General features: G+C 43.1%; 2 protein-coding genes across 2 annotated transcripts in view; both read left to right on the top strand.

Moving 5' to 3' along the window:
* The window catches only part of LOC123137637 (uncharacterized), a 3,221-nt gene extending 1,109 nt beyond the window's left edge, over positions 1 to 2,112 (top strand). The window contains exons 3-9 of the mRNA XM_044557457.1: positions 15 to 224; positions 308 to 800; positions 885 to 1,078; positions 1,152 to 1,343; positions 1,419 to 1,556; positions 1,649 to 1,761; positions 1,914 to 2,112. Of these exons, the coding sequence (XP_044413392.1) occupies positions 15 to 224; positions 308 to 800; positions 885 to 1,078; positions 1,152 to 1,343; positions 1,419 to 1,556; positions 1,649 to 1,761; positions 1,914 to 2,091 (1,518 nt within the window). The 3' untranslated portion in view covers positions 2,092 to 2,112. The remainder of the gene's footprint in view (positions 1 to 14; positions 225 to 307; positions 801 to 884; positions 1,079 to 1,151; positions 1,344 to 1,418; positions 1,557 to 1,648; positions 1,762 to 1,913) is intronic.
* Positions 2,113 to 43,838: 41,726 nt separating this feature from the next.
* On the top strand, positions 43,839 to 47,537 carry LOC123134287 (putative F-box/FBD/LRR-repeat protein At4g03220). The gene is made up of 2 exons (XM_044553556.1): positions 43,839 to 45,975; positions 46,063 to 47,537. The coding sequence occupies exon 1, from the start codon at positions 43,938 to 43,940 to the stop codon at positions 44,982 to 44,984; it is 1,047 nt and encodes a 348-aa protein (XP_044409491.1). The 5' UTR covers positions 43,839 to 43,937; the 3' UTR covers positions 44,985 to 45,975; positions 46,063 to 47,537.
* The last annotated feature ends 24,552 nt before the right edge of the window (positions 47,538 to 72,089 follow it).

Raw genomic sequence — 72,089 nt, 5'->3', positions numbered from 1 at the left:
TGTTGCACTTGTAGATCGATGACAACATTACAGAGGAGTATAGGTTGAAAAAAATTGCGGAAGAAGAAGCTCAAAAAACCAAGAAAGCTAGTAGCAAAAAATCTAACGTTACTGGAACGAGGAAAGAGGGCAGTACCTCGGAGGCTTCGAGCCAGAAGCCTACTATGGACCGGATTTTGAGTGAGATGAATGAGCTTCGGAAGGAAATGCTTCGTTTGCCAGAGTTATGCGCACAGGTAACACTTGAGCACGTCTCTTTAATGTCCATCACTGAATTGAAGAACTAAGATGAAATGTTTTCTTGCAGAGGATGATTGAGAAACTGAACAAAACCGGCGTCTCCTACAAACCCAGTAACCTGGAAGAGGACGAAGAGAATCTGTACGGAGGCATTAATGAGTCTTCAAACGATGTTGGACGTCCGCAAAAAGAGTTTGTATATCAAAAAGATGATTCAGACCGGTTCCGCACACCTTCCAAAATGAATTTGCAAAAGGATGATAACGGCGTTGATGTAACTTCTCGTGAAAACACACCTTTTTACTGCACACCTGAGTACTGGGATAGTTTCAAGGGTGATATGGATGATCCTGTCCAAGTACCAGAAGTATCAGATGAAAAAGCTGCCACATCTTTAGAGACGGACGAAATCGCATCGCATGCGTCGGTTGGTTCTCAAGGAGTACAAGAGGAAGTGGAGGAGGTTACTGGCAGGCGCAAGCGCAGAGGATCACAACATGTCAAGTCTCCTTATGTGGTCCCTAAACCAAACAAACGTGCAAAACGTTCTGCCAAAGGAAGTAAGTTTTCTGTGTTTCTAATTGTTATTGCGTAACAATTATTTATGTATTTGCGTTTGTAAGTATTTGAGTGGTGCGTTACAGAATTGTTCCAAAATGGTGATGTTAACAAATCTGGTGATGAGTATGATGTGGTGAAAGCGTCCATCAAGTACGTGCGTGCGCATGAGCATTTACAAAAACATGCCAAAACAGAAATTTTCAATGATGGCATGGAAGAAGGTCTCACTGTGAGGAGAGCTTGTCAGATTATTAACCATGAGTGGCTAAGTGGCGACGTAAGTTAATTTCATATATTGTTTTACAATTCATTCGAAAATACCATTGTTAAATCTAACACATTATTTATAGGTAATTGATGCATACTCATCATTTTTGGTCGACAAAGTTAATGATGATCGTTTCATGTTAACAACTTGGAGGATACATTGGTTGCTTCACGTTAGACCCGGAAAGAAGACCGCCGGTAATGATTATGAAGCAGAGTCGCATAGTAATGGACCCGTGAACAGATGTGAGGACGAGTATTTCAAAAAATCAAAGGTAAGTTTGATTGTTAACACGGTACATACATACGATATTATGTGATGATTGTGTTTTATGGTCCTTGTGATGCAGACTTACATTCCTCTAAACAAGCAAAATAATCACTGGATTACTGTCGTCATGCATAGCGGAAAAAGAGAGTTTCAGGTTCTTGACTCGTTGATGACCGGAAAACTTGACACTGTTACTAGAGAACTCGTTGAGGACCTGGTAGGTTTAACTTGCAAATGTGCATTTGGTAACATTCGTTTTCTTTAGTACACTGAATGACATGCTTTCCACCATGTTTATTATATCTTTAGAGAAAACAACTAGCAGAAGATATCCAAGAAGCAAATGCAACCGGAATTGTGAATTATCCGGATGTTTCCAAGTGGCCTATTCAAACGTATGACATGCCAAAACAACATGATGGGTGAGTTTTTACTTCGACAGAATGTTGGTCTTGTATGTACAGTAGATATTTAATCTTCGTAAATTGTATGCACTAGGAATTCGTGTGGACTATTTCTCCTTCGATGCTTTCAAAATTGGGATGGTGACAAATGGACAGGCTTATTTTCACAGGTACGCAAGTCATGTTTGGACTACGATGTACAATGAACGCTGTGCTAACACCATTTTTTTTCAGACCTCAATTGATGATTCGAGAGAGTTAATGATTGCGCAACTTATATTTTCGGAAAGAAACAAGCTTGATGAAGTGAAAAACAAAGTTATTCGGATATCAAAGAAGAAGAAATAGATGCGGCACGGAGGAGTTTTGCATGTGATTGGGTGGTACTGGAGGACTTTATTTTCCAAACGCTTTGCGCACTTGCTTATAAATTTTATGTAATAGACTCTGCTTCTGAATAGTTATATGTAATAGACTCGGCACTTTTCCAAATGTTTTTTTCTGTCCACATGATATTTCGTTTCATAAATATTATATAATGATTTTTTTTGTTTACATGTTTTTTTTGTTGCCGAATAGTTATATGTAATCATGTCGTCGTTAAATTTTTGTGCACTAAACTATGGCAGCACACTGCGTTTTACTTAAAAATTATTTTACATAAAAAAATGCCCGCCCGTCTCCACGGCGTTTCTTAGTAAGCCCGTCGTTATCAAGCCCAACGGGCGACTACAACAGGCGTTTCGGAGCACGCCGTGGAAACCAGGCCCAACAAGGCAGAATCGACGCGGCACATCGACGGGGTAGTAATCAGAGGAGTTCAATGCAACGACGGGAGCTGAGTATATAAGCAGGTCGTCGTCCCCTTCGGCCGGCGAGGTGGGACTAAACTTGCGTCGGCCGCGGGGCGACCTGGACACAGCCAGACGCGACGTGGGCCGGCCCAAAAAGGCACTGGACGGCGCGGTCTTCTCGACTGCTCGACGCGACGTGGGCCGGCCCAAAAAGGCTATTGACGGCGCGGTCTTCTCGACGGCTCGACGCGCCGTGGGCCGGCCCAGTTACCACCGCTGAGACGCCGCGCCAGTGAAACCGACACAAGTTTAGTCCCACCTCGACGGCCGAAGGCGACGCCGACTAGTTTATATACTCAGCTCCCGTCGTTGTATTGAACTCCTCTGATTACTACCCCGTCGATGTGTCGCGTCGATGCTGCCCTGTTGGGCCTGGTTTCCACGGCGTGCTCCGAAACGCTTGTTGTAGGGTCCCGTTGGGCTTGATAACGACGGGCTTACTAAGTCACGCTGTGGAGACGGGCGGGCATTTTTTTTCTTTTTTTTTCAACAACAGTTCACAGAGTGCTTCTTCTATTTTGATATATTTGACAGCCGACGGGACTGTAGTAAATACATGCAGAATTCATAAAATAAACAATGAATAGTGAATATTTATATCAACAACAATGTTGTCTCAACATAACAATTGTCACCACAGTAATTTTACTGTAGTTGACAGAAAATAACAAGTCTGAAATGACAACGGTCCGTACGCAATAATCATGTTTCACACATAAAATACTCAACACGAACATAAATTTTACAAATGTTCTTCATATAAATGGAAGAGGTAAAACACTCGCATCGTCTACACTTGAGTCTTCAAGCCCAGTTGCTGCATACAAAAAATATGAGAATCAATGCACCGTTAATGAAACAACAAAACTGACATAAACAAATAATAGACATACTCTTCATTTTTGCTGCATGTGCTCCTGTTATGACCTGAGCCGCTGCATATGCTACATTTTCGTCCAGATTTCTCGTCAAATGCTTTAGGCCTCTCATTTTTTGTCACATCTGGGCCACCCTTACCGCGACCTCTACTGTTCTGCTTAGGTGCGCCCTTGGTGGAAACCTTTACTGGATCACGAACCAGAATATGATCTCGGTTAGGCTCAAATGGATTACTGTTCACGAAGCTTCGCTGAATATCATCTTCATTTCCCTGAATATCCTTATTCACTATAATATCATCCAGAGCTGCCATCAACTTGTCGAATAAGAAAGGATTACTGCATGCGACATGACAGGCTTCTGAAGATTTGATGGTCAACTCACTATATCTAGCTCTGTCCTCACCACTCGACCAACCCCACGCAAACAAATCGCTGGTGCGCTTCACTGGCAGTCCAGCTCGTGCTTTTTTTGAGAATCTTCGCAGGACACAACACTTGGGTATCACAGGTAAGTTCAGTGCATTCAAAACATGAATAATATGCTTGCAAGGAAGCCCTTTGCGAGTCATACTTCGGCAACTGCACTTTATAGTTTCTGCCGAGTTACCTGGCGTATAGTCCACATTAAATCTGTGATCCCTGTTATTCTTCCACGCAACCACAAATCTCTGACTATCGGTCCCTGTCAGTCTATCAATTACCTCAAGCTCCTGTACCTTCTTCATATCTTGTTGCAACATATAAAAGTTTGCCTGCGTGAATGCTTTCGCAGCATACGACTCAATGGCCTGACACTCAGTCACTGTTACTGGAAGAGTCTGTGAGGCCGTGTAGTCATCATAAGCTTCATTCTCACGGAGGCGAACAATACAATTCTCGTAGTGTACAATCATGTCAACAATCGTCATACCATAGTCAAGATGAAGGTGCAGGCTGGAGTTCAGACTCTCACTCCTCTGATTACTGCGCATACCAAGGAAAAACCCACCAGACAAATATGATGCAGCCCAAAGCGTCCTCTTCCTGTACATCCTATGGAGCCATGTTTTTATTTTCTCCGTCTGCCATTTGCGCACAAACGCGGCCCATCTCTCCTCAAAAACCTTATGTGTAGTGGCATAGTACAATAATGCCCTAAACTCCTTCAATGACTTGTGGTTGAGGTGTTTCTGCATATTCTTTTCAATATGCCATGAACATAGACGATGCCACACGTCAGAAAGCACCTTCCTAATAGCCCTTATCATCGCTGCATCTCCATCTGTAATAACTGATTTGGGCCTCTTCTGACAGTTAGCTTTCAAGAACGTGTTAAGCAACCAGACATATGTAGCCTCAGTCTCGTCTGAAACAATGGCGCAGGCGAATACAGTAGTGCAACGGTGGTTGTTCAGACCCACAAAAGGGATGAACGGCATTCCATACCTGTTCATCTTGTATGTGCTATCGAAGACAACAACATCACCATAGTCTAGATAATCCCGGCGTGACTGCGAATCACACCAGAAGAGGTTTTGGAGCCTGCCTTCAGCGTCAACCGTGTGCTCAAAGAAGAAGTCTGGATCTCTGTCCTTTCTGGTCAACATGATTCCTACGGCAGTATCAGCATCACCTTGTGCAAGCAATTTCATCTTCTCCCTATAGCACATGTTGTACAACTTTGTCCTCTGAAATGGTGACTTTGCATACGACCCATACCTGCTAACGATGTTGTCAAAAATGATATGTTTTCTTATCCCAGCTCCAGACATAGCTAAGATCTCAGCTCTCTCAAATGCTTTCATCTGATTATGAGATCGGAGGAAAGGGACTTCGTCCGGTCGTGCAAGAGTGTGGCTGTGATCATCGGAGAAACTGCTGACATACCAAAGATTGAGCTTTTTATCAAGCTTAACTGTCAAATGGGCTTCGCATAAGAATCGACTCTCCGGTCTAAGCCTGCGGGTCCGGCCTTCCATGGTACAGAACTTGGCCTGTCGTTTTCCTGCGGCGGAACAGAGATACCTCCTCAAGCGCGGAGTCCTTGCGCGATCCTTCGAAAATTTTAGCGAGTCCTTCCTGATACTGAACCCACGTTCTCTCGCGTGCTTGTTGTAGAACGTGTAAACCTCGTCTAATGACCTGAATGTCTTTACCATCACTGCCCAATGCCTATCAAGTGACTCTTGCTGATATTCATCATAGCACATGTCAAGGTCAAACTGATCATCATCGATGTGCTCATCATTCCCGCTAGGACCATCAACACCTCCCTGCAAAATATGACATATAACCTTGCATGTCAATCTCTTCTTATATTCTTACTAACCAAAATTAATGTAAAGAACTTACTTGACTACCGCTCACACTACGAGATGCATGGACCTCGCTCTCGGCATTGTCATCATCTATATTATTACGCTCATTGTCACCATTAGCATTTATCTGTGCACATATAAAGTAACATAAGTGGTCATACAATTTTAATGTCAATCATTTCTCTACAATTTTTTCAACATACCTGGCTCACACTATCTGCATAAAATTGTTCATCTATATCATATTCCTCATCGTCAGCATTGCCATGTACCTGTACAAATTTAAAAGGACATGTTAGTGTCAAATAACTAGTTTTTGTTCAATATGTTTTTGTCAACGTTGAAGGTACTTACATTACCACTGTACGATTCATCCTGACTCATATAGTTGTCTCCGGGAGGTTGGTTCGCATTCAATGACGAGGATCCATTATCGCTACCGGAATCATCACTGGCGTATCCGGTTACTTGCTCCATCTATGCACATACAAATAAGGTGTGAGATCAATGCCAACATTCCACAAAAAATCATCGCGAATACAGTAAATTCGTCAACAGTGACATGACTATGTGGCATGCATACAAATTTGAACATACAAAATCATTATGAGGTCATTAAGAAGTCACTACTCTCCTCTCTTATTTAACTAAGTAGGGAATCATTTTGCATTACAAAAATGCACAAAAATGCAATGGACAAATCAAAATCATCAAAAAAAAGAACAAAAAGAGCCATCCTAACCTACTCTGCGCCGTCGAGGGGTCCTCGCCTGGGGTCGACGCCGATGCGTTGCTGCCACCGACGTTGTGGAGGGCGCGTACCAGGACAGAACGGCGAGCGAGCGCTGGGCGTTTCACCGGCGACACGGCGTGTGGTCACTACGGACGCCGTCGGTGCTCGCGACTAGACGGGCACGTCGGGGTCGACATCGTGACGGCGGTGGACCACGGCGGCGTTGATGCCGCTAGGGTTTCCTAGGCGGGGATGGGGTGTCGGTTTCACGGCGCGTGGGTGACTACGGACGCCGCCCGTCGTCGTGACGGCGGTGGACCACGGCGGCGTTCATGCCGCTAGGGTTTCGTACGTGGAGTTGGGGTCTCGGGGTGGGGCGTACTTTTTTTTTCCTTTCCCGATCGCACTACCGAACCGCACGCGTACGACGCGCGGGAGTACGGGGCGCGACGTACACGGGCGGCCGGCCCTATGACGGACGGCGGGTATAGTGTACGTATAATTTAGTATGGACAATACTACCCCTTATACGTTTATTGGGGGGATCCTCGGTCACACCTCTCCGCTTCGCATCCGCCAAACGTGCCCAATTTTTTTCCACGTGCTACTGTGGCCTAGCAGGGCACGCACGCAAAAAATTATCCCGTTTCGAGTCCGTATGCATTTTCTACCATTTTCCAGGCAGAAAACCCAAAAAATACTGCCCGGACGTGACGCAACGTGCGTTCGTTGTCGGATTTCGTTCATTTTGGCCGTGGGGTGCCCGGGTGGGGCCCCACATGCGCTCCAGAAGTTGGGTGCAATCCGTCAAACCGCTCAGCTACTTGCTGTGGAAGGGGGTGGTTTCGGTATGGCCGGAGGGGACCCTCGGTCACACCTCTCCGCTTCGCATCCGCCAAACATGCCCAATTTTTTTCCACGTGCTACTGTGGCCTAGCAGGGCACGCACGCAAAAAATTATCCCGTTTCGAGTCTGTATGCATTTTCTACCATTTTCCAGGCAGAAAACCCAGAAAATACTGCCCGGACGTGACGCAACGTGCGTTCGTTGTCGGATTTCGTTCATTTTGGCCGTGGGGTGCCAGGGTGGGGCCCCACACGTGCTCCCAGAAGTTGTGTGCAATCCGTCAAACCGCTCAGGTACTTGCTGTGGAAGGGGGTGGTTTCGGTATGGCCGGAGGGGACCCTCGGTCACACCTCTCCGCTTTGCATCCGCCAAACGTGCCCAATTTTTTTCCACGTGGTACTGTGTCCTAGCAGGGCACGCACGCAAAAAATTATCCCGTTTCGATTCCGTATGCATTTTCTATCATTTTCCAGGCAGAAAACCCAGAAAATACTGCCCGGACGTGACGCAACGTGCGTTCGTTGTCGGATTTCGTTCATTTTGGCCGTGGGGTGCCCGGGTGGGGCCCCACACGCGCTCCCAGAAGTTGGGTGCAATCTGTCAAACCGCTCAGGTACTTGCTGTGGAAGGGGGTGGTTTCGGTATGGCCGGAGGGGACCCTCGGTCACACCTCTCCGCTTCGCATCCGCCAAACGTGCCCAATTTTTTTCCACGTGCTACTGTGGCCTAGCAGGGCACGCACGCAAAAATTATCCCGTTTCGAGTCCGTATGCATTTTCTACCATTTTCCAGGCAGAAAACCCAAAAATACTGCCCGGACGTGACGCAACGTGTGTTCGTTGTCGGATTTCGTTCATTTTGGCCGTGGGGTGCCCGGGTGGGGCCCCACACGCGCTCCCAGAAGTTGGGTGCAATCTGTCAAACCGCTCAGGTACTTGCTGTGGAAGGGAGTGGTTTCGGTATGGCCGGAGGGGACCCTCGGTCACACCTCTCCGCTTCGCATCCGCCAAACGTGCCCAATTTTTTTCCACGTGCTACTGTGGCCTAGCAGGGCACGCACGCAAAAAATTATCCCGTTTCGAGTCCGTATGCATTTTCTACCATTTTCCAGGCAGAAAACCCAGAAAATACTGCCCGGACGTGACACAACGTGCGTTCGTTGTCGGATTTCGTTCATTTTGGCCGTGGGGTGCCCGGGTGGGGCCCCACACGCGCTCCCAGAAGTTGGGTGCAATCCGTCAAACCGCTCAGGTACTTGCTGTGGAAGGGGGTGGTTTCGGTATGGCCGGAGGGGACCCTCGGTCACACCTCTCCGCTTCGCATCCGCCAAACGTGCCCAATTAACGCTTGAGAAAATGTTAATGAATTCAAAAATTCTCGGATTCATAAATATTACTGAATTATAAATATTCTCTGGTTCATAAATTTAAATAATTTAAAAACATTTCGGAAAATGTAAATGAATTTAAAAATTCTTGTATTCATTCATATATTTTAATGAATTTAAAACTATTTCAAAAAATGTTAATGAATTCAAAAATTCTCGGATTCATAAATATTAATGAATTATAAATTTTCTCTGGTTCATAAATTTAAATAATTTAAAAATATTTCGGAAAATGTAAATGAATTTAAAAATTCTTGTACTCATTCATATATGTTAATGAATTTAAAAATATTCTCTGATTCATAAATGTTAATGAATTTAATAATATTTCAGAAAATGTTAATGAATTAAAAAATAAAATATCTCAACTTTCACAGAATAATTTTTTTCAGATAATATTTTTTATTTTATGTGTTTCCGATAATTGCATACCTTATTCTGTGCTATGTATATTTGATGCAAATTTTTTAAATATATTACAAACATTTTTATGCATTTTGAGGAAAATTTTCAATTTTTCTCAAAATAAGCGTTCAATATTTAGCTAATTTTTTGAGCAAACTTTGAAGACAAATTTCAAACTAGATTGAACATAAATATATTTTACATAGTCCATTCAACATTACCGAAACCAGACGAGTTTTTTCGAACATAAGCGATACATAGTTCATACTTAGTACATTTAGAAAAAAATAACTACTCCTCGTCGTCGCTACCCAACAGATCGATGAGCTCCCCGACGTCACCGCCGTCACCCCCGCCCTCGTCGTCGTCGTCGCTGTCCTGGGCCAGCCGCTCCCAGTCGATGACGTCGTCGTCCACTCCGGCGGCTCCGCCTCCGCCTGCGGGACCACTGGCGGAATCGCCGCCGCCGCCTGGATCGCTGCCGCCTGCTCGGCGGCCTCCCTTGCAGCCGCCGCCGCCTCTGCAGCCGCCGACGCGCGTAGGGCGACGAGGTAACCCGGCGTATCGTCGGGATCACCGTCCTCCCGAAGAACTAACTGCTCCGGCGGCAGTTCCACCTCCGGCGGGGCGGGGGGATCGGCGGGCGCCGGCGCAGGTGCAGGAGGAGCCCGACGGCCGCGCGCTGCTGGACGGGGGCGCGGGACAAGAAGGCGGCGACGGTCGCCGACGAGGTCAGGCGTGATGCCGGACTCCGCCAGCCGGTACGCGCCGATGACGGCGGCGTAGTCTTTGCCGTCCCAGAACGCGTGACGGCCGGCGATGTTGTTGCGGCCGCCGGTCCGCTTCTCCTCGGCGGTGGCGTCTGGCCCGCGCGTCGGGTAGCCATCCTTGTCGAGCTTCCAGTCGTGCGGAAGACGGCAACCCGGCGGCACGAGGAGCCCGAACCGGTGCAGCTCCTCCGTCTCCGGCGTACTCAGGCTCGACGGCCACGCGCTGGGTCCGTCGTCGCCGCCGGTGCCGGAGCTGTTGCCGCGGTGGAACGACATGTCGCCGGCGGGATTTTGGGAGGTGGAGACGGGAGAGGAGCGGTCTTTGCGTCGTCTGGCGGGGAGCGGTGTTTGCGGCGACGGGCGGACGGGGGGTGAGATTTATAGGCAGACGGCGGGGGCAGCGGGCGGTCGGGTCGTCGGGCTATCAATGCGACGGCAGTCGAGGGCGGCGGCGCGGCAAACTAGGGGACGGGGCGGCGGGGTGGCAGACGAGGCGACGGGACGGGGCGGCGCGCGGTCGGGCCGTCGGGCTATCAATGCGACGGCAGTCGAGGGCGGCGGCGCGGCAGACGAGGGGACGGGGCGGCAGGAGAGGGGACGGACGGGACGGGACGGGGCGGCGGGCCGCAGTTCACGCGCCACGACGCGCTTTCAGCGGGCGACGCGTGGTTTGACCACCGACGCGCTTGACCACCGACGCGGTAAAAAAACGTACGTCGCCACAGTAAAAAGAAAATGCGTAGACGTACGTACGTCGACGGGCCGCGCGGGTACGTCGACGGGCCGCGCGGGTACGTCGCGGGGCCGGGACTGGGGGAGGGGCAGGGGCAAAGACCATCCTACCCTTTTTTAAGTTTTCAGGCGAAGGGGCATAGGACGATCTGGACCGTTGATGTTTTCAGGGGGGTTGTACCGAAGAAGAAGTGTATTACCCAAACATGAGTTTCTGCATGACATCATGATGATGGCGAGTGTCTCTGCTATGCCAGCAGGCCTGTTTATTTAAGCACACTGTCGGGTCACAAATAACATGACTATGGGAACTACCACGCTGTCGTGGACCTTACATGAAAATTGCACCGGTGATTTTATATGAAATTTACTGAAAAAATTATGTGACTCAAACATTGTGACAACGATCCTGTTTTCCAAATGTCACCTAAAGGAATTACTAAACAGCTCTGTGGATTCCGTCAATGGAGCCCAAACATCTACATATTCTTCCCAAATGAACATCAGTGCCCCATAAAAGCTTCAACCTCAGTCTCCTTAAAATTAGCCTGTAGAATTTCGTCAAGTGAGAAGTGACTATCTATTTTGCTTGGCTACTTCTGCTAAATTACAAGAAAATATTGTGAATCATCTCCTGACTGTACAAATGATCAAAAACTATTGACCACGTGTATGAGTATTCTATCTATATCTCAGTAAACTGGGAGTCCCAAAGGCCCCATCTGATTTGTGTAAGAGGAATTGTGGATGCCAACTGTGTAGTCGTGCCTCTATTGCTGTTTGACCTTTTTTAATTCTTTTTTTAGATCTTCCCAAATGCCTAATCGAATGAAACTTTACAACTCCTGCAGTAATGTGTCTTCTTCACTTAAATGCAAACAAGCTGAGATCAATCCTTTTTGGAGTTCACCTCTTAAATTTGGATTACAATGTTGTTAGCTCTGTAGTGTCGGATGTAAACTGCTCCTCGTGTAGATTACACCGCTCGCTGATCTGTCATTTGGCTCACACCGTAGCACATCTGCCCCTTTACTGCCCCTTTTTACTAGTCATAATCTTTTTATGAAGGCACATGTTCCTGGCGATGACTAGACTCGAATGATTCTTGTGACTCCCTTTCCCAAACGATGACCATGCAACTTGCACTCATACTGCCCCCAATTGAAGAGTCAGACCACCGAATATATTGGTTATATACTGCTGAACTTTATCTTTTTTTTTGCTTCTGAATAAACATTAGTGTTCTGGCTTCGTACAGAATCTCAAACACTTTCAGCTGAAGGCTAAAACTCCTCAAAAGTACTTCCAATTGTTCCTAAACCCATGAATTGCAAAGCTGCTCCCGATTCAGGTTAGATTTTTGTGTGTGCCTCCAATGCTAGTAAAAGCGAGCATATTTTCTAGCATGAATAACCTGAAATCACACGCGTGTATGCTCCTTTCAGCTTCTTACATGCCCACAATTGAGGAGACTACTAATTCACTGCAGGGAAGTTAACTTCCATGTGCTTCTGTTGAAGAAAATAACGCTGCCCCTAGTCTGGGGAAGAGTCTAGCTCTTTGCTTCATTAAAACAAGCCACTCACCTTTCTTTCTTTTTGTGTCGCTAACAGAGTCACTCACGCTTATATTTTGAACAGACTATAGGTGCAGTTTCCGACCTATTGCAGATAAATTATACGGAGAGTCTGAGACTACTAACAAAGCTGCTTCCAGTTCTGGTAAGTCTCAATCTTGCTAACTGACGTTGCTTCCCTTCCCGTGCCATACGAATATTATTGTGTAGTAATCATGAAGTCGTGTACAACATAAAAATCCAATGAGGAGAAGAGCAGTAATAAGAACCTGTAGTATAACAAAACTTCCTGAACACTGGTGGAAAAAGGGCCTTTGGTCGCGGCTCGCAACTGCCATTAGTCGCGGTTGCGCAACCGCGACCGAACGGGCGCGACTAAAGGCCCCACCCTTTAGTCGCGGTTGCTTAAGAACCGCGACTAAAGGCCCGTCCACGTGGGCGCCAGGTGGCCGTCGGGGCGGAGGACCTTTAGTCGCGGTTCTTCTGGCCAACCGCGACTAAAGGCCGCCGTAGGTTTAGGGTTAGCCCCCCCCCCCCCCTAAACCTGTTTTCTGTTTAATTTCTTTGTTTTATTTCTTTTGTGCTTTATTTTAATTTTGAAGGAGTTTCACATATTCTACGGTACTACATACATGCATATGAATGTACAATTTCAAACAAATTTGAAATTAGAACCAAAAAGAATTCAAGAAGAATATACAATATATATTCAATATCATCGGATGACCATATACAATTTTGAACAAGTTTCCATACATAATTTAATGCATATAAAGTTCTACGTCCTCATAATGGTGTTCTCCTTTAGGATGGAGGACTTCCCTCCTGAACCATCCAGCTAGTTCCTCTTGAAGTGGTCGGAAGCGAGCTTCTGGACTAAGCATCATCCGGAGGTTATTCCTCTGAGCATTGGTATCACTCGGAACCCGCTCAGAGGTGTATCTCCGGATCATCTCACAGACATAGTATGCACATAGATTGGTCCCCGCTGGCTGAATATCGTCACCATTCTTAGCCTTTGCCCTTTTGAATTCTAGCTCTTTTTTGAATTCACCGACCTTTGTATCTACGAACCGTCTCCAAACCCTACGAGGCAAAGAAAATTAAATGAACAAGAGAGTTATTAGTTACTTGATATTAGGAAATGAACGAAATAGGCCGATCGATATAGAGCGCAAATGAATGAAAATAATTACTTCTGCAGCATTCTTCTCATGTCGACCCAAAGCTTTGGATCCTTATTCAGAGAGTCGTGGACGAGACATTCTGAGGTGTCAACTTTAATTACTAGCAGAATCCAGTGGAACCTGCGGACACGATACATGCACAGTACGTCATGCATAACTCATCGATTAGCCGGCCACATACCATGCATGGAGTAAACAAAAGAGAATGTGCTCAAGACAGAAACACTCACCCAAAATGGTAAGGAAATAGAATATCACTTTTGAGTTCCTGCTTTGTAAGAAACTGCCACAGGTCTGCCTCCATGTCGGCGGGGTGATGCTCCAACACATATCCATTAACGATGTGTGGGTCAATGAATCCAACATCATGGATGTTCCTTACTCTGCATTCCTTAATCTTCATTCTGCATGTATAATAGCGAAACAACAATATAGTTAGGACATATATATAGTGCAGGCAATATGAACGAGATGGGGTAGAAATAAATCACTTATAGAACGTAGCAACTGATGATAGATTTGTCGAGCTCGCGCAGATTGAAAAGCTGGAACAATTCACTCAGATGAATTTGTACATAGTAATGTTTGAAGTGATGCTCATATCTAACTTCCGCATAAATATATTCTTTGGCGTTTTTATTTTTTATGTAACCCTTGTACCATTTCAGCAGACCTTTCATTTGTGGAGGTAGATCCTCTTCCTGCGCAGGCTCGACGAGAGGCCCATTCTTCACATATGTAATTACTACCTCCTTCACTGGCGCCTCATCAAGGCCTAACAGTTCACGAAGAGTAATACCTAAGTTGGCCGCTTGTTCTCTGGCACTCGTTACAGTCAATCCATGTGCTGCCACAGCTGCTATGATATCGGGGTCATCCGGACCGGCGGCTTTCACTATAAGCGGGGCAATCGATTGTTTACTTTGTTCCCCGAGCTGGGCAACTCGTTTCCCGCTTTTTTTACTTTCTAATTCCGTTTTCTCGGCCTCCTCCAAGGCTTTGTTCTCCTGGTTCTCCGCCCGCTCTTTCTTCTCCTTCAACATGAGTGCCTGCCTACGAAGTTCACGTGCATAGTCATCAGGCAGATTCTTCGCCGCTTGGGACGGTGTGCTCAAAAATGACTTAGCCCACTTCTTTTGCTCACCAGAAAATACTGGCTTGGGCTCGGGCTCTCTTTTCTTCTTGCAGTCCGCCTTCCATTTCTCATGATCAGCAGCCGCGGCCGCGGCAGTTTCCTCGGCACTACGTTCCCAAGGCCTTGTGGGGAGAGGCTTCAATGATGGCTCCGGTACCTTTGTGGTCTTAGGTACATAAGGGTCCGGGTTAATAATCCAGGACTGCTTCTGCTTCTTTGCCGGAGGTGGATTGGGGGCGGCGTCTGATCACCCGCCGGACGAGGACTGGGGGGCGGCGTCTGATCACCCGCCGGACGTTGTGGACTGGGGGGCGTCGGCTGACGTGACGGAGGTGTAGGTGAACCGCCACCACCGTAGGGGGGTGGACTTGTTGTCCTTGGCGCCTCGCCTGGAAACTTGATAAACTTCTTTTGCCATAGAATGAAATGGCGCTTGACATCTCCAAGTCTTTTCTCCCCTTCAGGTGTAGCAATGTCAATCTCCAGGTCCTCAAACCCTTGGACTATGTCCTCCACCGTGACACGAGCATAGCCATCTTGAATGGGGTTGTTGTGGTGGAGTGCTCCAGGTAAACATGGTAAAGCACTGCCGATGGCTACCTTCATGGACATGTTCCCGATAGGATAATACAGATGACATTCTTTCATCTCCTTTATATCGTCCACGGGGTAGCGAGGAGGCTCCCATGCAGTAATTTCGACCACCAGAGGCTCCGGTGCAGTAATTTCGACCACCAGAGGCTCCGGTGCACTAATTTTGATCGTCGGTGCATCTGCACCAGCCGGTGGGGCCTCCGTGGAAGCCACACTGCTTCTCCGCTGCTGGCTTCTGAGATCCGCTGGATGATCTTCATGCTGCGCCCGAGCTGCATCTCGTTCGGCTACTAGTACACTCACGGTTTTCTTCATCACATCCATTTCCGATGCCAACCGCGCCACAACATTTGCTTCCCGATCCATCTTTCTCTTCCGGCTTCTGTAACCGTACGGGTCATCGTTCTGGGGGAACCCTATTTTCCACGGAATGTGCCCCATGCCTCGTACACGTCCTCCGTGTTCAGGATTCCCGAGGGCTTTTGTCAGCGCGTCGTTCTCTCTGTTGAACTTGATCTTCCCCTCTTGAGCATCCCTCATTGCGTCAATAAGGGCTTGGGTGGGTTTAATTATTTTGCCCCGATAAACACACTCCCCTGTCTCCGGGTTCAGCGTTCCCCCATGCCCGTACCACCAGCTTTTGGCCCTTGGGTCCCATCCCTCCGTACCTGGCCGAGGGCTAAAATAAGAAAGAGAGTCGCGCGCGTTAGTCCACACATATTTATTCAAATCAGTTAGTTTGTATCACCAGAGGCTCAATGTATATATATACCTCAGCGCCGGAGGTGGTTGCTACTTCCATCTGAAGATCGTCGTTTATCGACGTTTGTTCGGCATCATCTTGCTGACGGCGCCCTTCATCTTCACCGTCAAGGTTCAGATAAGAAGAGATATCATCTTCTTCTTGTCCGGTTAGCACATATAGAATATCGCCGTTTATGATGCCGAACATATGTGCTTCACCGTCCGGATCATAGTTGTCCATAATCGGGTCAGCTCTATCGTCCGCCATTATGTCAGTCCTGAAAACATGTAGTAAAAACAAATTAATTAAGTGAAGAAGGGGGGCGGTGGCGGTGGCGGTGGCGAAAGGGCGGTGGCAAAAGGAGGGGCGAGGAAGGGGTGGGAGAGGGTGTCGCGGTAGAGCGCGAGACGGGGCGGCAGACGACGGCGTCACGGAGAGGGAGGCGAGGACAACACACATGTATAACCCTCGCCGCCCCCTCTCGATCCCTAAAAAAAACACCGCGCGCATCGCCGCCCCCCTCGCCGCCCCCTCTCCGTATATACGTTTTTTTGTTAATTATCAAATTTTACGGTTATTTGTTAAGTTATACGTTTTTTGTTAATTAAGTTATTTTACGGTTATACGTTTTTTGTTAAGTTATTTTACCGTTTTTGTTAAACTAATTAACTAGTTAAAATTAAAAAGAACAAAAAAAATTCTCTCTCCCTCTCCACGATCTCGCTAGCTCTCTGTACGTGGGCGAGAGGGGGCGGCGGGCGACGGCGGGCGGCGGCGTTGAGGGCGGGCGAGAGGCGGCGCGGTGGGCGAGGGAGGCCGGCCGGCGTGGGCGAGAGGGGGCGGCGGGCGACGGACGTGGGCGCGAGAGGGGGCGGCGGGCGACGTACGAGGGCGAGAGGGGCGGCGGGCGCCGTACGTGGGCGAGAGGGGGCGGCGGGCGACGGCGGGCGGCGTCGAGGGCGAGGGCGACGGCGGGCGGCGTCGAGGGCGAGGGCGACGGCGGGCGGCGTCGAGGGCGAGGGCGACGGCGGCAGGCCTTCGGCGCGGCAGAGAAGACGAGAAATGCCCGCGACGGGTCGGGCCCTTGTATTTATAGCCCCCCCCCTTTAGTCGCGGTTGGGGAGGCGACCCGCGACTAAAGGGTACCTTTAGTCGCGGTTGGGGAGGCGACCCGCGACTAAAGGGCTTTTTCGTTCCCGCGCGCAACGACCTTTAGTCGCGGTTGGGCAGGCCAACCGCGACTAAAGGTATTGCAGGCCAACCGCGACTAAAGGTATTTTTAAAATACTTTTTCTTTTTCAAAATCTTAAAAATACAAATAATATATCGAAAAATTCAGAAAAATAAAACTAATTCAATTCAAAATGTTAAAAACACAAATATTATATCAAACAATTCAGAAAAATAAAACTAATTCAATTCAAAATTCTAAAAATACAAATAATATATCAAAAAATTAAGAAAAATAAAAGTAATTCAATTCAATATGTTAAAAACACAAATATTATATCAAAAAATTCAGAAAAATAAAACTAATTCAATTCAAAATTCTAAAAATACAAATAATATATCAAAAAATTAAGAAAAATAAAACTAATTCAATTCAAAATGTTAAAAATACAAATAGTATATCAAAAAATTCAGAAAAATAAAACTAATTCAATTCAATATGTTAAAAACACAAATATTATATCAAAAAATTCAGAAAAATAAAACTAATTCAATTCAAAATTCTAAAAATACAAATAATATATCAAAAAATTAAGAAAAATAAAACTAATTCAATTCAAAATGTTAAAAATAGAAATAATATATCAAAAAATTCAGAAAAATAAAACTAATTCAATTCAATATGTTAAAAACAAAAAAATTATATCAAAAAATTCAGAAAAATAAAACTAATTCAATTCAAAATTCTAAAAATACAAATAATATATCAAAAAATTCAGAAAAATAAAACTAATTCAATTCAAAATTTTGGTACAATAATTCACATGATCCAAACACATCACGGGTAATATAATTCACATGATCCATTCAACAAAGTTTGGTACAATAAATTATTACACATCATTTCTTCCCTTGTGTCCCTGCTTGCTTACGATTGTGCCGTATCCATGGAGCATCCTCATCATTTAACTTAATGCTTGGGTCGGTGTTCACTTTGAAGGGCGGAATTTCAGCAAACATATTATAATCTTCTGACATGTCTGTCTTGTCCTCCACTCCCATGATGTTTCTTTTCCCTGAAAGAACAATGTGGCGCTTTGGATCATCGCATGATGTACTGATCGTTTTCTTATCTTTCCGTTTCCTCGGTTTGCTACTCATGTCCTTCACATAGAAAACCTGAGCGACATCTTTCGCTAGGACGAATGGTTCGTCAAGGTAACCAAGATTGTTGAAATCCACCATTGTCATTCCGTATTGCTGGTCCACCTTTACCCCACCTCCTGTTAGCTTGAACCATTTGCACCGGAACAAAGGGACCTTAAAGGAGGGTCCATAGTCAAGTTCCCATATCTCCTCTATGTAACCATAATATGTGACCTTTTGCCCATTCTCGGTTGCTGCATCAAAGCGGACACCACTGTTTTGGTTGGTGCTCTTTTTATCTTGGGCGATCGTGTAAAATGTATTCCCATTTATCTCGTACCCTTGGAAAGTCGTTATAGTCGAAGATGGTGTCTTGGCCAACATGTACAGCTGATCTACAACATCATTGTCATTCATTAAATGTTTTCTCAACCAACTGCCGAAAGTCTCCATGTGGGCCTTCCTAATCCAGGATTCAGGCTTCCCCGGGTTGTCCGAGCGTAAAATATTCTTGTGTTTCTCAAAGTACGGAGCCACCAAGCTGGAATTGGTCAGTACAGTGTGGTGTGCTTCAGTCAGAGAATGGCCGTCCATACATGTCGTTGATTTCCTTCCGATCGTGCCTTTTCCACTTAGTCTCCCCTCGTGCCGCGATCGAGGAAGACCAATCGGCTTAAGGTCAGGAACAAAGTCAACACAAAACTCAATTACCTCCTCATTTCCATAGCCCTTGGCGATGCTTCCTTCTGGCCTAGCACGGTTACGAACATATTTCTTTAATACTCCCATGAACCTCTCGAAGGGGAACATATTGTGTAGAAATACAGGACCGAGAATGAAAATCTCTTCGACTAGGTGAACCAAGAGGTGCGTCATAATATTGAAGAAGGATGGCGGGAACACCAACTCGAAACTGACAAGACATTGGATCACATCGTTCTGTAACCGTGGTAGATCTTCTGGATTGATTACCTTCTGAGAGATTGCATTGAGGAATGCACATAGCTTCACAATGGCTACTCGAACATTTTCCGGCAGGAGCCCCCTCAAAGCAATCGGAAGCAATTGCGTCATAATCACGTGGCAGTCGTGAGACTTCAGGTTTTGGAACTTTTTCTCCGCCATGTTTATTATTCCCTTTATATTGGACGAGAATCCAGACGGGACCTTCATACTGCTCAGGCATTCAAAAAAGATGACCTTCTCTTCTTTGGTCAGAGCGTAGCTGGCACGACCTTGAAACCATTCCGGATGCCGGTCATCAGGGTCTTTCAAACGTTGCTGGTCCTGCCGTGCTTCCTTTGTATCATTTGTCTTCCCATACACGCCCAAGAAGCTTAGGAGGTTCACGCAAATATTCTTCGTAACGTGCATCACGTCGATTGCAGAGCGGACTTCTAGGACTTTCCAATATTCTAGCTCCCAGAATATAGATTTCTTCTTCCACATGGCTGCGTGCCCGTCAGCTCCCTTCGGAACTGATTGTCCGCCAGGACCCTTTCCAAAGATGACTTTCAAATCCTTGACCATATCAAATACCTCAGCACCAGTGCGTTCCGCAGGCTTCGGCCGGTGATCTGCCTTGCCGTTGTAATGCTTGCCTTTCTTTCTTACTGGATGAATTTTCGGAAGAAATCGACGATGCCCAAGGTACACGTTCTTCTTACAATTTGGCAAATGTACACTTTCAGTCTCATGTAAGCAGTGCGTGCATGCATTGTATCCCTTATTTGACAGTCCCGAAAGGTTACTAAGAGCAGGCCAATCGTTGATGGTTACGAAAAGCAACGCTCGTAGGTTAAATTCCTCTTTTTTGTGCTCATCCCACACACGGACACCAGGTCTGCCCCACAGCTGTAAAAGTTCATCAACTAATGGCCTTAGGTACACATCGATGTCGTTGCCGGGTTGCTTCGGACCTTGGATGAGCACTGGCATCATAATGAACTTCCGCTTCATGCACAACCAAGGAGGAAGGTTGTAGATGCATAGAGTCACGGGCCAGGTGCTATGGCTGGAGCTCTGCTCGCCAAAAGGATTCATGCCATCTGTACTTAGACCAAATCTTATGTTCCTTGCGTCAGCTGCAAAATCTTTGAACTCTCTGTCGATCTTTCTCCATTGCGTTCCATCTGCGGTGTGTCTCAACTCCCCGTCCGACTTACGGTCCTCTTTGTGCCATCGCAACAACTTGGCATGCTCTTTGTTCCTGAACAGACGTTTCAACCGTGGTATTATAGGAGCATACCACATCACCTTGGCGGGAACCCTCTTCCTGGGTTTCCCGCCCTCAACATCGTCACCAGGGTCATCGCCTCTGATCTTATAACGCAATGCAGTGCATACCGGGCATTCATTCAAATTCTCGTATTCACCGCGGTAGAGGATGCAGTCGTTGATGCATGCATGTATCTTCAGAACCTCTAAACCTAGAGGGCAGACAACCTTCTTTGCTTCGTACGTACTGGCGGGCAACTCGTTATTCTTTGGAAACATATTCTTCAACATTTTCAGCAAGTTTTCAAATGCCGAGTCAGCTACACCTGCCTGTGCCTTCCATTTCAGCAAATCCAGTGTGCAGCCCAGCTTTTTCAGACCATCATCGCATCCAGGGTACAACGACTTTCTGTGATCCTCTAACATGCGATCCAAATTCTCCCTCTCCTTTTCAGTTTCGCAGCGTCTCCGTGCATCAGCAATGGTCCGACCAAGATCATCAACGGTCTCATCACGTGCCTCTTCTTCACCTTCACCTTCACCTTCCCCTTCACCTTCCCCTTCACCTTCCCCTTCACCTTCCCCTTCACCTTCAGCATCCTCCATGAAAGTATCACCGAAATGAGCAAGATAGCTTTCATCGATGAAATCATCCCCTTCTTCATCTTCTTCCATTATAACCCCTCTTTCTCCATGCTTGGTCCAACAATTATAGCTTGGCATGAAACCGTGCCGAAGCAGGTGCAGGTGAACTTCTCTTGAGGAAGAGTAACCCTTCTGATTCTTACAGTCAACACATGGACAGATAACAAAACCCTTCTGCTTGTTCGCATTAGCCACTACGAGGAAATCTTTCAAACCCGTAGTGAACTCGCGGGAGAGTCGGTTACCGTACATCCATTGCCGATTCATCTGCATTATTATAATATAAAATATATAATTAACCATCATGCATTTGTTAAAGTAACTAGCTATAAACAATAGAAATTAAACAATGAACAACACACATGCATATTTTATCAATGACACACATGCATGAAAGGTTCAAGTTGCTAACCGCGATCGAGGAGGAACCTCAAGTGTGGCTCCAACACTTCATATCATGTTTGTTTCACGCTGTTGGGCATTTCATCAAACACCTTGTGTGCATAAGAGGAACCAAAAGCAAACCTACACCCCCTTGTGAAGAGAAGTGGCACCAAATGGCTAAGTGAGTGCGCTGAACTGGTATATATAGGGGAGGAGCTTTAGTCACGGTTGGCCAGGCCAACCGCGACTAAAGGCCTTTGGGCACCTTTAGTCGCGGTTGGCCTGGCCAACCGCGACTAAAGCCCCTCACGTGCACCAGCTGGCCACCGAGCGCCCTGGCCCAAGCCTTTGGTCACGGTTCGTCTGCCGAACCGCGACTAAAGACTTCGTTAGTCGCGGTTCCTACAGTTTCGCGACTAATGGGGCTGGACGGAAGCCTCTTTTTCTACCAGTGGAATATTTGCTTCACAGATTGGGTGATTTCTTAAAACGGCGTCACTGAGCTGAAGGATGGCCAAAATGGTTACTCATGTTGTTGAGGCTTCTCGTACTTAGGAAAGGACTGAAACTTCTGCCCCTACATCTGTTGCTGCTCAGTCTGTTCTGCACACAACTAAAGATGAGTCAACCCATATTTCTGGTCAAAACAAAAACAAATAGTAGTCTCTCCCACGGACAAATACTGGTGAAGAGGCGAACTTAACTTAGCTCAGTACAGATGAGCGATCTTTTGGAATGTCTGGCCAAACTATTAGATCAGCATCTTGAGGTTAAATATTACATCCCACTGCAAACTTTTAGCTGCTAGTGCTTACGAGACCATTCGTGCAGTGATCGACAATCACCCAAGTGGCTCATTTCTGAATGCAAATAAATAAAAGTAATCCAAGTTTCCTTACAAATGCCTCTTGAATCATCTACACTTCACCAGTTCAACGGCTGACCCAACTGTTTGATGTCTGATGCAACATGCCGAAATAACACTTCCTCCCTCAAGATGTTTAGCTTGCAAGGGCATATCAGTCAACCATATCTGCACTATAGCAAGTAGAACTATTGTCTCACATGGAGTATGTTGTCGATGACCATTGACGCGCAGCAAACATGGGAGGAGGATCAGATCCCACCGGGCGTGCCATTTGTTTTCGCAAGATAAATTTTAAATCTATCCGCGTTGGCATTTTAGGTGCGGGCGTGCCAGTATACGAGTGTATACAAATTGAATTACTGCAAATACACAGAAATAGAAACCCGTATTTCATCATATTATCGAGAATCTATTTATTTCTATTTCACGTGTATTTTGCATATTGCGCCTGAATATACATCTGACGAAGACGATTGCAAAGGCCCTTGATTCCTGCAACCTCGAAATAATTCCAGTTAATTACATCTGTAAGTCTACACTTGCAGAATACCTCCGATTAAGCTACATCAAGATCATCTTAGCTTTATAGATTTCTAGCTCATGCCTTCGTAATGATATGCATGGAAATAAAAGAAACCATCAAAGCACACACATGGGACACACATTTTAATGTGGAAAAACCCCAAATTAGGTAAAAAACCACGGTGGCACAGAGGCCAAATCCATTATGTGAAATGTTTACATGTGAGATGGGTACAACAAAATCTTCTACTCAAGATAAGCCTTTTTTATAAATGCTCGAGACAAAAACCGCACTGCTAATGTGTAGACATGACGTGTCATCAACGAAGGAATATTCAGCTTCAGCTCTCCATGAGCCATCAGTCGAAAAGCATGAAGCCTCTAAGTATTTGTTCGGTCTTGTCGATTGCGAACTATGTATGTCAAGCCTCGTCGGTCATGGCACTGAATGTAGATTTCAAACTCATCGGTCACGGAAGAGAGTATGTCTTCTTATGATGAACTGCTTGATTTGAGTCATGGTTCCATAAATCGTTGAGGTTGGCGTCTTATTTATTCCAATGTAGATGGCCATGTCATTGTTGGGACGTGCCTAAATCATTATGAAGGTGACCTCTGCATCTCAAGTGAATCTGCTGTTTTTGCATATGTTTTGTAGATTCAGATTCATGATGTGTGTGCATGCTGCAGTCTCGGGAAGCCTTTTGCCAGCACAGTGTCCCATGCAGGCTGATGCTTGCATGAAATTTTATAGATCATCACGTGTCAAGAACCTCAAATAAATGAAGATCAGACTGAGCAAAATGACAAGACTCCCACGCTGATCGTGAAATGCCCAAGTCCGCGAATCAATCGCCGGGTAGTGCCACGAGACATAATTACCCTTTTTCTATATATATGGGGACAAACGCATCTGCGACGATGATTGAAGCGTCGGTAGAGCCGCAAGATGGCATAACTCTTCTTTTCCATATCAAATCGTGACATATCTACGACAACCATTGGAGCGTCAGGTAGAGCCGGTAAATGACATCACTCTCTTTTTTCATATCGGATCGTGACGGCGATTAGATCGCCATGTAGAGCCACCGGATGGCATCACTCTCTTTTTTCATATCGGATCAACACACATCCGCGGCGACGATTAGATCGCCATGTAGAGCTGCCGGATGTCATCACTCTTTTTCCATATCGGATTAACACACATTCGCGGCGACGATTAGATCTCCATGTAGAGCCGCGGGATGCAATAGCTTTTTTTTCACATCGGATCAACTCACGTCCGCAGCGACGATTGGATCGCCATGTTGAGCTGCGGAATGTCATAATTTCCTTTTTCATATCAATCAACACGCATCCGCGGCAACGATTGGAGCGCCATGTAGAGCCGCGAGATGGCACAAATTCTTTCTGTAGATCTGATGGCGAAGCATCCACAGCGACGATTCAATCGCCATGTTGAGTCACAGGACGCCACCAACCTGCAGCACAAGCACAATATAGAAGGAAGAAAAGAAGTAGCCGCACCTCACCTTCATGCAACTCACTTACCAATTAACACCAGCGGTCTGGTTCTTGAATGCATACGCCGAGTGAAGATTGAAAGGAACGGTAATTACTAGAGGCTTGTTGGGATTTCATGGAGCTGTCAATATGGATATGGAGATATAGGTGTGTGCGTGTGGTGGGTGGAGGCGTGGGTGTCGTGAGAAGTGAACTGCGCTGTTGCGCTATGCGTCGGCCAAAGAACTCCAACCTCCTCCCCCCGAGCCTGCAGCTCGTGAGATCCTTTTAAAATGTCCAACTCCAGGGTAGACATTGGAGGCGTCCGAGCCGCCAGTCTCCAACGGACTCCCGTAGATGCCGTCGTGGGGTTGTTGCTGGATGCTTATCTTGTTATCCGGCTCATCTTTAAACACTTGAATCAAATCAGCCACAATGGTCGTGCACGCGTGTGTGACTTTGAAAGGAACCAGTTGCACGTACTCACAAATGGTCAAACTATAAGTCTGACTAATCAATCAGCGTGTACACGCTAACACATACTCATCCCATGCTTTTTTTCTTGATGGTGGGCTCCATCCTTAGTTATTTCCCTACAAGGACTCCTAGATGATGCAGATTTCTCTCCTTGGACATATGTGTCCTATTTTACCACTAATGCGTGAACCGGCACCTCACTTGTGTACTTCTGACTTTTTTCTATTTAAAAATATCCAATGAAATTGGCTTGTGTTTATACACGTTTACTTTTTTTTACTTTACAAACTGTGCCAATAGCAATTCCTGAACTCGTATAACCATGTAAAAATCTCAGTCAACACAAGTCAAGACATACCAAGTACCCATCACAAACCCATCTCCCTCGCATTTACATTTTTTGCCATTTGCCTCTCGTTTCCCCCCCCCCCCCCCCCACTTCACCCTCCCCGTTTTATTCGCCCTCTCTTTTCCAATCTCCTCCTCTCTTTTCGCTTGCCTTTTTCTGTTTGCATGTGTGTTAGCTCGTTTACCTTGTCTCCATGGCTAGTCCTCCTATCCTTATTATCACTCCCGAACAAGAAATTCTCAATTTTAAGCAAAGGGAGGGAGAAAATTTAAAAGATGCTTGGCATAGAATTTGCAATGCTCAATGTAAATCTTCTAGGAAGCTTTCCACTTCCATTCTTCTCCGCAATTTTTATGTAGGCACTACTCCTTGGAATAGATGTGTTCTCGATATTGCTACCGGAGGTGATTTCATGAGTAGCCATACGTTTGATGCTTATAATGCTATGTTAGATTTGTTTGGCCCACCACCTCTTTTGGTCAATGGAACTGTTTTAACTTTGGAACATGTTATGCAACGGCTTGAGATTATTGAAAATAAAATTGCCACTGTTGAGTTGATTGAAAATTTGGATAAAAAGATTCATAATCACATTACCCAATTTGGATCTAGGGTTGGAGTTACTTTGAAAAATCTTAAAGAAAAAGAACCTTTAGTTAATGAGAAAATAGATCTAGACTCTGCTTGAATCGGTAAACTTGAGGATATCATTACAAACTTAGGTTCCGCGCTTTCCTCCATAAAAAACACTCTAAAACCCCCTACTAAAATTGCCAAGTTTATTTATGTTCCTAAAAATAAGGGTGAATCTTCTAGTAAGGGAGACGCGGATCTCAAATCCATAAGTGTTCGTCCCAATTGTTTCTCTATCGTTAAGGAACCTTTTGCTACCAATGAATCTCTTGAATTTTTGCCTGAAGGATTAGCTATTGCTAAAAAGGGAGAAATCCCTAGAGATCGCAAGTGCTCTATTGATGAATTTAGTGCCATCTGCTCTATTGATGAATTTAGTGCCAAAGATGGCACCCGTTAGATCTATTTTTGCTTTTATGCCTAGCTAGGGGCGTTAAACGATAGCGCTAGTTGGGAGGCAACCCAATTTTCTTTATGTTTTTTTGTTTTTGCTCCTGTTTAGTAATAAATCTTGCATCTACCTTCTGTCTAGATGTGTTTTTATCTTTTAATTAGTGTTTGTGCCAAGTAGAACCTATAGGATAACCTATGATGATAGTTGATCTGATTCTGCTGAAAAACAGAAACTTTGCGCGCAAGAATATAATTTTGTTAAATCACAGAAATGTGCTTTTGCGTTGATTCTTTTTGCTGCTGATCAATAGACAAATTATCCAGGACTTCCTATTTTGGTAGGATTTTTAAAGTTCCAGAAGTTTGCGTTAGTTACAGTTTGCTACAGACTGTTCTGTTTTTGACAGATTCTGTTTTTCGTGTGTTGTTTGCTTATTTCGATGCATCTATGGATAGTAAAATAGTTTATAAACCATACGGAAGTTGGAATACAGTAGGTTTAACACCAAAACAAATAAAGAATGAGTTCATTACAGTATCTTATGTGGTGGTTTTGTTTTCTTTCACAAACGGAGCTTATAAGATTTCCTGTTGAGTTTTGTGTTGTGAAGTTTTCAAGTTTTGGGTAAAGCTTTTATGGACTATGGAATAAAGGGTGGTAAGAGCCTAAGCTTGGGGATGCCCAAGGCACCTCAAGATATTCAAGGATATACAAAAGCCTAAGCTTGGGGATGCCCCGGGAAGGCATCCCCTCTTTCGTCTTCGTTCATTGGTAACTTTACTTGGAGCTATATTTTTATTCGCAACATGATATGTGTTTTGCTTGGAGCATCGTGTATTATATTAGTCTTTGCTTTTTAGTTTACCACAATCATCCTTGCTGTACACACCTTTTGGGAGAAGCCTACTTGATTAGAATTTGCTAGAATACTCTATGTGCTTCACTTATATCTTTTGAGCTTGATAGTTTTTGCTCTAGTGCTTCACTTATATCTTTTAGAGCACGGTGGTGTCTTAATTTTGAAGAAATTTCTAGTTTCTCATGCTTCACTTATATCTTTTTGAGAGTCTTTTAGAACAGCATGATATTTGCTATGGTTTTAAAGTTGGTCCTAGAATGATGAGCATCCAAGTTGGGTATAATAAAAACTATCATAGAAAAAGAATTGGATGCTATGATCAATATGATGCTTGACAATTGTTTTGAGATATGGAGGTAGTGATATTAAAGTCATGCTTGTTGGGTGATTATGAATTTAAAGAATGCTTGTGTTGAAGTTTGTGATTCCCGTAGCATGCACGTATGGTGAACCGCTTTGTGATGAAGTTGGAGCACAATTTTATTTATTGATTGTCTTCCTTATGAGTGGCGGTCGGGGACGAGCGATAGTATTTTCCTACCAATCTACCCCCCTAGGAGCATGCGCGCAATACTTTGGTTTTTGATGACTTCTAGATTTTTGCAACAAGTACATGAGTTCTTTTGACTAATGTTGAGTCCATGGATTATACGCACCCTTTCACCCTTCCATCATTGCTAGCCTTTCTTGTGCCGCGCAACTTTTGCCGGTACCATACACCTACCATATACCTTCCTCAAAACAGCCACCATACCTACCTATTATGGCATTTCCATAGCCATTCCGAGATATATTGCCATGCAACTTTCCACCGTTCCGTTCATATGACACGCATTACTTTTGTCATATTGCTCTTTGCATGATCATGTAGTTGACATTGTATTTGTGGCAAGGCCACCTTCATAATTTTCATACATGTCGCTCTTGATTCATTGCATATCCTGGTACACCGCCAGAGGCATTCATATAGAGTCATATCTTGTTCTAGCTTTGAGTTGTAATTCTTGAGTTGTAAATCCATAAAAGTGTGATGATCTTCATTATTAGAGCATTGTCCTAGTGAGGAAAGGATGATGAAGACTATGATTCCCCCACAAGTCGGGATGAGACTTCGGACTTTACAAAAAGAAAAAAAAGAGAAAAAAAAAAGAGAAAGGCCAATAGAAAAAAAAAGAAGGCCAAAGAAAAAAAGAAAAAAATAAAATGAGAGAAAAAGAGAGAAGGGACAATTCTACTATCTCTTTTTCCACACTTGTGCTTCAAAATAGCACCATGATCTTCATGATAGAGTCTCTCATATGTTGTTACTTTCATATACTAGTGGGAATTTTTCATTATAGAACTTGGCTTGTATATTCCAATGATGAGCTTCCTCAAAAATGCCCTAGGTCTTCATGAGTAAGCAAGTTGGATGCACACCCACTTAGTTTCTTTTGTTGAGCTTTCATATATTTATAGCTCTAGTGCATCCGTTGCATGGCAATCCCTACTCACTCACAATGATATCTATTAATGGGCATCTCCATAGCCTGTTGATACGCCTAGTTGATGTGAGACTATCTTCTCCTTTTTTGTCTTCTCCGCAACCACCATTCTATTCCACATATAGTGCTATGTCCATGGCTCACGCTCATGTATTGCATGAAAGTTGAAAAAGTTTGAGATTATTAAAGTATGAACAATTGCTTGGCTTGTCATCTGGGTTGTGCATGATTAAATACTTTGTGTGATGAAGATAGAGAAACAGCCAGACTATATGATTTTGTAGGGATAACTTTCTTTGGCCATGTTATTTTGAGAAGACATGATTACTTTGATTAGTATGCTTGAAGTATCGCCATTTTCATGTTAATATGAACTTTTATTTTTGTATCATTTGGATCTGAACATTCATGCCACAATAAAGAAAATTACATTGAGAATTATGCTAGGTAGCATTCCACATCAAAAATTCTCTTTTTATCATTTACCTACTCGAGGACGAGCAGGAATTAAGCATGGGGATGCTTGATACGTCTCCAACGTATCTATAATTTTTGATTGTTCCATGCTATTATATTACCCCTTTTGGATGTTTATGGGCTTTATTTTACACATTTATATCATTTTTTGGACTAACGTACTAACCGGAGGCCCAACCCATATTGCTGTTTTTTTTGCCTATTTCAGTATTTCGAAGAAAAGGAATATCAAACGGAGTCCAAACGGAATGAAACCTTCGGGAGCGTGATTTTTGGAACGAACTTGATCCAGAGGACTTGGAGCGCAAGTCAAGAAGCAGCCGAGGCCTCCACGAGATAGGAGGGCGCCCCCCCCTATAGGGCGCGCCACCCTATCTTGTGGGCCCCTCGGGCATCCACCGATGTACTTCTTCGTCCTATATAAGCCTACGTACCCCGAAAAGATCTAGGGGGCAGACGAAACACAATTTCCACCACCGTAACCTTCTGTATCCGCGAGATCCCATCTTGGAGCCTTCGTCGGTGCTCCGCCGGAGGGGGAATCGACCATAGAGGGCTTCTACATCAACATCCTTGCCCCTCCGATGAGTTGTGAGTAGTTTACCACAGACCTGCGGGTCCGTAGTTATTAGCTAGATGGCTTCTTCTCTCTTTTTGGATCTCAATACAATGTCCCCCCCTTTATTGTGGAGATCTATTCGATGTAAACTCTTTTTGCGGTGTGTTTGTCGAGATCCGATGAATTGTGGGTTTATGATTAAGTTTATCTATGAATAATATTTGAATCTTCTCTAAATTCTTTTATGTATGATTGAGTTATCTTTGAAAGTCCCTTCTAATTATCATTTTGGTTTGCCCTACTAGATTGATCTTTCTTGCCATGGGAGAAGTGCTTAGCTTTAGGTTCAATCTTGCGGTGTCCTTACCTAGTGACAGAAAGGGTTGCAAGGCATGTATTGTATTGTTGCCATCGAGGATAACAAGATGGGATTTATATCATATTGCTTGAGTTTATCCCTCTACATCATGTCATCTTGCTTAATGCGTTACTCTGTTCTTATGAACTTAATACTCTAGATGCAGGCAGGAGTCGGTCGATGTGTGGAGTAATAGTAGTAGATGCAGGCAGGAGTCGGTCTACTTGTTGCGGACGTGATGCCTAGATAATCTCATAATTATTCGCTTTTCTATCAATTGCTCGGCAGTAATTTGTTCACCCACCGTACTACTTATGCTATCTTGAGAGAAGCCACTAGTGAAACCTATGGCCCCCGGGTCTATCTCTTATCATATTTGCTTCCAATTTATTTTTATTTGCATCTTTAATTTTTGCATCTATATTATAAAATACCAAAAATATATTTATCTTATCTTATTATCTCTATTAGATCTCACTTTCGCAAGTGGCTGTGAAGGGATTGACAACCCCTTTATTGCGTTGGTTGCGAGTTCTTTGTTTGTTTGTGTAGGTGTGTGGGATTTTTGAGGAGCCTCCTACTGGATTGATACCTTGGTTCTCAAAAACTGAGGGAAATACTTACGCTACTATTGTTGCATCACCCTCTCCTCTTCGAGGAAAACCAACGCAAGCTCAAGACGTAGCAGTAGGCTGAAGGGCATGTGGGCGTAGCTGTGGGGTGGACCCTTGCATTAGCCGACACGAGACAACCAGAAGAGCTGCCAAGATGCAGCCCTGTTGAGCCCTAGAATGTCGATGCAGTCGCGGAACTCCTTACCTTCGCAAGGGTAGTGAGCCGCGCCACGCCGTAGGCGGAGATCGCCTTGCAGAACCCTTGCCTCTTGAATCTCCTCGATTGCCTTGCTGATGAACTCCTGAATGCCTGACGCCTTCTGCATGACGCCTTCTCCTGGGAAGCGTGCGCTGAAGCGCGCCTCCACATGGTGCCCGAGCGCCTCCCTCGTGACGCTGGCTAGGTCTGAGGCCCTCCCGAGGAGAGCCCCCGAGCCCAGCCTGAGGGGGGCGTCGGGCACGCCTCCCTATGCGATAGGCGAAGGCGCCCCATCCGGGGGTGCGAGGCTCAGCGCGGAGTCCTCGGGCGATGCTTCCTCACGAGATCCCTGACCCAGATGCAGCTTCTTCGTCTTGGGGCCGACCTTAGGAGGGAGGACACCGCCCTCATCTTCAGGGTTCTCGACTGCCGCGGCCTGGTAGGCACGCTCGAGAGAGAACATCGCGTTCTTTTCCTGGCATGCGACCATGATGACGCCGCCGCTCCCTGGCATCTTGAGGATGTTATAGCCGTAGTGCATTGCTACCATGAACTTGGCCAGTGCTGGGTGCCCGACGTTGTACGGAAGGCAAATGTCGGCGACGTCAAAGTCGATGAGCTCGGTGTGGTAGTTGTTACATTCACCGAAGGTGACAGGGAGGTAGACCTATCCTATCGGGTGTGTGGAACCGTCGGTCACTCCTAAGAATGGCATGGTTGGTTGAAGCTGGTAGTACGGCACTTGGAGCCTATCGAACGTTTGAACAGAGAGAACGTTGAGTCCCGCTCTACCATCGATGTGAGTCTTGGTGACAACCACATTGCTGATGATGGGTGAGAAGAGCATGGGGAGCGTGCCAGCAGTGGCCGCGCACTTGAGCTGATTTGAGGAGCTGAAGGTGATGGCGCATTTGGACCACCTGAGCGGGCGAGTTGCTTCGGGTTTGGGGAGCGCCGCGTTCACCTCACGTGCGAACTGCTTGAAGATGTCATGAGAAGCTGGGGCCTGTGAGCTGCCCAGGATGCAGGCAATGGCTCAGGGCTCCTGGAAGCCCCCAGCCCCCTCGTCCTGGTGGTGATCTTCGTTCCTCCTTGGTGGTGGAGGCAGTGGAGGAAGACCGGCATTGCCCTGAGGGCGATCCTCGCGAGGCTGCTCCTTCCAGGCGCCCTCGCAAGGTTGGCCCTGCCAGCGGTCCTCCCGAGGATGGTCGCGCCACTCCTGGCGATGGTCGCATCCGTCCCAGCGTCCTCCACCTCGGCCACCTCCGCGACCGTAGCCTCGGTCGTTGCGCTCAGAGCGTCGACCGAGGCGCCTATCACGGAGGGCCCTGAGCTCCTGGCAGTCATTAGTGTTGTGGCTGTGGACGTTGTGGAAGACGCAGAATGGTCAGTTGCTCTTGGATGACTCGGGGTGGTCGCAGCCGCGCTTCATCTCTGGCTCGACCGAGAGCACGACCGGCCCTTTGCGCTTCATGTCCTTGGCCTTGGCCTTCTTGTCTTCTGGGTCAGCATTGGGGAGCTCGAGGAGGGAGAGGCGCCCCTCCTCAGCCCTCGCACACTTGTTCGCCATATTGAACATCTCCAGGGCTGTGCAGAGCTCCACGTGGATGGAGAGCTCCTCCTTCATCTTGACGTCGCGGACGCCATCAGTGAACGCTAGAATGATGGCCTCGTCCGACACCTTGGGGATCTTGAGGCGAACGTTGTTGAAGCGCTAGATATACTTCTGCAGGGTCTCTCTTGGTTGTTGCCTGATGCGTCGTAGGTCACCCGCAGCCGGCGGATGGTCGCGAGTGCCTTGGAAATTAGCGATGAAGCGGTCGCGCATCTCCTCCCAGGAAGAGACCAACCCGACGGGGAGATTCAGGAGCCAGGAACGTGCGCCGTCCTTGAGAGCCATGGGGAACCAGCTTGCCATGATCTTCTTGTCGCTGTTGGCCGCCTCGATGCTCAGCTCGTAGAGCTGCAGGAACTCGGCAGGGTCGACGATGTCGTCGTAGCGTGGAGGCAGGTCAGGCTTGAACTTGCTCGGCCAGATGACGTTGCGAAGCTCCGAGGTGAACATACGACATACTTTTGTGGCCATGGGGGCCCGTCGAGGAGGTGGAGCTTGGTCCTGGTGCTTGCGTGCCGCCACCTCCTGTGGCGGCACGCGGGCTTGACGTGGGGGTGTTGGAAGTACACGCGCTTTTTCTTGAGGCCGCTGCACCACCTGGCAGTTCACCTCTTCCCCGTGCAGGTGCCTGGCACGGTGGGTCGCGCCGTGGTGCCACACACCTTGGCTCGATGATGATGCCCTGGGCTGGAGGTGGTGGAGGAGCTCCGTGAGCTACTCGCCCGTGGCAGGCGGCTGCTAAGGCGATGAGCGGGCTGGTGCAGCGGAGCCCCCAGCCGCGCTGACGAGCTCAGCAATCCGCTCAAGCCACTCCTCGTAGAAGTCATCGACCGGGCGGTAGCGAAGGAGCTCACGCGCCATGAGCAGAGTAGCCTGCGCGTTTGCCGGGACGTAACGCGCATGAGAGGATGAAGCTGTCGGGGTCAGCAACGGAGTAGCGGTGTGCCTACTCGCAATCCTCCTAAGCCTAGCGCGTCGGGCTCAAAGAGACAAAGAGACACAACAGCTTATCCTGGTTCGGGCCATCTTGCGGTATTAATACCCTACTCCAGCGTATTCGGTGGATTGCCTCGAAGGGCTGAGGATGAACTAGTACAGTGGATGAACTAGCCTCAGGAGGTGAGGTGTTCTTGAGCTCAGGGGAGCTCGTGAGGTGGCCGGGTGAGAATGGATCTCTTCCCCCCAATGTGCACTGAAGGAAATATGCCCTAGAGGCAATAATAAAGTTATTATTTATTTCCTTATATCATGATAAATGTTTATTATTCATGCTAGAATTGTATTAACCGGAAACATAATACATGTGTGAATACATAGACAAACATAGTGTCAATAGTATGCCTCTACTTGACTAGCTCATTAATCAAAGATGGTTAAGTTTCCTAACCATAGACATCAGTTGTCATTTGATTAATGGGATCACATCATTAGGAGAATGATGTGATTGACATGACCCATTCTGTTAGCCTAGCACTTGATCGTTTAGTATATTGCTATTGCTTTTCTCATGACTTATACATGTTCCTGTAACTATGAGATTATGCAACTCCCGTTTACCGGAGGAACACTTTGGGTGCTACCAAACGTCACAACATAACTGGGTGATTATAAAGGAGTACTACAGGTGTCTCCGAAGGTACATGTTGGGTTGGCGTATTTCGAGATTAGGTTTTGTCACTCCGATTGTCGGAGAGGTATCTCTGGGCCCTCTCGGTAATGCACATCACTATAAGCCTTGCAAGCAATGTAGCTAATGAGTTAGTTACGGAATGATGCATTACGTAACGAGTAAAGAGACTTGCCAGTAACGAGATTGAACTAGGTATTGGATACCGAGGATCGAATCTCGGGCAAGTAACATACCGATGACAAAGGGAACAACGTATGTTGTTATGCAGTTTGACTGATAAAGATCTTCGTATAATATGTAGGAGCCAATATGGGCATCCAGGTCCCGCTATTGGTTATTAACCGGAAACGTGTTTCGGTCATGTCTACATAGTTCTCGAACCCGTAGGGTCCGCACGCTTAAGGTTTCGATGACAGTTTTATTATGAGTTTATGAGTTTTGATGTACCGAAGGAGTTTAGAGTCCCGGATGAGATCAGGGACATGACAAGGAGTCTCGAAATAGTTGAGACGTAAAGATCGATATATTGGACGACTATATTCGGACATCGGAAGGGTTCCGAGTGGTTCGGGTATTTTCAGGGGTACCGGGGAGTTACGGGAATACGAGGAAGAAGTAATGGGCCTCATGGGCCAAGTGGTGGAAGAGAGGAGGCAGGGCGCGCGGCCCCCCTAGCCCAAACCGAATTGGACTAGGGGGCTAGCCCCCCTTTCCTTCTTTTCCTCCCTCTCCTTCCTTCTCCTTCTCCTCCCCCTTCCTTCCCTTCTCCTAGTAGGACTTGGAAAGAGGGGGGAATCCTACTTGGAGTAGGATTGCCCCCCTTGGGCGTGCCTCCTCCTCCTTGGATGGCCCTCCTCCCGTTGCTCCTTTATATATGGGGGCAGGGGGCACCCCATGACACACAAGTTGATCTACGGATCATTCCTTAGCCGTGTGCGGTGCCCCCCTCCACCATATTCCACCTCGGTCATATCGTGGCAGAGTTTAGGCGAAGCCCTGCGCTGGTAGAGCATCATCATCGTCACCATGCCGTCGTGCTGACGGAACTCATCCCCGACGCTTTGCTGGATCGGAGCCCGGGGATCGTCATCGAGCTGAACGTGTGCTGAACTCGGAGGTGCCGTACGTTCGGTACTTGGATCGGTCGGATCGTGAAGACGTACGACTACATCAACCGCGTTGTCATAACGCTTCCGCTTACGGTCTACGAGGGTACTTGGACAATACTCTCCCCTCTCGTTGCTATGCCATCACCATGATCTTGCGTGTGCGTAGGAATTTTTTTGAAATTACTACGTTCCCCAACAGTGACATCCGAGCCTAGGTTTTATGCGTTGATGTTATATGCACGAGTAGAACACAAGTGAGTTGTGGGCGATACAAGTCATACTGTTTACCAGCATGTCATACTTTGGTTCGGCGGTATTGTTGGATGAAGCGGCCCGGACCGACATTACGCGTACGCTTACGCGAGACTGGTTTTACCGCCGTGCTTTGCACACAGGTGACTAGCGGGTGTCTGTTTCTCCAACTTTAGTTGAACCGAGTGTGGCTACGCCCGGTCCTTGCGAAGGTTAAAACATCACTAACCTTGACGAACTATCGTTGTGGTTTTGATGCGTAGGTAAGAACGGTTCTTGCTCAGCCCGTAGCAGCCACGTAAAATTTGCAACAACAAAGTAGAGGACGTCTAACTTGTTTTTGCAGGGCATGTTGTGATGTGATATGGTCAAGACGTGATGCTATATTTTATTGTATGAGATGATCATGTTTTGTAACCAAAGTTATCAGCAACTGGCAGGAGCCATATGGTTGTCGCTTTATTGTATGAAATGCAAATGCCCTGTAGTTGCTTTACTTTATCACTAAGCGGTAGCGATAGTCGTAGAAGCAATAGATGGCATAACGACAACGATGCTACGATGGAGATCAAGGTGTCACGCCGGTGACAATGGTGATCACGATGGTGCTTCGGAGATGGAGATCACAAGCACAAGATGATGATGGCCATATCATATCACTTATATTGATTGCATGTGATGTTTATCCTTTATGCATCTTATCTTCCTTTGATTAACGGTAGCATTTTAAGATGATCTCTCACTAATTATCAAGAAGTGTTCTCCCTGAGTATGCACCGTTGCGAAAGTTCTTCGTGCTGAGACACCACGTGATGATCGGGTGTGATAGGCTCTACGTTCAAATACAACGGGTGCAAAACAGTTGCACACGCGGAATACTCAGGTTAAACTTGATGAGCCTAGCATATACAGATATGGCCTCGGAACACGGAGACCGAAAGGTCGAACGTGAATCATATAGTAGATATGATCAACATAGTGATGTTCACCATTGAAACTACTCCATCTCACGTGATGATCGGACATGGTGTAGTTGATATGGATCACGTAATCACTTAGAGGATTAGAGGGATGTCTATCTAAGTGGGAGTTCTTTAGTAATATGATTAATTGAACTTAAATTTATCATGAACTTAGTCCTGGTAGTATTTTGCAAATTATGTTGTAGATCAATAGCTTGCATTGTTGCTTTCATATGTTTATTTTGATATGTTCCTAGAGAAAATTGTGTTGAAAGATGTTAGTAGCAATGATGCGGATTGGACCCGTAATCTGAGGTTTATCCTCATTGCTGCACAGAAGAATTATGTCCTTAATGCACCGCTAGGTGACAGACCAATTGCAGGAGCAGATGCAGACGTTATGAACGTTTGGCTAGCTCAATATGATGACTACTTAATAGTTTAGTGCACCATGCTTAACGGCTTAGAATCGGGACTTCAAAGACGTTTTGAACGTCATGGACCATATGAGATGTTCCAGAAACTGAAGTTAGTATTTCAAGCAAATACCCGAGTTGAGAGATATAAAGTCTCCAACAAGTTCTATAGCTAAAAGATGGAGGAGAATCGCTCAACTAGTGAGCATGTGCTCAGATTGTCTGGGTACTTCAATCGCTTGAATCAAGTGGGAGTTAATCTTCTAGATAAGATAGTGATTGACAGAATTCTCTAGTCACCATCACTAAGTTACTAGAACTTCGTGATGAACTATAGTACGCAAGGGATGACGAAAACGACTCCCGAGCTCTTCGTGATGTTGAAATCGACGAAGGTAGAAATCAAGAAAGAGCATCAAGTGTTGATGATTGACAAGACCACTAGTTTCAAGAAAAGGGCAAAGGGGAAGAAAGGGAAACTTCAAGTAGAATGGCAAACAAGTTGTCACTCCCGTGAAGAAGACCAAAGCTGGACCAAAGCCTGAAACTGAGTGCTTACACTGCAAAGGAAATGGTCACTGGAAGCAGAAATGCCCTAAATATTTGGTGGATAAGAAGGATGGCAAAGTGAACAAGGGTATATTTGATATACAGGTGTTTGATGTGTACCTTACTAGTGTTTATAGTAGCCCCTGAGTATTTGATACTTGTTCGGTTGCTAAGATTAGTAACTCGAAATAGGAGTTACATAATAAACAGGGACTAGTTGAGGGGAAGTGACGATGAGTGTTGGAAATAGTTCCAAGATTGATATGATCATCATCACACACTCCCTATATTTTCGAGATTAGTGTTAAACCTAAATAAATGTTATTTAGCGTTTGCGTTGAGCATATATATGATTTGATCATGTTTATTGCAATACGGTTATTCATTTGAAGTTAAAGAATAATTGTTATTCTGTTTACATGAATAAGACCTTCGATGGTTATACACCCAATGAAAATAGTTTGTTGGATCTCGATCGTAGTGATACACATATTCATAATATTGATGCCAAAAGATGCAAAGTTAATAATGATAGTGCAACTTATTTGTGGCACTGCCGTTTGGGTCATATCGGTGTAAAGCGCATGAAGAAACTCTATAAAGATGGATTTTCATAATCACTTGGTTATGAATCATTTGATGCTTGCAAACCGTGCCTTTTGGGCAAGATGACTAAAACTCCGTTCTCCGGAACAATGGAACAAGCTACTAACTTATTGGAAATAATACATACCGATGTATGCGATCCAATGAGTGTTGATGCTCATGGCAAGTTTCGTTATTTTCTGACCTTCACAAGATGATTTGAGCAGATATGGGTATATCTACTTGATGAAACATAAGTCTGAAATAGTTGAAAGGTTCAAAGAATTTTAGAGTGAAGTGGAAAAATCATCGTAACAAGAAAATAAAGTTTCTGCGATCTGATCATGGAGACAAATATTTGAGTTACGAGTTTGGTCTTCAATTAAAACAATGTGGAATAGTTTCATAGCTCACGCCACCTGGAACACCACAACGTAATGGTGTGTCCGAACGTCATAACCGCACTTTATTTGATATGGTGCGATCAATGATGTCTCTTACCGATTTACCAATATCATTTTAGGTTATGCATTAGAGATAGCTACATTCACGTTAAATAGGGCACCATCTAAATCCATTGAGATGACACCGTATGAACTATGGTTTAGCAATAAACCTAAGCTGTCGTTTCTTAAAGTTTGGGGCTACGATGCTTATGTGAAAAAGTTTCATCCTGATAAGCTCAAACCCAAATCAGAGAATTGCGTCTTCATAGAATACCCAAAGGAAACTGTTGGGTACACCTTCTATCACAGATCCGAAGGCAAGATATTCGTTGCTAAAATGGATCCTTTCTAGAGAAGGAGTTTCTCTCGAAAGAAGTGAGTGGGAGGAAAGTAGAAATTGATGAGGTAACTGTACCTTCTCCCGAATTGGAAAATAGTTCATCACTGAAATCAGTTCCAGTGATTCCTACACCAATTAGTGAGGAAGCTAATGATGATGATCATGAAACTTCAGATCAAGTTACTACAAAACCTCGTAGGTCTTCCAGAGTATGGTCCGCACCAGTGTGGTACGGTAATCCTGTTCTGAAAGTTATGTTACTAGACCATGATAAACCTACGAACTACGAGGAAGCGATGATGAGCCCAGATTCCGCAAAATGGCTGGAGGCCATGAAATCTGAGATAGGATCCATGTATGAGAACAAAGTGTGAACTTTGATGAACTTGCCCGATGATCGGCAAAACCATAAGAAATAAATGGATCTTCAAGAGAAAGACGAACGTTGATAGTAGTGTTACTATCTACAAAGTTCGACTTGTCGCAAAAAGGTTTTTGACAAGTTCAAGGTGTTGACTACAATGAGATTTTCTCAACTGTAGCGATGCTTAAGTCTGTCTGAATCATGTTAGCAATTGCTGCATTTTATAATTATGAAATTTGGCAAAATGGATGTCAAAACTACATTCTTGAATGGATTTCTGGAAGAAGAGTTGTATATGATGCAGCCAGGAGGTTTTGCTGATCCAAAAGGTGCTAACAAAGTGTGCAAGCTCCAGCGATCCATCTATGGAGTGGTGCAAGCATCTCAGAGTTGGAATATACGTTTTGATAAGTTGATCAAAGCATATAGTTTTGTACAGACTTACGGTGAAGCCCGTATTTACAAGAAAGTGAGTGGGAGCACTACAGGATTTCTGATAAGTATATGTGAATGACATATTGTTGATCGGAAATAATGTAGAATTATTCTGCAAAGCATAAAGGAGTGTTTGAAAGGAATTCTTTAAAAGAAAGACCTCGGTAAAGCTGCTTACACATTGAGCATCAAGATCTATATAGATAGATCAAGACGCTTGATAAGATTTTTCAATGAATACATACCTTGATAAATTTTTGAAATAGTTCAAAATGGAACAGTCAAAGAAGGAGTTCTTGCCTGTGTTGCAAGGTATGAAGTTGAGTAAGACTCAAGACCCGACCATGGCAGAAAATAGAAAGAGAATGAAAAGTCATTCCCTATGCCTCAGTCATAGGTTCTATAAAGTATGCTATGCTGTGAACCAGACATATTGTATACCTTGCTCTGAGTTTGGCAAAGGAATACAATTTTGATCTAATAGTAGATCACTGGACAGCGGTAAAGAATATCCTTAGTAAGGACTAAGGAGATGTTTCTCGATTATGGAGGTGATAAAAGAGTTCGTTGTAAAAGTTACATCGATGCAAACTTTTACACTAATCCAGATGACTCTAAGTCTCAAACTGGATACATATTGAAAGTGGGAGCAATTAAGCTAGAGTAGCTCCATGCAGAGCATTGAAGACATAGAATGTTTGCAAAATACATACGGCTCTGAATGTGACAGACCCGTTGACTAAGCTTCTCTCACGAGCAAAATATGATCACACCTTAGTACACTTTGGGTGTTAATCACATAGCGATGTGAACTAGATTATTGACTCTAGTAACCCCTTTGGGTATTGGTCACATAACGATGTGAACTATGTTAATCATATACAGATATGAATATTGGTGTTAAATCACATCGCGTTATGAACTAGATTATTAACTCTAGTGCAAGTGGGAGACTAAAGGAAATATGCCCTAGAGGCAATAATAAAGTTATTATTTATTTCCTTATATCATGATAAATGTTTATCATTCATGCTAGAATTGTATTAACCGGAAACATAATACATGTGTGAATACATAGACAAACATAGTGTCACTAGTATGCCTCTACTTGACTAGCTCATTAATCAAAGATGGTTAAGTTTCCTAACCATAGACATCAGTTGTCATTTGATTAATGGGATCACATCATTAGGAGAATGATGTGATTGACATGACCCATTCCGTTAGCCTAGCACTTGATCGTTTAGTATATTGCTATTGCTTTCTTCATGACTTATACATGTACCTGTAACTATGAGATTATGCAACTCCCGTTTACCGGAGGAACACTTTGGGTGCTACCAAACGTCGCAACGTAACTGGTTGATTATAAAGGAGTACTATAGGTGTTTCCGAAGGTACATGTTGGGTTGGCATATTTCGAGATTAGGTTTTGTCACTCCGATTGTCGGAGAGGTATCTCTGGGCCCTCTCGGTAATGCACATCACTATAAGCCTTGCAAGCAATGTAGCTAATGAGTTAGTTACGGAATGATGCATTACGTAATGAGTAAAGAGACTTGCCAGTAACGAGATTGAACTAGGTATTGGATACCGAGGATCGAATCTCGGGCAAGTAACATACCGATGACAAAGGGAACAACGTATGTTGTTATGCGGTTTGACCGATAAAGATCTTCATAGAATATGTTGGAGCCAATATGGGCATCCAGGTCCCGCTATTGGTTATTGACCGGATACGTGTTTCGGTCATGTCTACATAGTTCTCGAACCCGTAGGGTCCGCACGCTTAAGTTTTCGATGACAGTTTTATTATGAGTTTATGAGTTTTGATGTACTGAAGGAGTTCGGAGTCCCGGATGAGATCGGGGACATGACGAGGAGTCTCGAAATGGTCGAGACGTAAAGATCGATATATTGGACGACTATATTCGGACATCAGAAGGGTTCCGAGTGGTTCGGGTATTTTCGGGGGTACCGGGGAGTTACGGGAATACGAGGAAGAAGTAATGGGCCTCATGGGCCAAGTGGTGGAAGAGAGGAGGCAGGGCGCACGCCCCCCCTAGCCCAAACCGAATTGGACTAGGGGGCCGGGCCCCCTTTCCTTCTTTTCCTCCCTCTCCTTCCTTCTCCTTCTCCTCCCCTACCTTCCCTTCTCCTAGTAGGACTTGGAAAGAGGGGGGAATCCTACTTGGAGTAGGATTGCCCCCCTTGGGCGCGCCTCCTCCTCCTTAGCCGGCCCTCCTCCCCTTTCTCCTTTATATACCGGGGCAAGGGGGCACCCCATGACACACAAGTTGATCTACGGATCATTCCTTAGCCGTGTGCGGTGCCCCCCTCCACCATATTCCACCTCGGTCATATCATCGCGGAGTTTAGGCGAAGCCCTGCGCCGGTAGAGCATCATCATCGTCATCACGCCGTCGTGCTGACGGAACTCATCCCCGACGCTTTGCTGGATCGGAGCCCGGGGATCGTCATCAAGCTGAACGTGTGCTGAACTCGGAGGTGCCGTACGTTCGGTACTTGGATCGGTCGGATTATGAAGACGTACGACTACATCAACCGTGTTGTCATAACGCTTCCGCTTACGGTCTACGAGGGTACGTGGACAATACTCTCCCCTCTCGTTGCTATGCCATCACCATGATCTTGCGTGTGCGTAGGAAATTTTTTGAAATTACTATGTTCCCCAACACACTAGATGAGGTCGATCTCCTTCTATGGTGGTGGCTAAGTCCTATTTATAGTGGGATTGGTCCTCTTCCCAAATGTTGGCGGGAAGGGATCCCACAACGGCCGGATTTGAAAGGGGCAAGTAGTACACCCTATCCTGACTAAAGTGATCTTCGCCTGCGAAAAACCCTGGTCGTGACGCTGCGGTGGGCTCACTGATGACCTCCGTCCTGCCGTCCTGGCGGTCTTGGTCTTGTTGCACCAGAATGGAAACTTTTGGCTGATTCCTCGGGACTCCGCGCCTGTGGCTTGCCTCCCTTGCACCGAAGAGGAAACTGGCGCTCTGCACCCGCCTGTTGCCCGCCTGGCCTTGGTCGCCATGGCTCACGTCAGCTGAGCCTCGTGAGGTGCACCTTGCATAGAACTCTCCGCCCCTCGGGAGCCAGCCTGAGGAGGCTGATCCCTTCGGTGGTCTTGGCGTCGTCCGCCTCGCGAGGCTTGGCCCCTCAAGAGGGTCTTGAGTCGTTGATGCTGAAGTTGGGCCGTACCAGGCCGTTGATGAAGCCACACAGTGGACGCAGGCAGGCAAGTCTGGATACCCCCATATCCAGAACGCCGACAGTGTATCTCCCATAACCACATGATCTTTGAAATAGTGGTCACATCCCCTTAGGGCATCTCCAGCCGTTGGCGGCCCCCAGACCGTTTTTCGACGGTAAATAGCGCCGCTTGGGGGGGGGCACCGATGCTAATTTCGGCGTGGGGGAGCACTGCTTCCTAGTCGTGGAGGGCAGACGGGTGGTGCCGACAGAGCGCGAATCTGGAGTTGGCTCGCTGACAGAGCCGGCCCACGTGAACTTTTCCTTGCGCCGGAGTCCCCAAATGCCCCTGGTGCGTTGGGTTCGTCCTGGGTATGCCGGATGAATTTTTGGCCCAATCCGGTGGAAATCGGGTCCCTGGGAGGTGATTGGGAGAAAATTGAACCGCCGGCGGAAAGAAAGTGGTCCGGGGGGGGGGGGGCTAGGGATGCTCTTATGAGCGCCTACTCAGCGGTCGGGCGTGTGACTCGGGAACTCCTAGGCACTCGGTTCAATAGTACAATTTGGGTTTGCCTCTAAGGCACCCTCCCGACGGGTACCCTTACTCACCGATAGGCACCCTCCGACTTCGGCTCCTCATGCTCATCCGGGGTTTCTACCTGCTCAAATCGGAGTGCGTGAAGCTGGCCGTGTACGCACGCGCCTACTCGAGCACGACTCGGCACCATGGTCGGGCTGGTTACACTTTCTCGTCGGCCTATCGGTATACAATACTCCCAGCCTTCGCTGATGTGGAGTTTTGCCGCCGATTATCGACGAGCATGTGCTGTTGTGCGGCATGCATTAGCGAACGTGTACGTGATGTGAAGAGTATCGATGTTATCGACGTTGTGAGGAGGGGTGATGTTGGTATGCGCGGGGCGTAGCCACGATGTCGCGGAGGGGCAAGGTCGAGAGCGGAGGAGGATGGGCGACGGACGGTTATGTTTTGCATCTCTCTTCAAAATCAATTATTTTTTGTACTAATTGAATTCGTAGCAAGCCGTGTATGCTATATAGCCTATAGACAGGCTGAATTAGCTTAAATCCCCAGCAAAACATATATCTAAAACAGTTTTTCCATTGATTTTTCTTCCTATAGAAAAAAGGAAAAGGAAAGCGGCAGGTTTCATCAGCCTCCCGCCCCCTTCAACATTCGACCGCCCGCTCAAACCTCAAGAAACAAGAACCGAGAGTGGGGAAATCCCCAAATCCCCAAATCCCGAGCTCCCTCCCATGGACATGGAGAGCGACGAGGCCGCCGCGCGCTCCCTCGCGGCCGTCCCCGGAGGCGGCGGGAGTGATTTCTTGAGCCGCCTCCCCGACCACCTCCTCGTCGACATCCTCCTCCGCCTCTGCACCAAGGATGCCGTCGCGACGACCGTCCTCTCCAGGCGATGGCGCGCCGTATGGCCTGGGCTCCCCCACCTCAACTTCGACGGCGTCGACCCCTCCGTACCCGCCCGTGCGCTCGCTTCCTACCAGGACCTCGCCGCATTCGACATCCAGCGCCTCGCCGTCTCGCCCAATCAGGTGGACGCGCAGGAGACCTCCGCCTGGCTTGCCCTCGCCGCGCCCCGCCTCACTGGCCCGCTACACTTAGACATCAGCCGTGCTCTTTCGGAGGAGGCATTGGATGACCTCCTCATGGCGGACGAGGTCGATGACGACGACCAGGAGGCCTTGGAGTTCCCCTGCTTTGTCAGAGCCACGGAGATTCGACTTGACCTGGCGTTTCTTGCCCCGGTGTTGCCACCAATTGGCGTCTTCGAGGCGCTTAGGTCGATCTTCCTGCATAATTTTCGATGCCAAGGCCAGATCATCTTCAACGACATGGTGTTTCCTTCCCTGCAACATCTGACCATGAACAGGGCCCGTTGCCTGAACGTGCTGATCAACTCCAACGCGCTGGTATCCGTTCACCTATCTTACTTCATGCTGCTGCAGCAGCTTGCCATCATGGCTCCAGGGCTACAGCAGCTAGAGGTGCTGCGCTGCTTCTATGACGCGCCCATACCAGTTGCCAACATTACTGCGGAAAGCTTAGAGGTTCTCAGCTGGGATGGGCCGTATGACGCAGAGTTTGTTCACTTTGGAGAGATGCCTTGCCTCTGGAGGCTCAGAGCCCCTCCCATCTTCACACTTCGGTGGCAGGAATTTCAGATGGCTCAGATTTGTGCAAGGTTTCTAAATCGGTTTGCAGCAGTTAATCAGCTGGAGCTTCACATGAGTCTTGGCGTGAGTCTTCTTTCTTGGATACATTTTTTTACAGTCTCCTCTTGAACTTAAATTGCCCAGATATGATAGAATTGATTTTCTCTTCCAATAATGTCACAGTGTGCCTTTGAGATTGAATTGCGTTGTGACGAAGCAAGATCATATTGCAACATGAGATTTGCTCACAAATAACTATTGACTAGTATGGAATTAGGAGTTCAGAAACAACACTGTTGGTATTGAAGGGTATACTTCCAATGGTTTGAGTTTGTACACATTTACATGTGCGACTATCCTCGAGGAAAGCAGCAAATAGGAGTTCAGAAGCAGCATTGTTGGTATTGTAGGATATACTTCCAGTGGTTTGAGTTTGCACGTTTATACATGAGAAAGTATCCTCCAGGAAAGCGGAAATAGGACTTCAGAAACAGCACAGTTGGCATTGTAGGATATACTTCCAGCGGTTTGAGCTTGCACGTTTATACATGTGAAAATGTCCTCCAGGAAAGCAGAAAATAGGAGTTCAGAAACAGCACTGTTGGTGTTGTAGGATACACTTTCAGTGGTTTGAGATTGCACTTTTATACATGTGCAATTATCCTTCAGGAGCAACATTGTTGGTCTGTTAGGGTATGCTATTGCTGGTTTTGAGATATGTATATACTTCAAAGATGTCAGAGAGTCTAGAAGGAAAAAAAGAAGAAGGAAAAGATTGAAAGTTAAGGCTGATGCAGTTTCTCAAATTTTTACTGAGTGTAAATTCACTGAGGGTCAGTAAAAGAAGCTTGGACAAAGTTTGGTCAGTCAGTATCTCATTCATTTCTGAAGTGCGGTGAAGAAAAATTCATTCAAAAATTAATGCTAGTCATTGAGTTATCGACAAAAGATTATTTGTCGCCTTCAAGTCACTGTCACTTGTCTTTGGTGTGTAAAGTGAAGTTTACAATTGTGTGTGCTAGTTTAACTGGGTTCACATGTTATATTGGCAAATGGTAATTCTGAAACTACTTCTATTTTCTGTTTCTGGATGTTGGGTGGTGCAGACATGTATGTCAAGGTAGTCTATGGTTCCCTGTCATGTATATTTGATTACTCTCCCTTTCATTTTGTATGATCTCACCTTTGTTGACTTGCAATGAATCAGCCGGAGATGGAAGGGTCACTTCTCTTGATGGGAGACTTGACCATCCCTGACGTGAATGTCTTGGTGTTATCCTTAGACACAAATGGGCATGCGTCTGAAAGAAGTGTATTGCGATTGCTCGCAAAGTGCTATTGCATAAGAAAGCTGAACCTATCATTCCAAATGCAAGACCAGGTAATCACACCCTCTGTCATGTACTAGTATTCAACATTTTCACTATCCTAACAGAGTTGAGCAATGCATTTATTTTACTATATATTCGGGAACCATATCATACTAATGATTTTTAAGTGATACAGTATAGCTGGTGTCAAATGGTGTGCATGAACAAGAATGCCCATTGGCTGTTGGAACAGAACTAAAATTCCATTCTCTGTTTAAGACTAGGAGAGCATAGACATGCCAAGGACATGCGACTTGAAAAACAAGAGCACTAAGGTGGTTTAACATTATGATATAATTAAACTGAGCTCTTGATACGAGTTAATTAATAGGAATAGTTACAGAGGCCAGGGGGTGATCCCTCATTTTCAGAGAAAAAGAAGCTATTAGGAATAGTTAGTATGAAGTGTACACCTATTTGTCAGGTATATCTTTCTTCTACAGTTTTTGTACTTCTTGTCTTGTGTAATGTAAAGAGGAAGTATCATCTATAGTGGCAGTCTATAAGATGTAGAATTTTAAAAATATAAGCTTATGCTTGATGTCCTGAATATGATCTTGATATCATGATGACTGCATCTCAGGTATTTCCTTGATGGTGTTTGAACCTCTGATCTTATATTGCTCCCAAACAAATGATAGCAGTAGATTAAAGAGTTGTCGATCTTGCCATTTGCTTATTCTGTACCACGGCAAAGCTTTTGCACTGCCCATGGAGTCATGCATCTAATTTTCTCTGTTCATTCCTAACACACTTACGCGTGTTCTCATTCCAGGTGGAAAATTACTGTGTACAAGGCTGCATTTGCCACACAGAACCAGAAGTTGAGGTCGTTCTGATGTGGGCTCTGACAAGAATGGACATAGTCAACTACATAGGACTCCAGCTCAACTTTATGTTGTCGAACAACTATTGGCAAGGGCGCCTAGAATTAGATTGATGAGAATAATAATCTCGGAGGCTGAGGATCCTTTCGAAACAGAGGCTGAGGATCCTTCACTGGGTATCATTGAAAGCTTATGCCCTGCTGGTTGTGTACTTGAGCTTGTATGGTGTTAGAAGAGTAGAGGAATAGGTGACCTGATACCTGACTTGCTATTAGAGCTGTTGAAGCATACATTTTTTGTTTTGTTTTGAGGAATGTACACATCTGTCCGTGAGAGACTGAAGATGAATGCATACATATTCATTGTACATGTACATGTTGAGCGCCAAGCATTATTGTATACAGTGGGTATATACGGAATCATGAATAATGACTGAAATAGAAGAATCTCATATATTGGATTTGTTCATATCATGGATGTGATCAGTTCAGTGTACTTATTTGTTTGTTGCTGCATTTGGTGGCTGTTTGGTTGGAGGCCTGAGCACTGTGCCTGGAAAATAATGTTGCCTGAGTGTTGCTTGAGGAGTTGGAATATTTTGTCTTGGGGATGGACCTATTATTATTATGTAATTATTTTTGGACGCCCGTATCTCGTTCGCCAGGGGGAGCAGCTCCTAGCGAACGATTTCAGCCGCCCCGATTGATTGCTAGGAAGGAGGCCTGGGGTGAACCCCCAGTTTAACAAAAATAATAATTCAAAAACAATGTTATCAATAGAAAAAAGACCCTAAATTGGCACGATCTAACTTATGAAAAAAATGCCATACTACTTTATAAAAAATGCCATCTCTCTAATGTATAAATATACCATGAGTATGATTAAAAAAATGTTGTATGAACTATAAAAATGAAAAATGTCATGCTAAAACATTAAAACTGCCAACCTCAGGATAAGAATGCCATGAACAAAAAGTGCCATGTGAACACAAAAAGAAAGAAACAAAAATCCAGGTTAAAAAAGGGACATCTCTTAATAAACAAAAAATACCAGCTAAAAACCAAAATGCCATCACTTAATAATAAAAATGCCATCTCTTAATAGTAAAATGGCCATCTCTTAATAATAAAAATGCCATCTCTTAATAACAAAAAATTCATCTATTAATATTAAAGTGCCATCTCTTAGTAATGATGATAATAATAATAAATTCATTTTTATAAAAACACCATACGCTTAGTGATAAAACTGCCATGCCATTAAAAATCATAATTTGCCATGTGACCATTGCAAACATATTCTAAAGCCTTGTGTTAGATTTATTTTTTTATAAAGTTACCATGATGTGCAGAACAAAATTATCAAAAGTTACCATCCATGATTTTTCTCGAATCTACATACAATTAATATAGATTGTCATGATGTACAATTTAAATTTCCCATGTGACCATTCTATATTTTACCAAATACTTGCCAAGTTTTGTAGAAAAAATAGCCTAAATTTGTCTTGTTACTGTTTTCAGATTTTCTTAATTTTCCATGGTTTAGGAAATTTAACTATTTTAAATTTTTTTACAATTTTTTTTGAACTTGTGTTGATTCCCAATATTTTTATCTACCATCTACCATGTGACCACTATAAATATTTTCCAAATTTTGCCATGCTTTCAGAGGACAAATCTTTACATTTTCTGTGTGACCAATAATTTGCCATGATTTTAGGATACAAGAATTTCTAAACTAGTTATGCGACTTTATAACTTTGCCATGATTTTATGATACAAAAAATTCCAAATTAGGCCATGGATGGTCATTATGTAACGCAACCATGGAACATTCATTGTTTTGTCAATAGTAACCTTTTTTTATATGTTTTGTGTAGCTATTTTGAAGTTCCCTAAAGAATAAACACAGCTGATACGTATTGTCCGCTGCGAGCGGTAAGACTCTGATCGCCCACGCGGGCATGCCAGCTGGCCCATTTAATCGCGCTACGGGGCGCTCACAAGCAGCCTGTTATAGGAAGGTTTTGGAAGCTTTGATGCCGGTTTTGGGAAGCTTCCTGCCTGTTTATTTCCTGTTATTATTATTTTATTTTTTATGCTTTATTAATTTCGTTTTGTTCTGGTTCTTTTCGTTTGTTTTCTTTTCTTCTCTTTTTTTTATTATTTCAGAACTTCATAAATTTAAAAATGTTCAAAATCTTCAGAAACCATTGTTTGAATTTCGAACATGTGCGTATTTTTGAAATGATTTTAGAATATAAAAAATTGTTCACATTTAAAAAACATATTCGTGCTTTTTTTAAGTGTTCGGCATTTAAAAGGTTGTCCACAATTTGAAGAAATGTTTAATTTTTTAAAAATCTGTTTGGGATGTCGAAAATTGTTCGTGAAAATCCATGAATGTCTTTGTATTTGCATGACTTTTTATGAATTGATGAATATATTTTTGTATTTTATGATTTGTTTTGATTTCGGAAACGTCCTTTGAAATTGCCTACTTTTTTTTCTGAATTCGCAAACCTTTTTGTATTGACAAACATTTTTTGAATACATGTGAATAGTTTTTAGAATTCACAACTTTTGTATTTTGTGTTTGTGATTCTTTTGAATATTATAGATTAAACTCCGAAAAAAACTAAATGATTAAAGGACCGATCTAGCGAGCGGTTGGCTGCTCGCTAATCGTCCCGAGCGGCTGGCTGCTCGCTAGTCGTCCCGAGCGGACGGTCTAAAACAGACAATTTGATACCTAATCCATAAAAGATAATAATTTGTCCCTTCCAATTGATAAAACAATTCTAATTAAAAAAAGTACCACGTACAAAAGCATACATGTGAACAATATTATTTTTTTTTGAACGGTCATCGGGGGGGGGGGGGGGGGGGGAGCTTCCCCACCTGAATATATTACCACTCAAATGAGGTTTGGAGAATTACAGCAGCAGTACGGTTACAACTTCAGCTATAGGGGATTGCTGAGGAGAGAAAGTTTAGCCATTGCCTAGCAGAGATATTGTCTTCGTTCTTTTTGAAACGAAAAACCCAGAGAGAGAAGTCTGCTACAATATTTCTTAGCGTAGTTCTGTGAGAGTGGTCCTCGTTTCTGAACACGAGAGCGTTTCTCGAATCCCATAGCTTCCAGGAAACTGTCAAAGCCACCGATGGCCAGATGTTGGGGTTGAGGCCCTGTATCTGGGGGTGTTGGTGGAGAGCAGCTACGGAGGTCGGTGCAGGCAGTCCCAAGGAGGACTAAACTTGTGCCGCATAAGAGCAGTTGGAGATGAGGTGGAGAGCATCCTCATGCGAATCTTGACAACGTGGGCATGCTGCAGATTGAGCAATGTGCTTGTGAAACATGTTGGCTTTCGTGTTGAGCCGGTCGCGGAGGAGAAGCCATGTGAAGATCTTGACCTTGATCGGGACCTTGGAAGCCCAGACAAAGTCGTGGTGAGGGTCGAAGGAAGCATCAGCAACAATGGAGGAGTAGGCGTTCTTGGCAGAGAATGAAAGCCCATGGGTGAGGGACCGTTCATCGGGTCGGTCCACCTGTTGGAAATCCTGCAACAGCAACAACACACAATCCAACTCACGAGCAGCAGCATTAGACAGACGGTTCCGCAGGTTCGCTAATAAGATGGTTTGCCAAACTGTAGCCACTAAAACCTTGTCATCAATGGAGTGTGAGTAAAGGTGTGGGAAAACTTTGTGGAGAGGTGACTATAAAATCCATTTATCTAGCCAAAAAAAGGTGGAGAGGCCATTGTAGCGCAGTTGTTCTCATCAAGGTTTTCGAGTCGACGGGTCGTTCTGGGATAGCGACTCGTGACGAGTCGAGCCTGGCCGATCACTAGTTGCAACTGGTCTTGACTAGTCGAGGGGTTTGAGTCAACCTTGGCAGTGTCGACGACTAAACTCAAAAATAGTGGTTCTCATGCTTAAATACCAATACAAATACAGGGACAAAAAAATACCTGTAATGTAGAAATTTCGGTAGGGATAATGGGATTCACAAGGGAACACGGGTACAAGTCCCTATGGATTCGGTTTACCCATCAAAGATGACCCCTAAAAATGTATGAAGAGATTGAAGATAATGGTGGTTCACGAAGACATTCGTGTTGAAGATAATGGTTCGCGAAGACCTTCGCTGGAAGACAATGAAGCACGAAGACGTAGTCTTTTGGTAGTTCCATTTTCTTCTTTGCTAAGTCATAGGAACCAACGAACTATTAAGTGGGGTCGAGGTAAATCAAGTCAGAAAATTGACGTGTTGCTCAACCTAAAATCCAACGTCTTTGAGCGAAGACAATGAGAGAAAACCTCTTCCAGAGTTGGTTGAGTCAGTTTACTTGCAGTCCAAGTCAAGTTGCCGCGTGTGTTTGAAATCCGGCCGTTGGACACCTGTCAGTTGTCCACTGACCCAGGGTCATTTCGGACATATCATGTTGGGTTGCCTCCTAGCTATAAATAGCCCACCCCCTCCACCATAAGTTGGCGGCTGCTTCGAGTTTGTGCACGACTTTTGTCATTTGAGAGCAACCCACCTCTGAAGCCTTTGAGGGAGATTCCTTGCGAGGACAAAACCCAAAACACCTAGAGCCCAAAGTGTTTTGAGCATCACTGAAGTCTTTCTGTTCTGTGTGAACTGAAGACTTGTTACACTAGAAGACTGTGATCTTTCAGTCAGTTAGGCGTCACGTTATGAGCATCCAAGAGTCATTACGAATTGCCAGTGAACGAAGTCTGTGAATGTTTGGAAGTCTACCTTGAAGACTTACCTGAGTAATTGGGCGAGATCTGTGGGTCTTAGCTCAAGGGGAATACGGTGAAGACATGGTCTTTCGAGTTCAATCTCAGCCCCTTAACCAGACGTACAATTGTCACAACAACTGGAATTGATCAAACAAATCATTTGTCTTCACCGAGCTACCGGTTCTATCACTTCACTCCTTTACTTACTGTTTAGTTTCGTGAAGCTCTTGCTTGCTCGTTCTGTCTGAAGACTTTGTGTGAAGACATTCCCTTTGATTACATCTTTGTCTTCACACTATCTTCCTAAACTGTTTTGTCCTACCTAGTTGCTATTTGTCTTTGTACATTACTTCTAGTGTTCATTGACTTTCTAGCATGCCTAGTGTAGTTTATCTACCATTTCATTCTTTCAATTACTATTTAGCTTCCGCGTCTTCAAAGACATTGCCTGTCCTATAGACATTCCCCCTCTAGTCGATAACTAGCACTTTCACGAGTATTACTAAAGCATTTAAAAATCTTAAAGTGTGTACATATAAAATGTTTACCATGTATTCAAAAAATCTTACTCATTTATTTGAATTTTTTTAATCAAGCATTTGAAAAATGTTAAAATGTGTATTGAAAAAATGTTAACCAAGCATTTGAAAAATGTTAAATGTGTATAAATAAAATGTTTCACATGTAGATGAAAATATATACATAAAAAATACAATGTCTGTGGAATAGTTGATCTTGTATTAGAAAATATAATTAAGCATTTGAAAAAATAAGTATTTAAAAAATGTTAATCAAGAGTTTCTTTTAGTTGTTGACTGTTTTTTGAGAGTAGATATCCTGTTATTCCAAGTGGTTGTTAATCATGCAGTTGAAAATGTTAAATGTGCATAGAAATTTTTTTGACCAAGGATTAAAAATATGTTGATTTTGTATTTGGAAAATGTAATCACACATTTCAAATGTTAAGATACGTATAGAAAAAATATCGACTATGTATTTAAAAAAATTATCTTGTAGTTGAAAAATGTTAATCAAACATTTGATAAATATTTAATCAAGTATTTGAAAAATATGTATAACAAATATATATCATGTATTAAAAATTGTTAAACTTGTAATTGAAAAATGTTAAACCTATATGTCAGAAAAATATTCTTAACTATACATAAAATGTAGAATGAAAATAAAAAGAAACAAAGAAAAATAAAAAGTAAAAGGAAAATAGAAAGGAAATCGAAGAAATAAGTGCAAATAGGAAAGAAACAAATGAAAATTGATAAGCAATAGAGAAACAACAAAGAAAAAACAATTGTTTTTCATTATGGGAAAAAAAAGAAAAACAGTTGAAAACCAAGAAAGAAACAAAACTTGAAGAAAAAAATGTGAAAGAAAAAAGAACTATAAAAACCGTGAAAGAAACAAAAGAAAAATAAAATAAGAAAGGAAATAACCAAAGTATAACTTGGAGAGAAAAAAAAAAGATAGCTACTCCTTCTGTTCACTTTTATAAGACCTTGAAGATATTTCAGACAATGTGCAAAACAGTCCATTTTGAGTTGTCTGAAACGACTTACAAAAGTGAACGGAGGGAGTAATAAAAACCAGAGAAGGATCAAGAAAAACAAAGGAAAAGGGAACAAGGAAAAATAAGGAACACATTAGCGAACGACCGACGAAAGAACGAAATGATAAACATACTATTGGACCGGCCCATATGCGCGCATTGTGTAGGAAAACTTCTGCGTGGTGCATGGGCATTTCCTAAACGGCGCCCTCAGCGAAAACTTCTGCGTGGTGCATGGGCATTTCCTAAACGGCGCCCTCAGCGCCTGTTATAGGCTGATTCCTAAACGGGCGCACACCCCCCCTCCCGTCATGGGCCAGGCCCGTTTTACTTATTTTTTTCATTCCGTTATAGGCTGATTCCTAAACGGGCACACACCCCCCTCCCGTCATGGGCCAGGCCCGTTTTACTTCTTTTTTTCATTCCGTTATAGGCTGATTCCGAAACGGGCGCACAACCCCCTCCCATCATGGGCCAGGCCCGTTTTACTTCTTTTTTTCATTCCTTTAATGATCCAAAAAATAAATGCCTGCCGCAGGAGTCGAACTCTATAACTAGAGCCTTTGTTCGAGCGCAGCTAGCCAACCGGGACAACTTATGGCTGTGAATAGATTTCTACTTTAACTATTTTGTATAGTAAATATAACGGAAAGAAAAGCACCCACGTTTCCAGTCTGGTTTTCTTTTTTGTTTGGTCGTATTAAGAAAATGTTCATCATATATTATGAAATACTTCACCTTTGAATTTATAAAAATGTTCATCATGTATTACATTTCATCATATATTACGAATTTGTTCAACGTATATTAAAAAATGTTCATTGTGTACTTAAAATTTGTTCATCGTACATTAAACAATTGTTCAACGCATACCACAAAATGTTTCATTTGTGTATTTGAAATTTGTTCAATGTTTGCTTACAAAAAAGTTCACTGTATTTTAAAATTTGTTCAAGGTATATTGTAAAAAAATATTTTTTTGGAAAAAATGATTTGCCGCTGTCTACTATTAGTCTAGCCTTGCACTAAAACCGTTGTAGGATCCTAGCTCGGCTGGCTAGGCATGGTAGAATCCACCGGGAGATCGGGAGTTCGAACCATTGCGCTTCTTTTTTTTCCCTCGACGTATAGGACCTCCCGAGCGAGCGAGCGAAGGAAGCGGGAGCAAGGGAGGGAATCCAAAGTGGGCCTGCCCATGAAAGGGGCGCGCGTAGGCGCCGGTTGCTCCGAGTGGCGCTTAAGGCGCCACTTAGGAGCTCCCTGGTGCATCTTAGTCTGATATAGCCTATGTGTGTGCGTCAAATGGGCTTTCACCGTTCTGCTTTTTCCATTATGTTTAGCGTTTTACTGTGCTTTTTATTTATTTTTATTTTTATTTTGCATTTTTAATTCATAAATCTTTTTTAAAATCACAAATTTTCAAAAATTATGAACAGTTTACTTAAACTCGTGAATTTTAGAAATGTTCGTACTTATCATTGTTTTTTCCTTTTATTCAATTTTATTTTTACCTCTATTTTGTTTGTCTTTTTCTCGTTTTTCATCGCTTTTTTCTCTCTCTCAGTTTTCACTAGTTATCTATAAAAAATTTAGGTATATATCTAATACATTTTTTAATACACGTTTAACATTTTCGAAATTCTTCATCAACATTCTTTTTATCCACATTTAACGTTTTTTATGAAATGCTTTATTTTTCAAATGCAAAACATTTTTTATATACACATTTAACAATTTTCAAATACAAACTTAACCTTTTTTGAATAAATCGTCATTTTATTCTATATTGAATACATGGTCAACATTTTTCTATACACATTTAACATTTTTCAAATACAAATTTAACATTTTTTGAATATATGGTCAACATTGTTTCTATGCATATTTAAAAAATAACAAATACAAGTTTAACTTTTTCTTATACAAGGTCAACATTTTTGCTAGACACATTTAACATTTTTAAATGCAAGGTCAACATTTTCCAATACATTGTCAATATTTTTTCAAATGTTTAGATTAACATTTGTTAAATACATGATCAACTTTTTTCACAAAAAATAAATATTTTTTGTATGCATTTTTCGTATACATGATAAACATTTTCTCTATATATTTTTAACATTTTTCAAATACTTGGTCAACTTTTTTCCAATCTTTTATACAAATTGTTTTTTACTATATATTTACTTATAATATTTTGATGTATAAACCGTTGTAGGATCCTAGCTCGGCTGGCTAGGCATGGTAGAATCCACCGGGAGATCGGGAGTTCGAACCACACGTGCGCTTCTTTTTTTTCCCTCGACGTATAGGACCTCCCGAGCGAGCGAGCGAAGGAAGCGGGAGCAAGGGAGGGAATCCAAAGTGGGCCTGCCCATGAAAGGGGCGCGCGTAGGCGCCGGTTGCTCCGAGTGGCGCTTAAGGCGCCACTTAGGAGCTCCCTGGTGCATCTTAGTCTGATATAGCCTATGTGTGTGCGTCAAATGGGCTTTCACCGTTCTGCTTTTTCCATTATGTTTAGCGTTTTACTGTGCTTTTTATTTATTTTATTTTATTTTGCATTTTAATTCATAAATCTTTTTTAAAATCACAAATTTTCAAAAATTATGAACAGTTTACTTAAACTCGTGAATTTTAGAAATGTTCGTACTTATCATTGTTTTTTCCTTTTATTCAATTTTATTTTTACCTCTATTTTGTTTGTCTTTTTCTCGTTTTCATCGCTTTTTTCTCTCTCTCAGTTTTCACTAGTTATCTATAAAAAATTTAGGTCTATATCTAATACATTTTTTAATACACGTTTAACATTTTCGAAATTCTTCATCAACATTCTTTTTATCCACATTTAACGTTTTTTATGAAATGCTTTATTTTTCAAATGCAAAACATTTTTATATACACATTTAAACAATTTTCAAATACAAACTTAACCTTTTTTGAATAAATCGTCATTTTATTCTATATTGAATACATGGTCAACATTTTTCTATACACATTTAACATTTTTCAAATACAAATTTAACATTTTTTGAATATATGGTCAACATTGTTTCTATGCATATTTAAAAAATAACAAATACAAGTTTAACTTTTTCTTATACAAGGTCAACATTTTTGCTAGACACATTTAACATTTTTAAATGCAAGGTCAACATTTTCCAATACATTGTCAATATTTTTTCAAATGTTTAGATTAACATTTGTTAAATACATGATCAACTTTTTCACAAAAATAAATATTTTTTGTATGCATTTTTCGTATACATGATAAACATTTTCTCTATATATTTTTAACATTTTTCAAATACTTGGTCAACTTTTTTCCAATCTTTTATACAAATTGTTTTTTACTATATATTTACTTATAATATTTTGATGTATAAACGAAAAGTAAAATAAAGCAAAGATAAATACAAAAAAGTGAAAAAATAAAACGAGGCTGTAGCCTATCGCGGCTTGGACTGCCCCATCTCGTTCCCCTTCAGCAAGAGTTCCTTAGATCTCGCTAGAAGCCACACAGGGGGGACATGTGGACCTATTCGGGCCGTTGCGCGCTGGGAAGAAGTGGAAGCCCCGCCCCATCGCGCACCCTTTTCGGTCAGCCTATATGCCGCGCGCCCAGTATTATTCATTTCTTTTTCTGTTTATCTATTTGTTTCTTCTTTAAAGAAATATGGATTTCAAAAAAGTGCAGAAATTGAAAAAATCAATTTAGAAAACATTGTTCAAGAAATATTCATGATTTTCACAAAATGGTTGCATATTCCGAAAATGTTCACGGATTTGAATAAAAATTCAGGAGATGTAAAAAATTTCATGATTTTGAAACAATTCCAAAAATATAAAAACTGCGTATATTCCAAAAAAAATCATAATTTTTTCCAAAAGTTCACAAAATCAGAAAAATGTTCGTGAATTGAATAAAAATTTATCAATACAAAAAAGTTTCTTACTTTTCGAATTTTTTTCGTCAAAACAGGAAAATGTTCGTAAATTCCAAAATTTGTTCCCCAATTTACAAAAAAAAAAATTCCATTCAAAAAATATTTGCCGAATCAAAAAAAATATTCACGGGTACAAAAAAATGTGCACGAATTTCGAAAAATGTTCTTTAATTAAAAAAATGTTCACTATTGAAAAAAAGTTGGCGTATTCAAAAATTTGAATGGTTTCAAAACAAAAAAAACTATCAATTCAAAAAATGGTCGATCGTGCAAAAAAAGTTCAGAAGTGTCTAAAACAAATGTTCAAACTATAAAAAATATTTACGATTAGAAACATATTCACAAATTCTTTAAAAATGGTTGCCGATTTGCAAAGATTTTCTCAATTACATAAAAAGGTGGATCGTAACAGAAAAATGTACACAATTTTGAAAGAAAGTTTACAAGTTTGAAAAGATGTTCACAAAATTGAAAAATAGAAAATTTAAATTGAAAGAAAATTGAAAAAGTGACATCCAAAAAAGAAAAGGGAAGACATAAATGGAAAAAAGAGAGGTAATTAGCACAAACCATTTCAAAATTCAAAAATACTTCAAAACTTTTGGGATGTCAAAACATTTAAAAAAATATATGTCTACAAAAAAAAATCACGGATTAGAAAATATGCTCAAAATATAAAAAATAAACATTCTTGCATTTAATAAATGTTTAATAAATTAAAAATGTTCTACAATTTAATAAAAGTTCAATTATTTCTAAAATGTTCATTGAAAAACTGGTATCACATATGAAGATTTGTTCTTGAATTTTTGAAAAGTTCTCCAATATTTCAAACAATATTCTTCATTTAAAATAAATAAAAAAATCCGGATTTCAAAAAGTTTTCATGAACTAAAAAAAGTTCATAAATATTGAAAAAACATTCACGAATATAAAAAAATCATAATATTTATTTGGGATTTCAAGAATGCTCACGAATTTAGAAATGTTCTAGGATTCAGAAATAATCTCAGATGTCAAAACTTGTTCGCATATTTGCAAAAAAATATTACCAAATTTCGAGAACAAATGAAGTATTTGAAAAAAAGTTCATGATCTTTGCAAAATGTTCTAAGTGGAAAAATGAAAAAAATTCCCGGGTTTAAAGAAATAATGAATTTGAAATAAAAATTGGAAACAAGAAAAATAAAACCGGAAATGAAAAAAAGAGAATAAATGCAAAATGAAGAAAAAACATTTGTTGAGCAAGAAATATATTTTGGCAGGGACAAGGAACTTTCAGGAACCAGAAAAGGAGAGCTAGTTGGGCCGGTCCAATTGATGTAGCGGCACCGGGGAGTACATCCTTGTACCCTACAGTACGCGGAAAATAGGATTCCCGGTGCTATAAGCGCCGAATAGAAACTCACGATGTTGCTTTGGTATGTATTCTTGATTGACGAACAACGTAGTTCTAATGCGCCGTGGGCTATGGCTTGTGGTCTTTTTTTTTCTTCGTTCTTATTTCCGCCGGTAGTTTTATCATGGGCACTCATACCCGCTCATTTCAAGGGTTTCGCTAGAGGGCTCCAGCCGCCGTGGTCGCAACAGAGTTTTTGGTCCCCTTGCCTCTGGCTGCCATCCTGACGCTGAGAGGTGGGTGACCTCGTATCTTCAAGAATCCTATGTTCATCATCATGTTTTGATCATCGTACTTTATGAGAATAAATTTACTCTTGTTTTTCTAGCGGTGCCATAAGAGTAGAGAGTTTTCTGTCCTTGCAGATCTGATTATTAAGATGTGATGAGTTTATGTTGGTGTGTCAAACTTTTTTGCTGGTTTGATTTTTTGTGGAGTTGAAATCTTTCATCGTTACAATGGTGATGAAATTGTGATCTGATGCCCTGGACTTCTAAGGTATCATCCCCGATCCAAGTACGTTAATCGATCAAGACTTCTCATCTTTGTGGATGGACGACTCAAGGTGCTTTTAAAAATCATTATTGTTCATGTTCGTGCGGGTAACGAGTGACAACACCGTTGCTCTAGTCCAATTGCAGTCTTTTTTACCGAAGTCTTTGGAGTATTCCTTATAGCAGAGATTGATACAACAAAGAAGGTGTTTCTAAGAGATTTCATTGTAATTCTTAGTCATTGGAGTTACATTGTATTTTCTTGGATCTTAGAACCAAATCAGTGTACTGTAATTGTTATGAGCATAAATAAAATTATAGGCGCTTCTAAAGAAAGTTCTATCATGGGCGATACATATTTATTTAGTCTGATCGGATGGTTAATCCTCTTTATGAGACGCCTTGTCCCCGCCACATAGGGCGACAGGAGGGTAGCAAACACGTACCTTCCCCATGCTTTGGGCTGGCCCGGTGCGAGCGCAAACGCCTGATTGCTCTTTGTTTTTGTTTTTTCATTTCTAGACCATTTCTTTTTACTCTTCAAAAAAGATATTTTTTATTCATTTCAAAGAATTCCGAAAAAATGTTCATGAATATAAGATAAATCTAAAAAATGTTTGTGAAATAAAAAACAATTCAAGATCTTCAAAAATGTTTATGAATTTTAAAAATGGTTAACAGAAAACGTTTTGTCGAATCATAAATTTTTGCGAAACTTTGGAATGCAAATAATTAAATTAGAATCAATTAAAAATTCACTTTTGCTTTTGATTTATTGATGATAGCTAAATTTGGCTAGCGTTGCGTTTGATGTATGTAATGGACCTGCCGATTAGGATTTGTATTCCCAACCTACATTTAGGCCTTTTTGCTAGTAGTTGGAAATGGAAGATGGAAATGTAATCAATCACATAAGCGTTTTGGCTTCCACACAAACTCCTCTCCCGCAATACTGAGCCCTTCGTCTTAGATTTTGCCCGATTTCCTCCTCTCTTGCAAAGATTATGGCTTGGCTCCACTATTTCCTACCGTGCCCACAAAACAGAAGCCACAACAAAGGACAGAAGAGGTAGAGGCGGTGCCCACCGAGCGAAGATCCACCATGGCGCGGGTAGTCCTCTCTCCCCTTCTCTCCTCCTCATATTCTTTCTCTTTTAAAAGAAAAAAAAGGCTAAATCCACTGTGCACTTAAGGCCTATTGCTACAGTACATGGCCCAACCCAATAGGGGTCATCCCCAACTTCGCTACAGGATCAGGGGAGGCCGTGGCAGGCATCCCATGGCTATGGCCGCGCTTGGTGTTGGGGAACGAAGCATGAAAATCCAAAACAATCCTACGAACACCCAAGATCTATCTAGGAGAAGCATAGCAACGAGAGGGGAGAGTGTGTCTATGTACCCTCGTAGACCGAAAGCGGAAGCGTATATAACGCGGTTGATGTAGTTGTACTGCGATCCGATCACGATCCAATCGATCTAGTGCCAAACGGACGACACCTCCCAGTTTAGCACATGTGTGGCTTGATGACGTATCCTCCTCCTTGATCCAGCAAGAGAAGGTGGAGAAGTAGATGGGATGACAACCAGCACGACGACATGGTGGTGATGGTGGTGGTGGAGTAATGGCAGCGCTTCGCTAAGCGAAAAACCGTGGACGAGAACTATGCTGGGAGGGAGAGACGGGGCAACAGTCGAGGCCAATGTGTTGGGGTGCCTTGCTGCACCCCTCCCCTATATTTATATGTGTGGGAGGGTTGGGAGTCCAGCCATACTCCTAATACGAGTTGGCGCCAAGGGGGGAGAGGACTTGGACTCCAAGTCCGATCCTATTCCTACTAGGACTCCACTTTTTTCCCTTCCCTAGCCACATGGGCTTTTGAGGACTTGGTGCGCCTAGCCCAATAAGGCCAGGGCGCCTTCCCTCAGCCCGTGCCAGCACTTCGGACATGGTGGACCCAGTTGTGGACTTTGGGACCCCTCCGGGATCCTCCAGAACCTTTTGGAAACTTCCCTATACAATACCGAAAAAATTACGCCTTTTTCCGGAGCCCAAAATATGACTTACCATATATAAATCTTTACCTCTCGACCATTCTGAGACTCCTCGTGACGTCCGGGGTCCCATCCGGGATTTCGAACAACATTCAGTTACCAATTATCAAATATCCCAATACTACTCTAGCGTCAACGAACCTTAAGCGTGCTACCTTGAAGGTTCGGGAATCATGTAGTCATGAACAAGACACCTCTTTGATCAATAACCAATAGCGGGACCTGGATGCCCATATTGGTTCCTACATATTCCATGAAGATCTTTTATCGGTTGAACCATGATGTCAAGGATTCGGTTAATATGCAATTCCCTTTGTCCGACGATATTTTACTTGCCCGAGATTCAATCGTCTGTATCTCCATACCTAGTTCAGTCTCGTTACCAGCAAGTCTCTTTACTCATTCTGTAATACAAGATATCATGACTAACTCATTATCCACATTGCTTGCAAGCTCTTTATGATGTTGTATTACTGAGAGGCCCCAGAGATATCTCTTTGTTACACGGAGTGACAAATCCCAATCTCGATCCATGCCAACCCAACAAACACCTTTGGAGATACCTGTAGAGCATCTTCGTGATAACCCAGTTACGAAGCGACGTTTCATAGCACACAAGGTATTCCTCTGGTATCCAGGAGTTGCATGATCTCATGGTCTTAGGAATAGATACTTGACATGAAGAAAGCTAGGACAATAAACTCAGGTGATACGATTAAATGCTAAGCTTATGGTTGGGTCTTGTCCATAACATCATTCTACTAATGATGTGATACCGTTATCAAATGACAACTCATGTCTGTGGTTAGGAAACCTTAACCATCTTTGATCAATGAGCTAGTCTAGTAGAGGCTCTCTAGGGTCACGGTACTTGTTTATGTATCCACACACATGTATTTAAGTTTCCGGTCAATACAATTCTAGCATCAATAATAAACCTTTATCATGAACAAGGAAATATGATAATAACCAATTTATTATTGCCTCTAGGGCTTATTTCCAACAGTCTCCCACTTGCACTAGAGTCAATGATCTAGTTCACATTGCTATGTGATTAACCCTAAATGAGTTCTGGGGTTTGATCCTGTTTTGCTTGTGAGAGAGGTTTGAGTCAACGGGTTTGCAACATTTAGATCTTTGTGTACTTTGCAAATCTCAATGTCTCCAACCTTGACCCAATCATGGATGGAGTTGAAAAGGGCGTTAAATACGCACTTCATATGTAAATCCCGCCTCAACGCTTGGTTTGGAACTACTCCAAACATTTGCTCCACTTGACGTATCTGGTTCGAGACTCAGGATCATCCATATCGGTGTCAAACCTTGCATCGACGTAAACATTTATGACGAACTCTTTGTTACCTCCGTAAATGAGAAACATTTCCTTAAGTAACTTAAGGATAATTTTTTACTGCTGTCCAGTGATCCACTCCTGGATCACTCTAGTGCCCCCTTGCCAGACTCATGGCAAGGCACACAACAAGTATGGTACAAGTATGGCATACATTATAGTTCCCATGGATGAGGCATAGGGGATGACTTTTGACCTTTCTCTTTCTTCTGCCGCGGTCGAGCGTTGAGTCTCACTCAACTTCACACCTCAAAATACAGGCAAGAACTTCTTCTTTGACTGGTCCATTTTGAACTCCTTCAAAAACCTTGTAAGGTATGTGCTCTGTGAAAGTTTTATCAGGCGTCTTGATCTATCTCCATAGATCTTGATGCCCAATACGTAAGCAGCTTCACCCAAGTCTTCCTTTGAAAAACTCCTTTCAAACAACCCTTTATGCTTTCCATAAATTCTACATCATTTCCAATCAACAATATGTCACTCAAATATACTTATTAGAAATTCTAGAGAGCTCCCACTCACTTTCTTGTAAATACAAGCTTCTCCATAAGTTTGTATAAAACTAAAAGCGTTGATCACCTCATCAAAGCGTATATTCCAACTTCGAGATGCTTGCACCAGTCCATCGATGGATCGCTAGACCTTGCATACTTTGTAAGCATCCTTAGGATCGACAAAACCTTTCTGGTTGCATCATATAGACATCTTCCTCAAGAAACCCGTTAAGGAATGTCGTTTTGACGTCCATTTGCCAGATCTCGTAATCATAAAATGCGGCAATAGCTAACATAACTCTAACAGACTTAAGAATCGTTACGGGTGAGAAAGCCTCATCGTAGTCAACCCCTTGAAAGCTTTATAGACGGTGACATTACCGTCAACGGTTGTCTTCTTCTTAAAGATCCATTTATTCTCAATGGCTTGCCGGTCATCGGGAAGTCCACCAAAGTCCATACTTTGTTCTCATACATGGATCCTATCGGATTTCATGGCCTGAAGCCATTTTTCAGAATTCGATCTCATCATAGCTTCTTCATAGTTCGTAGTTTCGCCGTTGTCTAACAACACGACTTCCAGGACAGGATACCATACCACTCTGGTGCGGAACGTACCCTGGTCATCATCATTAGCTTCCTCTTAGGATGGTGTAGTAACTTGATCCTAAGTTTCATGATCATCATCATTAGCTTCCTCTTAGGATGGTGTAGGCATCATGATAACTGCTTTCTATGATGTGCTACCTTCCAATTCGAGAGAAGGTACAATTACATCATCAAGTTCTACTTTCCTCCCACTCACTTCTTTCGAGAGAAACTCATTCTCTAGAAAGGGCCCGTTCTTGGCAACAAAGATCTTGCCCTCAGATTTGTGGTAGAAGGTATATCCAATGGTCTCTTTAGGGTATCATATGAAGACGCACTTCTCCGATTTGGGTTCGAGCTTATCAGGCTGAAGCCTCTTGACATAAGCGTCGCATCCCCAAATTTTAAGAAATGAAAGCTTAGGTTTCTGGCCAAACCACAACTCATACGGTATCGTCTCAACGGATTTAGACGGTGCCCTATTTAAAGTGAATGCAGCTCTCTCTAATGCATAACCCCAAAATGATAGTGGCAAATCGGTAAGAGACATCATAGAACCACCATATCCAATAGAGTATGATTATGACGTTCAGATACACCATTACGCTGTGGTGTTCCAGGTGGCGTGGGCTGTGATACGTCTCCGTCATATCTACTTTTCCAAACACTTTTGCCCTTGTTTTGGACTCTAACTTGTATGATTTGAATGGAACTAACCCGGACTGATGCTGTTTTCAGCAGAATTGCCATGGTGTTGTTTTATGTGCAGAAAATAAAAGTTCTCGGAGTGACCTGAAACTCCACGGAACATCTTAGAAAAAACAATAAAAAATCCTCGCCAAAGATGAAGACCAGGGGGCCCACACCCTGTCCACGAAGGTTGGGGGCGCCCCCCCTAGGGCGCGCCCCCCTACCTCGTGGGCCCCCTGGTGGCCCTCTGACGCCAACTCCAACACCATATATTGGCTTTCGGGGAGAAAAAAAATCAGAGAGAAGAAATCATCGCGTTTTACGATACGGAGCCTCCGCCAAACCCTAATCTCTCCCGGGAGGGCTGATCTGGAGTCCGTTCGGGGCTCCGGAGAGGGGGATTCGTCACCGTCGTCATCATCAACCATCCTCCATCACCAATTTCATGATGCTCACCGCCGTGCGTGAGTAATTCCATCGTAGGCTTGCTGGACGGTGATGGGTTGGATGAGATTTATCATGTAATCGAGTTAGTTTTGTTAGGGTTTGATCCCTAGTATCCACTGTGTTCTGAGATTGATGTTGCTATGACTTTGCTATGCTTAATGCTTGTCACTAGGGCCCGAGTGCCATGATTTCAGATCTGAACCTATTATGTTTTCATGAATATATGTGTGTTCTTGATCCTATCTTGCAAGTCTATAGTCACCTACTATGTGTTATGATCCGACAACCCCGAAGTGACAATAATCGGGACCACTCCCGGTGATCACCATAGTTTGAGGAGTTCATGTATTCACTATGTGCTAATGCTTTGTTCCGGTTCTCTATTAAAAGGAGGCCTTAATATCCCTTAGTTTCCAATAGGACCCCGCTGCCACGGGAGGGTAGGACAAAAGATGTCATGCAAGTTCTTTTCCATAAGCACGTATGACTATATACGGAATACATGCCTACATTACATTGATGAATTGGAGCTAGTTCTGTGTCACCCTATGTTATGACTGTTACATGACGAACCGCATCCGGCATATTTATCCATCGCTAATCCGGTGCCTACGAGTTTTCCATATACTGGTTCTCGCTTATTTACTTTTACGTTGCTACTGTTACAATCACTACAAAATACCAAAAACATTACTCTTGCTGTCTTTACTTTTGTTACCGTTACCGCCACTATCATATTACTTTGCTACTAGACACTTTGCTGCATATACTAAGTTTCTAGGTGTGGTTGAATTGACAACTCAGCTGCTAATACTTGAGAATATTCTTTGGCTCCCCTTGTGTCGAATCAATAAATTTGGGTTGAATACTCTACCCTCAAAAATTGTTGCGATCCCCTATACTTGTGGGTTATCAAGACCTTTTTCTGGCACCGTTGCCGGGGAGCATAGCTCTATTCTTTGAGTCACTTGGGATTTATATCTGCCGGACACTATGAAGAACTTGAAAGACGATCGAACTACTATTTTGCCCTCAACTACGAGGGGAGGTAAGGAACTGCCATCTAGCTCTGCACTTGATTCACCTTCTGTTATAAGTAAGCTTGCGAAACCTAAACCCGCTACTGCTATGAGTCCTGATATGTCGCATGTTATTGATGATGCCACTTCTGCTATGCATGATACTTATGATGAAACTACTTCTATGCTTGATACTACTGTGCCCCTTGGTGAATTTCTTGATGAACAAATTGCTAAGTCTAGAGAAAGAGAAATTATTGAACCTGAATACGATGATGATAGTGATGATGAGAATATGCCTTCTATTCCCGAGGGTTATCTTTTTGATGCAGAATCTTCTGCAGCTATTTTTGCTTGCCAGGATAGATACGAACTTAAGAGGTTGCTGCTTTTGCTACTTCACCTATCTGTGTTCCCGATAAGGATTATTATGAATTTTCTGTTGATCTAGATATAATTACTTTGGTTGAATCTGATCCTTTCTACGGCTATGAATCTGAAACTGTTGTGGCACATCTTACTAAGTTAAATAATATAGTTGCCCTGTTTACTAATGATGAGAGGTCGCGCTACCTTTATTTACTCAAAATATTTCCATTCTCATTAAAGGGTGATGCAAAGATATGGTTTAATTCTCTTGATCTTGGTTGTGTGCAAAGTCCCCAAGATATGATTTATTACTTCTCTGCTAAATATTTCCCTGCTCATAAGAAACAAGCTGCTTTGAGGGAAATATACAACTTCGTGCAAATTGAAGAAGAGAGTCTCCCACAAGCTTGGGGGAGGCTTCTCAAGTTACTTAATGCTTTGCCTGATCATCCTCTTAAGAAACCTGAAATACTTGATATCTTTTATAATGGACTAACTGATGCTTCCAGAGATTACCTGGATAGTTGTGCTGGTTCTCTTTTCAGGGAAAGAACACCGGATGAAGCTGAAATTCTATTGAATAATATGTTGACAAATGAAAATAATTGGGCACCTCCTGAGCCAGCTCCAGAGCCAATTACCGAGCCTATTACTAAACCAACTCCGAAGAAGAGAGGTGTTCTATTTCTCAGTCCCGAAGATATGCAAGAGGCAAAGAAATCTATGAAAGAAAAAGGTATTAAAGATAAAGATGTTAAGAATTTACCTCCTATTGAAGAAATACACAGTCTTAATTTACTGCCGCTGAAGAAGTATATGATCTCAATTCCTTATTCACTGAAGAACCTCCTGATCCCGATATCCCGACACAGGTAGTAAAGGTAAATTCTCTCTATAGATATGATAAAGCTGAAGTACCTCCTACTAAAATTGCTAGTCAGTGCTTGGATGAGTTTGATGGCTTTATGTTTAAGCAAGATGACTTTAATGCTTATTTTGGTAGACAATTAAAACAGAATACCTTTATGATTAAACGCTTGGGTGATTATATGGCTGATATTAGAGGTGAACTTAAACTTGTTAGCAAACATGCTTCTATGGTTACCACTCAAGTAGAACAAGTACTTAAAGCTCAAAAAGAAGTGCTTGATGAAATGAATAGTAAGAAAAATGATTATGCTGTTAGAGTGGCTACTAGAACTGGTAGAATGACTCAGGAACCTTTGTATCCTGAAGGCCACCCTAAGAGAATCGAGCAAGATTCTTAGAGAAATAATATTGATGTACCTAGTTCTTCTAAAAGGAAGAAAAAGAAAAATGATAGGACTTTGCAAACTTCTAGTGAACCTATCGCTGAACCACCTGAGAATCCAAATGATATCTCTATGTCTGATGCTGAAACACAATCAGGTGATGAATATGAACCTAGTAATAATGTTAATGATAATGTTCATGATGATGCTCAACCTAGTAATGATAATGATGTAGAAGTTGAACCTGATGTTGATCTTGATAACCCACAATCAAAGAATCAACGTTATGATAAAAGAGACTTCGTTGCTAGGAAACATGGTAAAGAAAGGGAACCATGGGTTCAGAAACCCATGCCTTTTCCTCCTAAACCATCCAAGAAAAAGGATGATGAGGATTTTGAGCGCTTTGCTGAAATGATTAGACCCATCTTTTTGCGTATGCGATTAACTGATGTGCTCAAAACAAATCCTTATGCTAAGTATATGAAGGATATCATTACTAATAAAAGAAAGATACCGGAAGCTGAAATTTCCACCATGCTTGCTAATTATACTTTTAAGGATGGAATACCAAAGAAACTTGGAGATCTAGGAGTACCTACTATACCATGCTCCATTAAGAGAAATTATGTTAAAACTGATTTATGTGATCTTGGAGCCGGTGTTAGTGTTATGCCTCTCTCTTTATATCGTAGACTTGATTTGAATAAGTTGACACCTACTGAAATATCTTTGCAAATGGCTGATAAATCAACTGCTATACCTGTCGGTATTTGTGAGGATGTGCCTGTTGTAGTTGCAAATGTTACTATTTTAGGATGATAGTATGTCTATTATTCTTGGAAGACCTTTCCTTAATACTGCAGGGGCTGTTATTGATTGCAACAAAGGCAATGTCACTTTTCATGTTAATGGCAATGAGCACATGGTACACTTTCCGAGGAAACAACCTCAAGTTTATAGTATCAACTCTATTGGAAAAATTCCATCGATTATATTTGGAGGTTTTGAATTTTCTCTCCCTACTGTCAAGAAAAAGTATGACATTCTTATTGTTGGGGATTTTCATATCCCCGTTGAGGTAACTTAGTGTTATTCGAAATTTCTCTGGTTCCATGATTATTCGGAATGAGTTTGTTAACAAGACTTGATCAACCTTGTTAGTGGGTTCATTTTGATGATCACGAGATGGATGAAACTAGAAGCACAACTTTCTATACACTCTTTATATTTCCTGTTATTTAGTAGAAATAAAGTAAACTACTATTTTTTCTGTCTGTTTCCTGACTTATCCGTGCAATATAAAAATATCCCAAAAATAAAAGTCCTCAGAATGCCATGCCAATTTAATATGATTTTTTCGGGGTTATTTGAGGATTTACTGTGCAAAATTACCGCGGGGGAGCTGCCACCTGGCCACGAGGGTGGAGGGCGCGCCCTACCCCCTGGGCACGCCCCCTGCCTCGTGGACCCACGGCGGCCCTCCTCCACTTATCCCTACACACATCTTCTTCCTCTACCTCACACAAACACGAAAAACCAACTCAAGCACGAGTTCCAGCCCCCGTTGCTGTGATTTTCGATCTCCTTGCTCAAAGCACCTCTTGCAAAACTGCTTGGGGAGATTGTTCCTTGGTATGTGACTCCTCCATTGGTCCAATCAGTTTTTGTTCTAGTACTTTATTCATTGCAAATTTGTGCTGCATAGATGACCATGTTCTTGAGCTTGCATGTAAAATTTATATGGTTCCAAGTAGTTCTAATGCTTGATATAGGCCCTAGGCACTTGTGGGAGTTGTTGCTATCAATTTTATTGAAGTTGGTTCACTTTTATTTGAAGTTACTAAAAATTTCAGAAATTTTTTAGAGGAAACAATATGTTTAGGAAGATGTTCCAAGGTGGTTCTTCAAGGAAGCAAGGTCCCAGGCTTGCAATACGTGATGCTGACGAGGAACCACCAAGAGACGCTCCTGTGAGGCCCTGTGAATGGCCTTCGGAAAATTTTATGAATCAAGCGGGAATTAAAGAAGAATTTAGCGCATATTTGCGTAATGCTGGTCTTGAGGACTTTGAAGCTGACAAATGCCCCCAGTATCATGATCTCACAAGTTCATTTGTGAGGAGGTTTGAGTTTTCATCTTCGCGTAATTCTCCTTCAGTCATGTTTGACCTTTATGACAAATCTTATACCATGGACTTAGAGGATTTCACTTCTGCTTGCAAACTTCCATCTTGGGGTAGTGTCAGGGATCCCCCTAAATCTGAATATAGAGACTTTCTTGCTAAAATAACTGTGGGGGAATCTAGAGATATAACACAAGCCACTATAGGGAGCGTTCACTTTCCTGCTATACATTATTTTGCTCTCTTCATAGGTAGGTGCATAAATGCTAAGGATGAAGCATGTCACATGTGTGCCCCTGATCTCAGCATTCTAAGAAGTGTTGTATTAGGAGACCAATCTTATCATATGGGAGCCATTGTAGCTCGTAGGTTGCATCATAATAGATTTAACGGAGATTTCTTTGGAGGAATTTATGCAACCCGTTGTGCTGATTTTCTTGAGGTAGACATTCGTGAGGGTGATATGGAGTTAACCCCTAATTATTTAGATTTTGATTCTATGGTCTACCACCAGTTTGTTGAGAGGACTGAACTACCTCTCCAGTATCGATTAATCTTTAACAAACGGCATGTTGTCTGTATTACTCTTCCTGCTCCTGCCTTCTTTGACTCTCAGACAAAAGGAAGATACATTATTACCAGAGAGGAGGCAGATGAGTACGAGAGGAGAGCGGAGGCTGCTCAACGCCACACTACAGCTCAGGCAGCGATAGCCGCTGCATCACAGTACGACCCCAGCTTCACCTACGGGTATCCGCCAGGTTATCCCTGGCAATAGACCAACTTCGGCCAAAAGCCTAAGCTTGGGGGAGTACGTATTTCCCACCGACATTACATTTATGTTCACACACTCTCATTGCTAGATGTCGGTGCTCATACTCTTTCACTGTAATATCCATGCTAGTTTATTTTCTTTTTCCTGCTTTCTTCTTGTGTGTTTAATAAACTTAAGAAAAAAAGAAAAAAAATTAGTAGTAGTTTACTTCTTTGCTTGTAGTAGAAATTAAAAAGAAAACCCCCAAAATATTTCACGTTCTTCTTTTGCTTGTTGGGAGCTTTCCCGTGTAAATAGTTTTTATTTCTTTTCTTTTCTTCCTTTTGGGGGTCGAGAAGACTATATTGAAAATGCTTAGTGGCTCTTATATGCATGATTGTTTATTTAACTTAGAGCCCATATTACTTGTCTTCTCTCTTGAGTTGAATGCTTGTAGATTCCAGCTTAGTCCAATGCACGTGCACTCTTATTATTATACACATCGTTCGGTCGTGCAAGTGAAAGGCAATAATGATGATATATGACGGACTTATTGGGATGAGAAAAGCTGGTATGAACTCGACCTGTCTTGTTTTTGTAAATATGATGATTCATCATTCCTGGGTCAGCTATTATGAAGTAAACATATTTGCAGTGACATTTAGAGATTATAGTTGCTTGTGCCATGCTTGATTAGCTATGTGTTATAATGGTTTACCTTGCATGCCAACATGCTATTAGAATGATTATGATGTGGTATGATGGGATGGTATCCTCCTTTAAATGAATTGAGTGACTAGACTTGGCACATGTTCACGCATGTAGTTGAATCAAATCAACATAGCCTTCATGATATTTATGTTCATGATGGATTATATCCTACTCATGCTTGTATTCGGTGTAAATTAATTTTAATGCATGTTTACGACTGTTGTCGCTCTCTCAGTTGGCCGCTTCCCAGTCTCTTGCTAGCCTTCACCTGTACTAAGCGGGAATACTGCTTGTGCATCCAAACTCCTTAAACCCCAAAGTTGCTCCATATGAGTCCACTATACCTTCCTATATGCGGTATTTACCTGCCGTTCCAAGTAAATTTGTATGTGCCAAACTCTAAACCTTCAAATAAACATTCTATTTTGCATGCGCGAATAGCTCATATGTCAACTAGGGCTGCCCTTATCTTCCGTGTTAGGCGGGTTATTCTCAAGAGGAGTGGACTCCGCTCCTCATTCACGAGAAAATGGCTGGTCTCCGGGATGCCCAGTCCCATGCTTTATGCGAACTAAATCAAAATAATTGCAAACAAAACTCCCCCTGGGACCCGTTGAATGTTGGAGGCACTCGTTGTTTCGAGCAAGCCATGGATTGATGCTTGTGGAGGAGGAGGAGTATAAACTTTACCATTCTGTTTGGGAACCGCCTATAATTTGTTTAGCATGGAAGATATTGTCGTCTCTTAGTTGTCATGTTGACAATGAAAGTATGCCGCTCAAAATATAATTTATCTCTATTTCAAAATCGAGCTCTGGCACCTCTACAAATCCCTGCTTCCCTCTGCGAAGGGCCTATCTAGTTACTTTTATGTTGAGTCATCATCCTTCTTATTAAAAGCACCCACTGGAGAGCACACTGTCGTTTGCATTCATTATAATTGGTTTATACTGGGTATGACTTGACTGGATCTCTTTTACCATGAATTACAATGTTTAGTCAGTCCTTGATCTTCAAAGGTGCTCT

The sequence above is a fragment of the Triticum aestivum genome, chromosome 6B (genome assembly GCF_018294505.1).
Source record: "Triticum aestivum cultivar Chinese Spring chromosome 6B, IWGSC CS RefSeq v2.1, whole genome shotgun sequence".
Taxonomy (NCBI): domain Eukaryota; kingdom Viridiplantae; phylum Streptophyta; class Magnoliopsida; order Poales; family Poaceae; genus Triticum; species Triticum aestivum.
The sequence above is the reverse complement of the archived record's forward strand: the minus strand, read 5'-3'. Positions and strand labels throughout refer to the sequence as shown.

Coding starts and splice junctions, on each gene's coding strand:
- LOC123134287 (XM_044553556.1), top strand. CDS start 43,938: ATGGACATGGAGAGCGACGAGGCCGCCGCGCGCTCCCTCGCGGCCGTC.